Genomic DNA, 72089 nt, shown 5'->3' on the forward strand with positions numbered 1-72089 from the left:
CCACTCATGTACCCTTGCACCCCCACCCCCCAGCAGCAGTGTAGGGCACCTGTCAGCAGTGCAGACTTCCCGCAAACCCCCGTAATACACGTACCCTGCTGAAATCGCGTGTGAAACTTCCCTCGAACCCCAGTTATACACGTATCCAACTCGCACAGGCCCTTTCACGTGTGAGACTTCCCGCGCACCCCCGAAATAAACGTACCCGGATCCAATCGCGTGTGAGACTTCCTGCGAACCCCCGTAATACACGTACCCTGCTGAAATCACGGGTGAAACTTCCTGCGAATCCCAGTTACACACATACCCCACTCGCACAGGCCCTTTCGTGTATGAAACTTCCCGCGAACCCCGTAATACACATACCTTGCTCCAATCACATGTGAAACTTCACGCAAACCCCAGTTATACACGTACCCCACTCGCACAGGCCCTTGCGCGTGTGAAACTTTACGCGAAGCCCAGTTATACACGTTCCCTGCTTGGTGTTTGCTGTTTGGCAGCCCTGTAAACTGGTCCAGGGTTAGCGCAGCCTTTGCGCTGGATTGGGGATTTTGATGGCTTTTCCTTGCACTAGGGGCGTTCTTGGGGGCGTAACTGGTGCTGCTGCAGGGTCGCTGCGCCACTCTGCGCCACGGCTGGTTTTGGAGGCTAAAATCCATGAATACGCTGGGCACGGAAATCGATTTTAGCACACGCAGCTGGCTCAGACATTCGCATGCACACACTGTGCGCCAGCCGTGTGCGCCACTTTTGTGCGAAATTCTATGAATTACCCTGTGTATACCTTAGAAAATTCTATCTCCAACACAGCTGGTTTAGAGAAAATATTAAAATTATATTTAAACTGTAAAGTAATGCTTAAATGTAACCTTGACGTGGAGCAAGGAATAGTTAATGGAGCACTGGGTACAGTTGTTGGCTTTCAAACATACCCATGTGACAAAAACATTTAATATTCTCTTTGACAAACTTTCAGAAGTAAAATGGATAGGGCACTCAACAGCTCAATTCCTTCTCTTCAAAGACATGTATGTACGCAGAGAACAATTTTCTCTAACTCTAGCATACGCAGTCACCATTCACAAATCACAAGGTTTTACCCTAGACTAAGCATTGATAGATATTGGTAACACAGTCTTTAAAGAAGGCATGAGCTACATAGCACTATCACGCTTACGTACACTTGACTGTCTATTTCTAATTAACTTTGATGCAAGTAAAGTAAACGCTGATATTCCTTGCATTTTAGAATACAATAGACTACGTTCACTATACACCCCCCATCTAAAAACACATCCTGTTCCACAAAAAGGAAAACGTTGTAAAAGAAAACTAATTCAAACAGAAATGCAACAGGATCTCACTGCAAATCCTCCAAAGAGAGTACAAGAAGCTAATACTTCATACATTACCACAACCAAAGAAGAATCTATTACTCAAAGTAACTCATGTACTTCTTCAAAGAAGCAACACACACTCTGAAAAAATGACTTGGACACAGAACTATCTGGTCCATTCAAATGTTTACATATAACTGGTGTAATTTGCTACGGAAATGAAGCAATGAATATTCCATTTCAATTGCCACCAATTGTTGACATTTACTTACACAGTACAGAACAATTATGTTTGCAAATGTTAGTCCTTCATAGAAACGCAACAAATAATCCTGACAACACGTATAGTGTTCATGCAATAAGACAAGAATTGGACTGCTGTACTGGAATGGTGAAATTCACTATAAACTCACAAGAAGATCCACAAGAATTTCTAATGTACTTACTACAAGTACTGGAATACAAAAACATACCTATACATGAAATCTTCCAGATTTCATACATGTGGAAACATACATGCACTCTCTGCAACAATGTGGCACAGGAACAAATCCCTAAGGAGCGCTTCGTGTATGTATCCATACCTAATTGTGAATCCATTCCATTTCAGCAACTTGTACAAAATGCAAACCATGGTAGATTATGTATTACCTGCAATTCAGATAATCGCTCCACCTTACTAATACAAACACATAGTAAATACGTAATACTAATGCTTCTACGTTACAATGCAGATGGTACCAAAAACAACTGCAAGCTGACTGGATTCACACATGGTCAAGTATCACTTGGTAAGAAAACCTTCACAACAATAGGTATAATCTACCACGCAGGAGCCACAACCAATGCAGGTCACTACACTGCATATATAAAAAAGAAATGTGGATGGTTCAAATGTAATAATAGTACCATTACTCTAAAGCAGAGATTACCAGCAAATCTTACAAACGCTTATTTAATCTTCTTAAAACCAAAATTTAATAACTAATCTGTAGTTAAACATTAACAACAGGTATCTAACTGCCCCAAAATTCTATAACAACCAAACAGATCATGAATATCACAAAATTATAACAAGAAATAAATAGTTAGAATACGCCAACAGGTATCTAACTGCCCCAAGATTTTGTAACAACCAAACAGATAAATCAATACCACTAAATTATAACAATAAAATAGACAGTTAGAATACACCAACAGGTATCTAACTGCTCCAAAAATCTACAACAAGCCAACAGATAGAACATTAGCCGGAAACAACAAGTGAACACTGAAAAAAACAAAACAAATAGACTGTACCATAACAAAAAATGTTTTTTTTTATCCAACATGGATTTTTTTTCCCACAGACCCAATGATTTGAAAAACAAACACAGAAACTGAGCAAATTGCACAGTACACTGGCTTGTAAACTACTAAATATGAGTGTCGAAAAAAAAGCTGAAATGTCTATTATGCAATGTAATAAGTCTTTATAAAATACATACACTAACATGCTCTTTTCTTTTATCACAGAAATTGAAAAAGAATGTGTGTTCCAGTTATCCAACTCATGAGAAAAATATATCCAATCTCAAAAAATCAAACAGTAAGTATATTCTAATAGAACAAAAAAATACTGCTCCATAACAGAACCATTGAAGCAAACATCTAACCATACACCACAATGCAAAATGTTTACTTCAATGGATATGTTATACTACAGTGCTTGTTACCAAACTCTACAATCTTAGTGACATGACGTAGCCAAAACTTCACATGCAAACGATACAAATCAAACAGTACACAAACTGTAGATTTGCAAATATTTGATAGATATTTGATTCTATGGGTGTGATCTATGGGTGTGATATGCTGCAGTGGTTGTGGCCAGGACCTAGAGTCTTGGGTGTATGGCCTACAGCCTATGGCCTGCGGCTATGCACCCAAGACTCTAGGCCCTGGCCACAACCACCACAGCATATCACACCCATAGATCACACCCATAGAATCAAACATTTTAACTGTCTATATGGGCCCACCCATATCACACTTTCTGCAAAGTCTGGTGAGAATTCATCCAGGGAGAGCGAAGTTATAAACCACCCGTGGTGGTTTATAACTTCAGAGCATATAACTTCAGTCTTGGGGGCATGTCCTTCGCCATGCCCCAAAGACTCTAGGCCCTGGTCACAACCACCGCAGAATATCACACACATGGTGACGTATAACTTTGGTGCTTATAAATTCAGTCTTGGGTGCATGGCCTTAGGAAAATGTAGGCCATGCACCCAAGACTCTAGGCCCTGGCTACAACCACTTCAACATATCACACCCATAGATCACACTCATAGAATCAAACATTTTTTACTGTCTATATAGGCCCACCCATATCACACTTTTTACAAAGTTTAGTGAGGATTCATCCAGGGAGAGCAAAGTTATAAGCCACCCATGGTGTCTTATAACTTCAGTGCATATAACTTTGGTCTTGGCTACAACCACCGCAGCATATCACACCCATGGTGGCTTATAACTTCGGTGCATATGACTCTAGGCCCTGGCCACAACCACCGCACCATATCACACCCATAGAATCAAACATTTTAACTGCGGCATATGTTCAATTTTTATGTCCGCTGACACCGCGCATGTCCTTAGAACAGTTTCAACTTGTCTGCGGACAGCACGGATGGGAATACTGTCCTTAGGACACCCCTCATTTTCACTAATTACGAACATTCTCAAAAGCGCGGGCTTGGCGAATACATCAGTAGCACCTGCCACCTAAACAAAGAACAGTATTTGGCTCATCTCTTACTCCCCAAACCTCCCCAACCACACTTGCACACCAAAACACTCCCCAAAACTGCATTTCGCCTCTGTTCGCCGCCGCGCTGTCGGCAGATCCAAGATGGCGGGTGCATCGGAACAATCCAACACACTTCACGCTCTTCGCCATCCAATCAGCAACGTGTCACATGTCCGCGGACATGACGTGAGCCGATTACCCAATCGGTGTCCTGTCCGTGGAGCGAACGGGGAAGTGTGTCCGCGGAGCGGACATAGATATCACTAATTTTTTTAGATCTACTTTTTGTTCATTTTAAAAACAACTACTGAATGGATTTTCACCAACTTTACAAAAGCACGCTTTCGGGATCAAGCCGCTGCTCCTGTCACAAATTTTGTGAAAATCCGTCCACCGATTTGGGCTGTGGGCTAGTGCAACGTTTTTTCCCCATTCACTCTATGGGGAAAAAAAGAAATGTTGGGAACCCCCTATAACTTTGCACCACCCTGGACCAAACCTCACCAAAAGTTTGGTGAGGATTCGTCCTGGGAGAGCGAAGTTATAAGTCACCCAAAAAGTGCTCTTCCTATGGGATTAGCAACTTAACCATAACTACACAACCACTACTGTGGCTGTGTAATGTAATAATGGACATAGGGCCTCATTACGACCCAGGCGGTAAGTTACCGCCTGGTCGTACCCTTACCACCGTGGTGTAAACTACATTTACACCATGGTGGATGGCGGATTTACCGCCCCATTCCAAGGTGAGTGGGGCGGTAAATCCCCATTTCCCATTTTACCCTTCCCCATTCCCATTTTTGCCCCGTAGGGCATAATGGGAGTGGGGAAGGCGCTAATTACGCCACCGAAAATTACGGTGGCGTAATTAGCACCATGGTCCCTTAGTGCCATGGATTTTAACGCCTGCAAAAAGCAGGCGTTAAACTCACCATGGCTCTAAGGGACCTTGTAAACAGGCTTTAAGGGTCGGCGCCATTTACGGCGCCGTTAACCCCTTAACGCCTGACTCGTAATGAGGCCCACACAGTTTAGAAAATCGACTATGGAAGGAAACAGAGTGCAGCAAGAATCACACGTGGCAAAATTGCAATTGCTACGTTTCACGGTTTTAAAGTAGCAAAAGGGGTTGGAAAATGAGCTAAACAGACAAAGGGCCTCATTACACGGAAGGCGGTAAGGGTTAACCGTCACCGGTAATGGTGACCGGTGACCGTTAACCCTTACCGCCTTATTACGAGGTCCCTTTGCGGTTTGGTACTTTAACGCCTGCTTTTTGCAGGCGTTAAAAAACAACCCGCAAAAAGACCTTGGTGCTAATTACGGCACCGCAAATTTGCAGTACCGTAATTAGCACCTTCCCCATTCCCATTATGCCCTATGGGTCAAAAATGGGAATGTGGAAGGGCAATGGTGGAAGGGGGAATTACCGCGCCGTCAACCTTGGAATAGGGCAGTAATTCTCTTTTCCACCAAAGCGGTGCCGGTATTTTACTGGCATGAACCATGGCGCTAATAACGCCATGGTTCACTGCCTACCGTGTAATGAGGCCCAAAATCGGAATGTGGTTCTAATGCTAAGATACAAAGGCACATTGCAGGTATGATATGAAAGTGAAAGGTTGATTCTGGATGGAAGGCAGTATGGGATTCTTAAAGGGAAAGAAAAAATCTGCTTTTTTTTTTAATGAAAGCAGTTGAACAGGCGGGTTTTAAAGGGAAATGAAAAGTTTTACTTTACAATATTTTACTGGCTAGAAAAGAGGATTGCTGCCCATGGCAAAGGTTAATTTGCAATTGTAACCCCTTCGTGCTGTGTGTCTCTTTATATGGGAATTAATTAATTTATTCCAAATAGTTCTAATATAGCAAACTGAAATGATTTGGAAAGAATGGCGCTAACACATGGAAATTAACACAGATTTTCCTAAGGACAGGATACACAGAGGATTCTGACAATTTAAAGGATTTTGCTAGGGTATGTATTGGATTTCTATGGGATTGGACATAATACCAGTTAACAAAGCAAGGGATGCCGGTTCTGGTTACTGGGGAAGGGAAATACTTAGAACAAGCACTTGAATGGAATAGTTTGTACAGCCAGCCAGGCCTCAGGACACGGGACAAAGATCTCGTCACTTGGGCAACAGCTGGGCTCTCCTCTAGGGTCACAGCAGGGCAATCAGGGTCTGGTCTTGGACAGCAGGGTGCATCAGCTGGGCAAAGAATGTAGCTGGGCAAAGCAGGTCTGGTTGCTGGATAATTCCAAAAGGGTTCCACAGCCTTCTCCCCTTTTCCCCTGCATTATTGGGAATTGTGTAGTGTTTAATTCTGGATTAGAGATTCAGCATGTGTAAGAGGTTCTGCTTGGATCTGCTATCAGCTACCCCTGGCCTGGTACTGGAATCTGGAATCCTGTAGGGTGAATGTGGAATGTCTGGATCTATGAATGTTGATTAATGAATGCTGTATTTTCTTGAATCTTGAATTTTTGAATGTCCTGACTGTCTGTATGTCTGCACCTTATATAGCCTGGATGACATCCGAGGATTTTTACTACGTGGGAAGAACTAAGCTAGACATACCTCTAATTCGGATAGGTCAGCCTTAACTGTTGCCGCCTCCCTGTTAGCAGCTTGGACTGAAGGAAGTGACTCAGTTTTAGTGTGTGTGTTTTTACAATGTGCTTTGTTCTACCAAAGTTGCTTTTGCCAAAATCAGTTAAGGAGCAAAACACTTATATTTACAAATGTCATCATCAGGAAAACTAAATAGGCAGATTCCATATTTCCCAGGGATATTTCTGTCCAAACGCCAAGTTTGTGTGATATTGCTTTGTTCTCTTGGCAATCTTTCAACATTTCCATGGAAAACATTTCACCTAAAATTCTACAATTGTCTACATGCATACATGTTAACACTGGGCATAAGTTCCAAAACTGTACCATGAACTGCACCATGAACGCTTTCCCCAGAAATGACATTTTACTGGCTTTTGTGACCACCACATGTCAGAACAACCTACAATGTCTTATTTTAATGGCACAAAAATGACATTTAAAATGGTCAAAATTTCACATTACTGTTTCTTTCAATTACTGAAATAATGGTAATGATATGGGCAGTTTTTGTAATTAAATGGGCTAACTTTGTTTCCAAATATGGGCAGTCTTTCATCCCCCAGCCACATGTCATGATCTGGTCAGATTTGCCCAGGGTTGCCATGGATTCGCTTTTGATCTTAGGCAGTTGAAGCTGAGGAGAGGTGTCAGAGGATTTCACACCTCTGTGCCAGGGCAGTCTATTGTCTCAAGCTGCAACAATGCTGCTCTGTCTGAGGAAGTCGCCACATCCCACACCATGGCCCCTTTCATGTGCCCAGGGGGCTGGTCCACTTGGGGAAGGTAATTCTCTTCCCATGGGAGGCAGGGCAGCTTTGAAGTCAGTGCCTGCCAAACCTGTTCTGTTAGACTCAAAGTAATTTGTTTTCTGTCTTTAAACAGAAACCAAGTCTTTTTATAAATAAGTAAAATATACCCTTAAATCACCCCAGTTCCACACAAATAATGCTGTTTCTGTGTGGAATGATTTCCCATTTTTGCTCTAAAAGTTTCCTTTCATTGTTTTTGCAAAGCAAAGTAACACTGGTTCATTTTACTTTCCTTAATCATTTAAAAATGCACATTTCCACGCATCTACATTCTGAATATTTCCATAGCCCTGGTCACTTTTTAACACAAAGCAATATACTCAAAAACAAGGGTTCTTTGAAACTGACATAAGCAAAGGGAGAGAGAGTGCTTCTTGTGAAGAGTTTGCCTGTGTTCTTTTGTTGCAAAAGTAAAACGCTTGCCATACCTCATGGCGTGAATTTCTCTGCTATTTCACAGATTTTACTTGACACATAATACCTTTCAGGTAAGACTGCCCTCCTTTGCTGGTGTATAACCTGAAGATAGATGGGCATGAATGTGTCTGATCAGCAACCACACTGTGTAATGTTGAAAAGATGGACATAGCATCAGTGCAGTCATTTTAAACACAGAACATTTTCTCTTTCAGTTAGAAATCTTGAGCTTTCAGCATAGCCGCTTTTTTTGTTATAGCTGAAAAATATCTACTTTACAACGTATAAAATATCAAACATTTCAAATTTTACACACATTAAAAATATAGAAAACACAAAAAAAGGCTATCAAAGAAACAGAAACAAAACACAACATTAAATTGCACACCTACGAATGTAAAAATACAAAAATATTATAGAGCTAATCATAACCTAGGACAAATACAAATAACTCACAAACTTTTCTGCCATTTTCAAGATTCAACGTCTGCAGCCCCAGTATTCTCTCACAATTTAAGATCATGTAGGAGTGCGATGGCACAAATTCTCACTTTGACAGAATAGCCACCATAAATCATATGCCACAGAGTAGTCGAGGTTTTGACTTCATATAGGTCGACAATTGTTTTGAAATGAAGTTGTTGCTTTGTTAAGAGTGTTTTACACTCAGTCATTAGGTGCTGTAGATCTTCTCTCTTGGTGTTATCTTGGCAAAACCGACAGAAATGCATAATTACATCAATAGCCTTCCTACGGAATAAGATTTGTTTAGTCAGCCATAGATTTAGTCTTAGACATAAAAAATCATGTCTATGAGCCGAGGATGGGAATTGAACTAGATATGCTTCTGGTGTGCTATATTTTTTTTGCCTATAGGCATCAGGATCACAATCACGATATTTCGAACAAATCTCACAATTAGTAGCCCAGTCCAGTGCACATAATCTGGTCTTTACTTGCATAGGATTTTGAAGAAGAGTGATAAGGGATACATCTATTTCAGCCATGATCTGAACCCCATGAGATCTCCATTTACTTATAAACAAATCGGATGTTGTGAACACATACTCAGCTAATGCTCCCAGTACTGAATTAGTCTTGATGGCCATTATGCACTTTCTGAACAATGCAATCACATGCCAGGTGTATCTGCCGAATAGAGAGATGAGACCCAATTCATATTGTATTAGGGAAGCGGTGTACAATTTAGTAGGTTTAAAACTCCTCGCCAATATTTCCCCTCTGAGAGGGACCAAAACTCCTTAGACAGAATAGGTCATGTTTCCGTGGCATATAACAGAATGGGAGTGGCTTTCTGTTGATAATAGGTTGAAGCCGGCATGGCTGAAAATGTGCCATATTTCTTAGAATAATATTAGTTTGGTACTTGGCTGTATTGACCTAGTCTATGAGAAGCTGTTTGTAAATTTCAGTGGCCCCTTGGCTTGCTATTTGGACACCCAGATAGGTGTAAAGACGAACCACTTGCAGTCTCTGCTCTTTGAGGGTCCAGATTTTGCTCTTTGCCGGATACGTTAAACTTCATGATCTTAGATTTATCAAGATTAATGATTAAATGATTATCTTGAGTGTATACAGCAAGTGCATCCAGTGCATTTTGGAGTCCACTCGATGTTTTGGATATTATAACGAGGTCATTCCGCATACATTTTCAATCATCCGCATACATTTTCAATCAGGATTTTTTTTTTTTCCCAATTTAGGTGGATCAGTGAGAATGTTTAGAAAAACCCTAGATATATCAGAAATGAAAAAGTTGAATATAGCTGATGCAAGAGCACAGCCCAGTTGTACTCCACGATGCACGCTGTTTGGTGCCGACAGCTTACCGTCAGAAGACAATCTAACCTGCATCGTGTTGTTGTGATGTAAGTCTTTGATAAGGGAGATTAGATAATGGGGACATCTTCGTTGCATTTGTTTGTATATAAGGAGTTCCCTAGAGCTAGAATCAAAAGCGGCTTTTGAATCTATGAAAGCCATTTACAACGGTTGTTTTCTGATATAATGGCTGTGAATAATAGATGACAATGTGAAAACCTGTTTGAAAGGGATCTCTAATGCCTTCTGCACAGGTCCAGTTGTTAAAGTCTCTCAATATAAATTTAGCAAACTACTTTCCCGGTGCATCTAAGAGAGAATGGCCTGTAGTTATTGGCCACAGACAGATCTCCCCTTTTAAAAATTGGCACAATTATAGCGGATAACCAAGAGGAGGGGATCTTGTTTGCGGCCAAAGCCTGGTTAAAGATTTCTTTGCGAATTTATGTCCATAGTTCAACATTTTGTTTGAAAACAAAGTTGCTTAACCCACCCGGGCCGGGAGCATGAGAATTATTATTTAATCTCTGTAAGAATATCCCCCTCATCGATAGTAAGGCCATCGTAGCTGGAGATCTCGGTAGGGGCATATAATTCCCTCCCTGTTGGCTTTTGGCACAAAGCAGAAAAGTGCGCTATCCAATCTGACTCGCTCACACCATTAATCGGCACTGATTTTTGGGTTAGGTTGTTCGCTGCTTTTAACATTACCCAAGTCTGAGCAGAGTTATTGGGTAGAACGCCTCTCAACATATGTTCATCATTAGTTTGTAGTAACTGTATTTGGTGACTATGCATCCAATTGTGATACTAACAGTGCAAGGCACAAAGTCGTACCTGTTTGTTCTCACAGTTAGAGGAGGCTACAAGCTTTTTATTTTTGCGCAACAACGCTTTCTTAGCTTGGACCACATGGTCAAAGTTGTACCGCAGATGAAATTGAACTTGCGATCGAGAAATTACCTTCACGCAAAAGCAATGTAGATAGTTTGTATAATCAATATTGGTCGCTATTGTAGTGTGTTCACAATTGCCCAACTGATTATGAAAAGCCAACAAAGATCAAGGGTTCCAGCTTAGACATGATCTAGCATTGTTGACTATCACCTTCTGAGGGAAATTAGGTTTCTCATTGAAAGAGTCCAAGTTGACCGACCACACAAGTATTAATATATTGTGGTACTGAAAACTTGTGGTATGACATTAAAACTCGCAGCCACCTCAAACGTGTGTATATAGACAAAAGCATAATCAAGAATCGATGTACATCCTCCTCTCTGCAATGTGATTTGTGGATTTGTATATCCAGGTAGTGCACCGTTGCACATGTGTAAGCTTCTATTTTTTATCATCAAAAGCCATCGTAGACAGACCAAATTGAATTTTTGATTATTTTCTGGAAGTATTTGCAAATTTATGTCACCCATGACAATGATGTTAGTAATGTCAGGGGATTATGTGACTACATTCAATAGAGATTCTAGATCACAAAATAAATCATCATCTAATATTCCCAATGTATTGCAATAGATGTTCCTCTGTTCCTCCCGGAAGGGAACGCTTAGCAAGAGGTAAGTAGGGTTTGGGACTGCCCACCAGTCAAGTTGCCACTCTCTGTGATTTTTGATTGCAACTAACATACCAGACGAAGGATGTCCCTGAGCCGACATTTTTGCCGGATGAAACACAATTGAGTGATCATCCCAAACAGGTTTTTCCTTGAGCCAAGTCTCTTGTAGCAGAATTATGACATACTTTGATAGAACATCAGCACTTTCACCAAAAAGATGCAATTACCACAGGTGTTCCAACTAATTGTTAGAAATTCCTGTTTATTTGCTACCGTGCTTAGTTGTGATTGCTAGTTCGAATTGGGCCTAACAGAGAGAGTGGTGGAGGGACTTTTTGTTATTAAGATGGTTAACTCTATAGATGGTGTTCTGAGTTGTGACTCTCTGGGAACATGTAGCATGGTTTGGAGAAATTAAATTGCCCTCCAAGTCCAGCATGAATGGATCAATTGCTAGAACGAACCCCAGGGCAAAAATTTCCATCCTTGCCTGCCACAAGGCATTTCTTATATAATGAGATTGCAACCATATTCTTGCAATCCAATTGTCATTGCTCTGGACAAAATCAACTTGATCAATGTCCGCCGATGTTATTCCTTTCAGAGAGCTGGTCTCTTCAAAGATGGCTAAGATGCTCATTCTATTCATAGTATAAGCTGTAAAAGGTGCAGGGCGGCACTTTAGAATTAATCAATAGCAATTAGCATGTTTCTTGTTGATAATGTTGATTTTGGTCTGTCTGGTGCGCGTTTTAGAAGTCTGAGGGCCTATTGAAGTGGAACTTGGATTTTGGGAGGCAGAGTTGGATCTGAAAGTCAATTTGGACAGTTGTTTTTTTTCCTGCGGTTGGACCAGAATCACAGGATTCAGCTGTGGTTGATTGCGTTCAAAATAATGTTCAACTGCTTTGACAGTTTGATTTTCAATCTGCTGACCCGCATAAGGCTGGCTGTCGTGAGATGTTGACTTTGGGACCCAGTCAGAATGCATGGGGGTGGGACATTGTGAATGGGGAGGTTGACAGTTCGAAATGTTCTCCCTTGTGTTTGTTATGGGCAAGTTCACCTGACCTTTTGGCAAGCAAAAATTAGCCACGGGTCTATGTGCTTCTCTTGCCACCTGGTCATAAGACACTGCATACATTGGAATTAAAGTGTCGACTTCTTGATTGTAATGCACCGCAGAGGAGTAAGTCACCTCATCTGCGATGGATGTAAAAGCTATTGCAGACAAAGTGTCAACATTTGTTATTGGTAAGCTTCTGACAAGTGAACCAAGCAAATGATTTACCACAGGTAATGTGGGGGCTAGCGCACCCACTGTGTCACCATTTACTACTAGTGTGATTTTAGCCATTGAACATGAATCCTGGCTTGTCTCAGATATGGATGGTTGTTTAATTTTTGTGTTCGAATAAGTGTGTGTATTTCTGAATGGAACATTCAATTTGTTGTCGAATGTCTGTCAGCACAACATTTTTTGCTGCCTTCTAAAGATGACATGGGCGCCAATTTTTTAGGGAAATTAGATGTGGAACAGCCAGCTAAAGACCCTAAAGTGACTGCTTCCACAACTTTCACCATTTCATCAGAGCCAACCAATGCATCACTCGGAGTCTCCACAGGGCCTATTTTTAAGGCATCTGGAGGCTCAACACTGCTGACTTTTGTGGCAACCCGAGTTCCAACAGAGATGGAATTCACATCAGAAATAGATAAAATAAGTTCATTCAATGGTTGATATTACTCAATTGTAGCAACAGCAAGATCAATCTGAGTTTGTTACTCATTGGTGTCAGTACTTGCTGACTAACATTTGTTTTTGGCATCATCCTAGTATTACCTTCTGGTATTAGTCATTTCAAAAGTTGTTTAAGATTGACTAATGAATGCGAGGGTGGCATCAATTGATTTTTAGTTTTCTTTATTATGCCTAGATTCCCACTCCTGCGCATCACACCTGTCTTTGATTGAAAAAGTCTATAAGGTATCTTTTTGTTGTTATCAAAAGGCCCTCCTGGGTCCGCCTGTAACTTCTGGTTGTGTGGCATTATTAATCCATGAGATTCATGGCAGATGACAGAGTTATCAGCCGGCACTGTTTGAGAGCCAGGACTAGTTACAGCTTGTAATACAAGATTGATAATGGACTTGTTTGCATTCACTTTCGTAATATCAACAGACCCAGCCTTATTGTTGTTACTACAATCACCCCTCAATCTGTCACACATCCCAAGCATGTCTATCTCATTACCAGACACAACTTCAGTGGATAATTGTGCAAGATTACCGTACACTTTTACATGCTCCCTGTTACATGACAATAATGTATTCTTGGTTAGATGATTCAAATCTCTTATCAGATTATCATTCATTGAGCTCACAATTAAATCAATATGTTTTGCTTGGGCTGTTATTTTACAATCTAAAGTTTCAAACAGTTTCACCAAGGTGTTGATTGTCATATTAAGGGCCTGAATAGTTATTTCATGCGCATTTGAGGATGGAGGCCTTGAAGACAATCGTCTCAGGGTGGTTGGGTCGCAAGGGCCCCTTGATGTTTGATCCATCATAAGTGGTGGCACGAATGGCAAACAGTCTGTTTGGTTAGAATGATCAAATAGGCTTGGAGATTGATATGAGCTGTTATCGTGAGTACTTATAGAAGAGGAGGAAGCAATTATGGAAATGTCACCAATGCATACACTGCAATGTTCAGGACATATGGCGGGTGTAACCGCCAGTGTTGTAGGCGAAGCATTGATATCACAAATGGGCACCGGCATTTCAGAGCATCCACCAAGATTAGGTTCTAGATTGACGATAGGAGAGCTGTTGTAAGCTATCTCCTTGCTGACTCGCAGTTGCTCCGAGGGCACTGCATCTGGGCGATTTGGTCTTGGCAACCTGGTACTGCTTCTACTTCTAGCAATTGTGTGTCAGTAATTGAAATGTAAATAGGCACTATTGCAGGGGCGCCATCAGTTGACGCTGTGTGCAATGCAGCGTCACCTTTTCGTTCGAAAGAGCTGACGCACATAGGTTTACAAAAGTCTTGTATGTCACCAGCACACTTTTTTTTTCTCCACTGTGGAACATAGAGTCTACCATCTTCTGTTACGAGGCACTCATCAATGGGCGACGTAGTGGAGTGGACTTTAAAGTGAGAGACGTGCTGGATGTTCTTACCAGGAGGGCATATGTGTTTTAAGTGTATGGGCCTCATTACGACCCTGGTGCTGATGGAATGAAGGTGGCCGGTATGGGACCAGCCCCCTTCATTCCGTCAGGGCCGATTACGAGGTTCCCTTTGCGGGATCCGGATCAGACGTCTGGTGGGGAAGAGGGAGGTAACAACGGGACACTTGTAATGTGCCTGTTGTTACCTCCATCCCCTCCATCCCCTATGGGGGCTCAAATGGGAATGGGGAATGGTTCCTGCAAGGATGAATTACCGGGTCCTCCTATGTCGGAGTGACCCCGTTATTCCTCACTGCAGGAACCTGGTAATGGAGCTATAAGCTCCATGGCTGCCTCCAAACTCGTAATGAGGCCCTATATGTCTTAAACACCATTTGTTGCCCCACGGATCTCTTGAATCAACAGACAATTTCACTAAGGTTGTTCTAACCGGCAAATTTGTGAAGGATGACAAACAAGTGGAGTTGTACTCGACTGCTCAAAGGGTATTTCCCCGGAGGCACAGTCAAATGGAACTCAAAGTAATCAGAAAAATGTATGTTAAATACTCCCCCACCAAAGCATCATTTTCCAAATTGTTGTGGTGAAAGGGTTTGCTCGACTGCTCAAAGGGTCTTGCCCTGCAGTCACAGTCGAATCGAACAGTTTAGTGGATGAATAAACACCAGTTCACCAGTGAATCCTCCACGTGCAGTGTCATTAATTTACTGCGATATAAGGATGCACTCGACTGTTCAAAGGGTCAAGCCCCACAGTCACAGTTGAGAGATGTGCACAGTACTTAGTTTGCGAATCCAAAAGGCTTTCGCCACCGTCGCTGTTCTGGACGTGGTAAAGCAGCAAATGAAAGTCAATGTTAGGGTCTCACAGAATATAAAACTCTGGAGCCAAGTGTCGCTCACCTTTGGTTTGTTGACGGATTGAGGAATAGTAATGTCGTCTCCTCTTGAACCTCCGCCCGAACCACCGGACACCAGACACACGCTGCTTCGCACACCACGCTCCACGCCTGCACGGTGTGTATGTAGGCTGAGGGTTGTTGAAACAAACAAGGGACACAATACTTGGATGAATTACAAAATAAAAAAGTTGAAAAAGCCGGGAGAAGCAGCGGTCAGCGTTCTGTGTCACCAGCACCAGACACACACTGCTTCACACACCGCGCCAGCAGCCATAGCAGCTTTTGAATTCTTCTTTTTTGTGCACATGAAGAAAATAACTTCAGCCATTCTCGGGGTGTTCTATGCTTCATCTCACCCCATATGTGCTCAACAGAGCCAGTGCAGCCATTATTTCTGGTACTGCTAAAATGCAGTTTTGAAGTAGGGGAAGTTCTTCTGGGCTGGTAAATGTACCCCACAGGATGTGCAAGTATTTTCAGGGACAATTATAGGTGCATGGCTTCCATGAGGCCTTTATACCATGGAAGAGCACTCAATTCAGTGAACTCATTGTTAGCTTTTCTGTTATGTGCTGTAGTTTACCTTGTACTTAGCATACACGCAGTGAGCAATCAAAGGTGATATGTTGAGGAGGTCAAATGTTGGGCCGTATTTCTAAGACAACCGCAACTCTGCACAGTGGCCTTTGCTATTTTGTATTAGAATAGCTTATACGATAGTCATTACGAATACTAACTAATGAACAAATCATAACTCTGAAAAGCAAACACGTGCTTACATAATGCATTTCCTACTATGCTCTCAAATTTGCATGAATGATCGAGGATAAAAACAATAAAAACAAACTGAAAGCAAATAGTAATGAACTCCTAGAATCTTTTCCATGGAATATTTCTGCCCCAATGGACCAAATTGTAATTACAGAAATAATAAGGCCTCTTCTCCAAAGTGGCCAAAATAAGCATACAGTTCAACATAATGTAAGGCATACGTAACATAGGTAATGAAGCTCGGGGATCTTTTTGTGCAGTCACTCTTGGACCTCCACGACTTGATACAGCATAAAAGTGTTACAGTGTTGCACCGGTGGGAGCAGAGAACGGAGACATAGAGTTCCCCCACTCCATTTGCAAAAAGTGAAAAAGGGTTTCTGCGCCCATCTATTACTGCACCACAGTGAAGTTCAGGTATCAACCAAAACCAGTTTTTCTTAAATCATCTTATATTTATTGATGGCCAATAAGGATGACATGTGTTTCGGGACCCTAAGTGTGCCTTTCTCAAAACTGGGCATTAAGGGTCGCTTGATAAACTATATACAAGATAGCAGAATTTAAATAGAATGAAAGTTAAAAAGACAATTTTTGTGATGTATAGATAAAACAGATTCCCAGGGGTTCCCAAAAGACCAAATGCATATCAATCACATTATCCAGCATATGACCAGAACAGATCAGCATTTTTGTTAATAACACAAAACAAAATATATCACCCGTTTGTTTCCACAACACTATGATTCCAAGAAAACATGTGTAAATCCATCAAAACATAAAAACATAAAACATACCATCATGGCGCCCAAATGTAGTGACGGGACATGAGCGATCACCGTGGGAGAGGAAGGAGGGGGGAGGGAAACATCATTGGTAGAACAGGAAAAAAATAACAGAAAAAGAACTAGAGATTAGTTCATATTTCACTTGCTAATTAAATTTAAAACAGATCTGTCTCCAGATAGGGCTTACCTATCGTCGGAAATGCGTGCACTGATCTCGTGTTGTTAGAGAGAGTCCCATCAGACTCATAAGCACTGCGAGCACTTCAACGAGAAAAAAGAACACAGTGGGAAAATATGTTAATTTCCCCTGCTTGATACCGTGTCGAAGTTTTTATTTTTGTGTTAGAGTTTTATTTCTATCAGGATTCGGGTATCTGACAATCCTCCTGTTTTTTATAAAACGTTTAATTAATTGTTCATACTAAAGTGCCCGACCTGGAGATGTTGCATTTAAATCTTAACTAGGTTACGTTTTCTCCAGGTTTCTAATAGCGCAGAAACTCCAGCATACCGATTAAACTTGGTCATTAAAAGAGATGTATATTCATAAAGCATGCATGTCTTGTATTTCTCATTCAGATGGATGAGCGTTCATGTAGTAAATGAACACCAGGACTTTTAACAAGTGTTCCGTGCGGATGCATATCGTAGCGTCCACAAAACAAAGCGGCATGTGTAAACCCGCCTGTTTAGCTGCAGACCTGTTTGTGATTGGGAGGCTATTTGGGTGGGCTTCTACTGCCCTTCAGCGCTTACCTTAACAATCTGGTTTCCTGCTTCACGCGTCGGGTTCTACTAAGAGCCCTTTACGGCAGCCGCGGAACGTATATGTAGTGTTGCCTAGGCAACTGCGTTGTCCTACTTTCACTTCTGTCTCGGTAGGTCTGTCGGCCATGTTTTGGGATAAAAGGCTCAGTGAGAGTCTAAATTGCGTTAAGTCACAATCTATTCTTTACCATTTGAGCATACACTTGTCCTTTTGATATTTAAAGGAAAAAGATGAACCATAGGTGCACAGGTTGGAAATGGGCTCCCGTTATTTTACTGCTAGTGCCACATGTATTTAGGAAGACATGCTCCCAGAGATACATGGGAAATGTAGTTTTCCACCGAGGGGGAGACAAATTAAGCCGATATCAAACCATATATCTGACTCTAGATATGTCCTCTTAGTCAACTTGACATTTATTCGTGCTCCTTTCTGAGGTTTATTACCATTTATTTCATAATTAATACATTTAATTGTGCACATTATGTACGTTGTCCTACTAGTCATTGCTCCATGCCTTGTGTGAGATGTAGTGTCATATATATATAAATACAGGCAACGTTAATACCCCCTTGGGGCACTTGGGTTTTTATCAGGTAACAAATTGGTGATTCTAATATTATTGCATAATGCTTTCTGGGAAACGGTAAAATACAGAATTAACCCCACCCGCGGGGTACCTTCCAAACGTGTCAGATTATTATTTTCATATTTGCAGTCAAAAATCTTGAAATGCATGTCATGTCATGTGTATATATATTAATGCAACTATAACCATGGGGTACTTGTATTCTCATATGTACATTACAGTTGGTACAAAATCAGTTAGGACATTCCATTTGACAGTTCAAAACTATTTTTACAGAAAATGTGACATTTCATTGTCCGTGTTCAAACCAGTTTCTATACATCTAAAATAGTTTATAAGTTTAGCTTCTTCCTGACGAAGTCGCAATTCTTGATTTCCCCCCCAGCGTCCCAGGGTCACCTTCTTGAGTCCAATAAATGTAACGTTTTGCTTGAGTTCCATCTGATGATGCCTCTGCCAGTGTTCAGCTAGTGGCATATTTCTGTCTTGGCTTCCGATAGCTGCTAAGTGTTCCCGAATCCTGGTACAGAGTTCTCGAATTGTACTTCCAATGTACATTTTCCCGCAGGTGCATATGATAGCATATATCACGTACCTAGTACGACAATTGATCTGTTCTCTTATTTGCATCTGAATTCCATTTTTGTTTTTGAAGTTATCTGTCATAGTAACCGCATGTTTACACATGGAGCACATTCCACATTTCCTGAAACCTGGTCAAAATTCCTGAAGCCATGTACCTGGCGTTTCTTTGTTGTCGTCTGGTAATAATGAAGGGCTAAGGCTCCTCTTCAGAGTTCTTGCCCTTCTGTAAACTAATGAAGGATAGTCATTGATAAATGGTCCTATATGAGGATCCAGTTTAAGCAGATCCCAATGTCTTTTACGGATTTTCCTAATCACATGGCTGTTAGCAGAGTAGGTTGTAATACATTGGACCTTATTTTCTTGGGTTGGTCTGTCTTGCTGGCTAAGTGTTTGTAACCTAGGTGTCTGTTTTGCTTTGTTGTAGGCTGTTAGAATGCTTGTTCTAGGGTAGCCTCTGGCTTCAAATCTTGTAGACAAAGTTTCACATTCTTTCTTGAAACTCCTTTGATCGTAACAGTTCCTCCTTGCTCTAATATACTCCCCTTTGGGGATGTTCCGAATTATGGGTTCATAATGTCAACTAGTGGCATGTAATGTTGAATTCACTTCCGTACTCTTCCGGTACAATCTGGTTTCGAGATGGTCTCCTGATACATAGATTGTCAAATCCAAAAAGTTAATCTCTGTACTGCTGAATTCTCCTGAAAATTCAATACCTAAGTCATTATTGTTGATTTCTTGCCTGAACAGTTCCAGTTCTTGTGGTGTGCCTTTCCATATGAACAGGACATCGTCAATATAGCGGGTCCATTTTACAACATGTTGAAATTTGTAAGTCCTCGAACATGCCCATAACCAGGTTTGCTAAGGTTGGTGCATAATTCACACCCATGGCTACTCCACGTTTTTGATTGAAGAAGGTGTTATTAAACGTAAAAATACTGTTGTCCAATGTAGCCATGAGCATTTCTTTAAGCATACAAATGAAAGGGAAATGTGATGCTGATTCTTGTTTGAATGTATAGACAATTGTGTCTAGGGCAAGGTCATGGCCAATGGAGGTATACAGGGCCCTGACTTCCCATGTTGCTAAATAATAAGACGGATGCCATTGTATATTTTAAATAATGTTGATTGATGAGGTTGAATCCTTAAGGTATGCCTATACCATTTTTACAATGGGTCTCAGTATATTATCTATCTATACTCTGAAATGGATTCCGTGGCCCAGCCTATTCCACTCAGTATGGGTCTGCCTTCCGGGATGGTTGTGAATGGTTTATGTATTTTAGGAAGAAAATAGATTGAAGGTAATATTGGTTTTGGTATAAACAGGAATCTTTTTTCCTCATCAGTGATGAGGCCTTGTCTGTGCCAACCATCTATTGAGTCCTTAAGGTCTTGAACAATCTGAATTTTGGGATTGCCTGGTAGTATTTCCAAGCAATTTGGTGTGTCCAGATGGTTTTGAGCCATCTTAATATAGTCTGAGCGGTTCATGATGACTATATTTCCGCCTTTATCAGCTTCTTTGATAACAATTGTATGGTCTTTCTCCAATTTCTTTAAAGCGGTTTTATCCTGAGCTGTTAGATTTTCCCGTTCGTTTTTACTGCCCATCCTCTTCTGATTGTCCTCTATTTTTTGTAGATCTTTTGTCACTGATTTATAGAAAGCATCAATCATGTTGTCCGGCGAAAATTGAGGTAGGAATTTAGAAGTTGGTTTGAGTTCTTTTTGGGTTAAGCTGATCGGTGCAATTGTTAGTTCTTGCATTGTTTGGTGAATTGGAAAGGTCTCTGTCTCTTGTAATGATCTTAAGAGATGAATATTGCCTAGTTCTTCAATTGTAACTTCGCTCCTTGTGGCTACATCTCTTGGTTGTTTATTTGCGGTTATTTGAGTCGCAAAAAACATTTTGAGTTTAAGTTTGCGCACAAATTTAAAAAGATCAATATGCACTTGAATGATTCCATGTATGCTGTAGGAGCAAATGATAGTCCTTTATTCAGCAGACTGATTTCATCTTGATTTAGTTCAACATCTGATAGGTTCATCAATAGGTTAGTTATTGACTCTTCTTGGCTGCTTCCCTTGTTGCAGCTCTTGTTAATCTTTGGTAATCTTCTAAGGTGGCTGGGTTGCCGAAGTCTACCTGACCCCCTCCTTCCTCTTCTCTGAGTAAAGGTTGTTTCTAGGTAGATAGGTTTGTTCCTTGAAAACGGACTTGTTTGGGTGTTTGGATCCTATTTCCTTTTTTATATCTACGTATATGATTGAGGAAGCCTTTCCCAGTTCTACTTCCGTCTTCTTCAGTGTTCAGTTCGCCTTCTGCTGTTTCTTCTGCATCTGAGCTCGGTGCTGAGCTGGCAGGTGATGTATTCGGTGTACTCTCCTTAGATTGTGATTTAGGAAATTTGTTATATTTCTCCTGAAATGTGTACACTCGGTCTTCATTGTAATCTCTTTCATCTCAGAAAAAATTTCGTAATTTGCGCTTTTTGATGTCCTCTTGGTATTCTTTTAGTACCTCATACATCTTGAGGTAGATTTTCTCTTTCGTTACCTCTAGTGCCTTGGCATCTGCAATTTACTTTTTAATTATTTCTATTTGTTCACTAGCTCTCTTTTGCTCACGAGTTGCGTGTTCAGCCAACATCTCTAACATCCGTGTGGAACATGCTCCTAGGTTTTTCTCCCAGTCTTCCGCAAGGTCTTGGTCATCGTCTTTGTTTAAATCAGGAAAGATCAAGATTCGTAAACCTCTGGGTATTTGTTTTTTTCTGAGGTAATTATTCAGTGAGACAATTTCCCAATATTTATCTATCTCCTTCCTGGAAATCCTTTCCAGCTTGATAAACTTATATCTCAGGTCCTCACGTTTCGGTGTGCTGGTTCCAAAAGCATGGACATTGCTTCCTTTAGGCTTGAACAGGTTACTTGCTTCCTCTTCTCGGTTTTCTAGATATTCAGCTATTATACTTGGCGCAGATCTTTAGTCAGCGCGGTGAGTGATTTATTCAAATTAATGAAGCTCGGGGAACTTTTTGTGCAGTCACCTCCGTGACTTGATACTGCATAAAAGTGTTACAGTGTCACACCGGTGGGAGCATTGAACGGAGACATAGAGTTCCCCCACTCCGTTTGCAAAAAGTGAGAAAGGGTTTCTGCACCCATCTATTACTGCGCCACAGTGAGGTTCAGGTATCAACCAAAACCAGTTTTTCTTAAATCATAAATCATCTTATATTTATTGATAGCCCATAAGGATGACACGTGTTTCGGCACCCTAAGTGTGCCTTTCTCAAATCTGGGCATTAAAGGTCGCTTGATAAACTATATACAAGATAGCGGAATTCAAATAGAATTAAAGTTAAAAAGGCAATTTTTGTGATGTATAGATAAAACAGATTCCCAGAGGTTCCCAAAAGACCAAATGCATATCAATCATATTATCCAGCATATGACCAGAACAGATCAGCATTTTTGTTAATAACAGAAAACAAAATATATCACCCGTTTGTTTCCACACCATTATGATTCAGAGAAAACATGTGTAAATCCATCAGAACATAAAAACATAGAACATACCATGATGGTGCCCAAATGTAGTGACGGGACATGAGCGATCACCGTGGGAGAGGAAGGGGAGGGGGACATCATTGGTAGAACAGGAAAAAAATAACAGAAAAAGAACTAGAGATTAGGTTCTATTTCACTTGCTAGTTCAATTTAAAATAGATCTGTCTCCAGAGAGGGCTTACCTATCGTCGGAAATGCGTGCACTGATCTCGTGTTGTTAGAGAGAGTCCCATCAGACTCATAAGCGCTGCGAGCACTTCAACGAGAAAAAAGAACACAGTGGGAGAATATGTTAATTTCCCTGCTTGATACCGTGTCGAAGATTTAATTTTTGGTTTAGAGTTTTATTTCTATCAGGATTCGGGTATCTGACAATCCTCCTGTTTTTCATAAAATGTTTAATTAATTGTTCATACTAAAGTGCCCGACCTGGAGATGTTGCATTTAAATCTTAACTAGGTTACGTTTTCTCCAGATTTCTAATAGGGGCAGAAACTCCAGCATAACGATTAAACTTGGTTATTAAAAGAGACGTCTATTCATAAAGCATGCATGTCTTGTATTGCTCATTCAGGTGGATGAGCGTTCATGTAGTAAATTAACACCAGGACTTTTAACGAGTGTTTCGTGCGTATGCATATCGTAGCGTCCACAAAACAAAGCGGCATGTGTAAACCCGCCTTTTTAGCTGCGGACTTGTTTGTGATTGGGAGGCTATTTGGGTGGGCTTCCGCTGCCCTTCAGCGCTTACCTTAACAATCTGGTTTCCTGCTTCATGCGTCGGGTTCTTCTAAGAGGCCTTTACGGCAGCCGCGGAGCGTATATGTAGTGTTGTATATGTAGTGTTGCCTAGGCAACTGTGTTGTCCTACTTTCACTTCTGTCTCGGTAGGTCTGACGGCCATGTTTTGAGATGAAAGGCTCAGTGAGATTCTAAATTGCGTTAAGTCACAATCTATTCTTTACCATTTGAGCATACACTTGTCCTTTTGATATTTAAAGGAAAAAGATGAACCATAGGTGCACGGGTGAGAAATGGGCTCCTGTAATTTTACTGCCAGTGCCACATGTATTTAGGAAGACATGCTCCCAGAGATACATGGGAAATGTAGTTTTCCACCGAGGGGGAGACAAATTAAGCCGATATCAAACCATATATCTGACTCTAGATATGTCCTCTAAGTCTATTGATATTTATTCATGCTCCTTTCTCAGGTTTATTATCCACTTATTTCATAATGAATTCATTTAATTGTGCACATTATGTTCGTTGTCATACTAGTCATTGCTCCATTCCTTGTGGGAGATGTAGTGTCATATATATAAATACAGACAAGGTTAATACCCCCTTGGGGCACTTGGGTTTTTATCAGATGACGAATTGATGGTTCTAATATTATTGCCTAATGCCTTCTGGGAAATGCCTTCTGGGAAATCTCGACCAGGTTTCAGGAAATGTGGAATGTGCTCCATGTGTAAACATGCGGTTACTATGACAGATAACTTCAAAAACAAAAATGGAATTCAGATGCAAACAAGAGAACAGATCAATTTTCGTACTGGGTGTGTGATATATGCTATCATATGCACCTGTGGGAAAATGTACATTGGAAGTACAATTCGAGAACTCTGTACCAGGATTCGGGAACACTTAGCAGCTATCGAATTCGAGAACTCCGTACCAGGATTCGGGAACACTTAGCAGCTATCGGAAGCCATGACAAAAATATGCCACTAGCTGAACACTGGCAGAGGCATCATCAGATGGAACTCAAGCAAAATGTTACATTTATTGGACTCAAGAAGTTGACCCTGGGACGCACAGGGGGGAAATCAAGAATTGCGACTTCGTCAGGAAGAAGCTAAACTCATAAACTATTTTAGATGTATAGAAACTGGTTTGAACACGGACAATGAAATGTCCAATTTTCTGTAAAAATGTTTTGAACTGTGAAATGGAATGTCCTAACTGATTTTACACCAACTGTAATGTACATATGAGAATACAAGTACCCCATGGTTATAGTTGCATTAATATACATACACATGACATGACATGCATTTCAAGATTTTTGACTTAAAATATGGAAATAATATTCTGACATGTTTGGAAGGTACCCCGTGGGTAGGGTTCATTCTGTATTTTACCGTTTCCCGGAAGGCATTAGGCAATAATATTAGAACCACCAATTCGTCATCTGATAAAAACCCAAGTGCCCCAAGGGGGTATTAACCTTGTCTGTATTTATAAATATGACACTACATCTCCCACAAGGCATGGAGCAATGACTAGTAGGACAACAAACATAATGTGCACAATTAAATGAATTAATTATGAAATAAGTGGATAATAAACCTCAGAAAGGAGCACAAATAAATGTCAAGTAGACTTAGAGGACATATCTAGAGTCAGATATACGGTTTGATATCTGCTTAATTTGTCTCCCCCTCAGTGGAAAACTACATTTCCCATGTATTTCTGGGAGCATGTCTTCCTAAATACATGTGGCACTGGCAGTAAAATTACAGGAGCCCATTTCTCACCCGCGCACCTATGGTTCATCTTTTTCCTTTAAATAGCAAAAGGACAAGTGTATGCGCAAATGGTAAAGAATAGATTGTGACTTAACGCAATTTAGACTCTCACTGATCCTTTTATCCCAAAACATGGCCGACAGACCTACCGAGACAGAAGTGAAAGTAGGACAACGCAGTTGCCTAGGCAACACTACATATATGCTCCGTGGCTGCAGTAAAGGGCTCTTAGTAGGACCCGACGCGTGAAGCAGGAAACCAGATTGTTAAGGTAAGCGCTGAAGGGCAGCGGAAGCCCACCCAAATAGCCTCCCAATCACAAACAGGTCCGCAGCTAAACAGGCGGGTTTACACATGCCGCTTTGTTTTGTGGACACCATGATATGCATACGCACGGAACACTCGTTAAAAGTCCTGGTGTTCATTTACTACATGAACGCTCATCCACCTGAATGAGAAATACAAGACATGCATGCTTTATGAATATACGTCTCTTTTAATGACCAAGTTTAATCGTTATGCTGGAGTTTCTGCCCCTATTAGAAACCTGGAGAAAACGTAACCTAGTTAAGATTTAAATGCAACATCTCCAGGTCGGGCACTTTAGTATGAACAATGAATTAAACATTTTATGAAAAACAGGATGATTGTCAGATACCCGAATCCTGATAGAAATAAAACTCTAACACAAAAATTAAAACTTCGACACGGTATCAAGCAGGGGAAATTAACATATTCTTCAACTGTGTTCTTTTTTCTCGTTGATGTGCTCGCAGCGCTTATGAGTCTGATGGGACTCTCTCTAACAACACAAGATCAGTGCACGCATTTCCGACGATAGGTAAGCCCTATCTGGAGACAGATATATTTTAAATTTAACTAGCAAGTGAAATATAAACTAATCTCTAGTTCTTTTTCTGTTATTTTTTTCATGTTCTACCAATGATGTTTCCCTCCCCCCCTTCCTCTCCCACAGTGATTGATCATGTCTCGTCACTACATTTGGGCGCCATGATGGTATGTTCTATGTTTTTATGTTCTGATGGATTTACACATGTTTTCTTGGAATCATAATGGCGTGGAAACAAACGGGTGATATATTTTGTTTTGTGTTATTAACAAAAATGCTGATCTGTTCTGGTCATATGCTGGATAATATGATTGATATGCATTTGGTCTTTTGGGAACCCCTGGGAATCTGTTTTATCTATACATCACAAAAATTGCCTTTTTAACTTTAATTCTATTTAAATTCTGCTATCTTGTATATAGTTTATCAAGCAACCCTTAATGCGCAGATTTGAGAAAGGCACACTTAGGGTGCCGAAACACGTGTCATCCTTATGGGCTATCAATAAATATAAGATGATTTAAGAAAAACTGGTTTTGGTTGATACCTGAACTTCACTGTGGCGCAGTAATAGATGGGCGCAGAAACCCTTTTTCATACATAACACAGGGCCTCATTACGAGTCTGGCGGTAACCTGTCAGTTTTTCCGGCTCGGTTACCGCCGGACTCGTATTACCATTCCGCCTCCGTGATTCCCGGAATTACCGGGGTATTACAACCCCGGTGACCCGGGAATTCCAGAGGCGGAATTCAGTAAATCCCCATTGCCATTGAGTCCGATAGGACTCAATGGGAATGGCGACCATGGAAACACCTGCACCGTCTCGGCACCAGGTCAGACCTGGCGGGAATGACTCCTCCATCTGCAGGACTCGAGATCACCCGGTATGGAAACAACGGTGGCAGCGGGTTTACCCCCACCGTTATTTCCATACTGGGTGACTCGTAATGAGCCCCATAGTGTACCAAACACCTACCATGCAATTCTCGCAAATTGCAAGTGCAACTTCAGCACGTCATATGTACACCAATCTACAACACAGTTATGTGTATGTAACTCAGATGCACCTCAGAGAACAGGGCTTAAAGTTTGGCAATCCTCGTATGTCTGGTGCGCATGCACATCTGAGAGACACACAGTATGTCACATTATCAAAATATAGGAATGAAGTCCAGAAGCCCATGAGGAATTATTCTTCTATGTATCCAAGATAGATCCCTAGCATCCTGTACTTGAGGATCCATATGCACATGCAACAACAAGGACCAAACCTCAAACAGGTGGAACGAAAGCCCAGCATGCAGGTGGAAGAAATCAATCACTCCACACATCTACAAATTCTCAACAGCACAACTCATAATACTTATAACACAACAGCACATGGGGACATTGGGCCTTTCCTGGCTCATTAACCTGTTTTGCACAAAGCACACTGATGCACTGAAAGTGCTTTATGGGAAAAATACAACCACCAGTTGAGGAGGCACATCTGTGACATACAAGGTGAATTCCCTGTAAGTGCAAAGATGCACTCTGCGTGAGGTCCACAAAGTGGTGGCACGTTAGGAAGGTCAAAGTTAAAAAGATGATTATTGCCATTGAGGCTGCAGAACACTTACTGCTGAGTGTAACTGGACAGCTAGAAGTTTTGAACGTGAGGAGGAGGTTAATATGTACATTCATTCACCTTATAGACAACAAAACAATACCTGGGCATGGTAGTCACAGCAGCTTTGACAATGGAAAAGTCAATGCTATGAAATGCATCAGTTTTGACTGTTCACAACAAACTCTCCAATATTCACAGCACAATACAATCACAATACTTGTAAACATACATATGTACAAACCAGCTGGGGTACCCAGCATTGTGTCTCATGTGCCCTGGGGGATGTTGCTATTGTCCTCATGTCACCAAGTCTTGCTTCGGTTCTCATTTGCCCTGGACAAAGTTGCTCTTGTCCTCTGGTCCGCAAGTCATGCTGGTGTTTGTTGTTTTGTTTCAGAAGCTCTTGATATTGATTTTCGTTTTGCATCAGATGGAGCTTCTCCGAGTGATGTTCGTTTTTTTGTGCAGCATGTTTCAGTCCCTTAATGGCTTCAGCTTATTTGAGAAAATGTCCAAGAAAGATTAATTGATTGTGCCCTCTTTGAACAGAAGTAAACTCTAACCTTGCAATTTCCCATATTTGCAGTGGCGTGATTACAAAATATTAATTTTTTTTTTTTTTTTTAATTCCCTTTACAAATGCTCTGATAACCAGTTCTGAACTGTATAGTGTAGTAATACATTTTAAAGGAATAACTAACATATGGAACATTTTGCTTCAGTAAATGAAGGTGTCTACGGAGTATATTTTTTTCATCCAAACATGGACTGCAATCTTGCCCCAGACAAATGAGGAATCCATGCAAAATTTGGCAGCAGTGGGTTCAATGGTCGGATTTGTATAGCCGGACATTCATACATACAAACATACAACATTTGTTTTTGCATATACGGTTTTTGCATCCAAACATAGACTATGATTTTGCTCAAGACAAAAGAGGAATCCATGCAAAATGTGGTAGACGTGGGTTCAACGGTGTGGATTTGTATAGTCGGACAAACATACATACATTCAGCTCTATAAATAAATATTCAACTAAGGATTTGAATCTAGACAATCTATCACTCTGCTGATGCTTTGAATCTAGACAATTGCTCACTCTGCTGATGTTTTGAATCAGGACAATTTGTCATACTGTTAATGTTTTGAATTAGACAATCTCTCACTCTGCTTTTGTTTTGAATATAGACAATCTATTGTTGTTAATGTTTTAAATCTAGACAATCTCTCACTCCGCTGTTGTTTTGAATCTGGACAATCTCTCACTCTGCTGATGTTTTGAATCTGGACAATTTGTCGCAATGTTTTGAATCTAGGTAATTCATTGCACATCAATGTGCTAATCTGGACAATTTGTCGCAATGTTTTGAATCTAGGTAATTCATTGCACGTCAATGTGCTAATCTAGGCTAAATTCTGTTTTGAATCTGGGCAATTTGTCGCAATGTTTTGAATCTAGGTAATTCATTGCACGTCAATTTGCTAATCTAGGCAAGCCCTTACTCTGCTGATGTTTTTTAAGATTAATCTATACAATGTTTTCACAATTCTGATGTGTTGAAACTAGACAATTTTGGAGACACAGTTGATGTATTGAATCTAAACGTCAAGGTCCGATTCATACCGATTCTAATTTTCATTCCTAAGATTTCCAGTTTCTCAGACAGTGAGCAACGCCCTGATCATATCTCGCAGCAGCGCCACCCCCTCCTTATCTCTACTCAATCCTATACATTTACCAAACATTTCAGGTTACACCCTTGTCACCATGCCTCAATCTGCCCAGATCAGAGCTGCACGTTGGCACTCCAAAAACCTAACCATTGACACTCCCTGCCACTGATTCCCCCTTCCACAGTCGACCCCCTCTGCTCCTCCTACTTTTCACTTACTGCCCTCTCCCTTACCAACCACACTCCTTTCCACACCCATCTGCCCCCGTCACCTCACTTCCTCTCACACCCACTCCCCGTGTCCTTCACATCTCCAGGAATAGGGATGCACGCTGGTGCTCGACTGTCTAGAACATCAGTACTATCTACTGCCCTAGTCCATAATCTCCCTAAGTCCCACCTCCCTTACACATCATGACACTCCCCAGACCCCTTCCTCCTTTCTCAACCCACCACACCTCACCCCCCAAACCAAACCCTAGTATTCCAAATGCGTGCTTCGCCCTCCCTAAGTGCAGCACAATGTGCCCTGGACAGCACACCAAATTCAACAACCCTTTCCACACTCACTCATACCCCTTTGCCTCCCAAACAACCCCCTAAATCAACAAGCCTCATGCATCATAGGAACTCACACCCACAGTCTTCTCCTCAGCTCTGCGCATGATGCCACCCTACAACCCCTTTTTATTCCTCTCACCCTCTCCTCCCACTCCCAGCCCTTTCCTGGCTCTCTTTGCCTCCCTCCTACAACCCCCAAATCTTAACATCATCCCACATACTCCCAGAAAACCCCTCTGCGCCTCTCGCTGCGTCCCCCTTTTTTCATCTCCCCAACTAACCTCCCCTCACTCCCCTTCTAGCACTGCAACTGCTCACCCCCTGACCTCTCTCAGCCAATCCTTCTTCCCCATCACTCTTCTCTGCCACCCCCATGCCAACCACTCCTCCCATCCACAATCCTACCCTAATCCAGAAAACACACCAGCTATCCTGCATACTTATTAATGCCAGACTCCAAAAATAAATGTAACATTTTCACCGTATTTCCTCTGAAAACCCTGACATCCTGCTCATCACAGAAACCTAGTTCAACAATGACTATGAAGCCATCCTACGTGAGGCCATAACAGAAACTTTGCTGATTCCCTCAGTGACCCACAATATTAGGACACTCAACATCTGGTTTGACATTATTCTCTCATTGACAACTTGGAAGCTGTCAGATTGACACAGCTGATATCAATCCAAACTTTCATCGCAGGGCACACCCTCAATGCCTTATTCAGCACATTAGACCTAATCTCCACCATCCCTCCTCGTTCTCTAATCTGGATGGATCACTACGCTATATTATTCACCCTTATGCATCCTTGCCTCTGCCCTTCCCATCCCACAACTGCTCTTCCTCAACCCCACCCACCCCCATCTCTATCTGGAATATAGTAATCATAAACCCGGGTCTGGCCAATGCCCTCCTAAACACACTTCCAGATCTCTCTCTCCAGGAAAGCCACCCCTCCATCAACGTTTTCGATCTTTCGCTCTCTGGTGCCCTGATCCCCCTCACTCCAACTAGACACATCTCTCAGAGATCAGACCCCAATCCGAAGTGGTACACCCCTCCTTCAATTCCCTCTAATCGCTCAAGCATCGCCTAGAGCATAATTCGAGGACCAACCTCACACCTCAAAACAAAACCCCATTTGCAAGATTGAATAGGACCTACCTGACCGAAATCAGGAAAGCCCAAAAAAACTCTTCAGTCAATAAAAACACTCCATCAGACCCTCAAGGTAAGTATACACACACACTTTGGTGGACATCTGCTGTAGCTATGGCTATCCACAAGTAAGCATCAGAATCCAGCAACGACCTACAACAAATTCGGTCTATCTTGTCACATAACGTTTGCACCTTCTTATTCCAGGTTAAGCCTCAACAACTCCGCCAGCAGAATACAGAGAAGACCTATGACAAACATTCCATCCAGCTCGACACATAAAGAGCCTCATGCACTAGCGTACTCTCCTGACCTCCCTGAGCACCTGTCCGCATGCCTCATATCTTGGGTTACTTACTGGAGCCCGGGCAGACCACCTAGTTCCTTATCTTGCCCAAATGCACACATGCATTATAAGCCTTCTCTAAGAATGTTAACATATTGGACTGCAGTCCCCAAGTGCGTTCCCAACAAAAGCAAGTTGAGACCATATTAATGGGAAAAAGCGCTATACAGGTGACTACTAGTACAACTACTACTACTACTACTACATGCCCACTAACCTGCGCAATACACCATACATCATGCAGATGAAACATGCTTCACCAGCCAAACAAATATCTCTGTTGAATAGGCACAGTGAATACACATATGAATCCCAATCCAAAAACACAATAGATGCCACAATCCACCAAGAGATTTAGAAGAAATCAAGGGACACGGAGAATGCGTCAAGTTTATAGTGGAGGGGTGTCAGAACAATGCATTGTTTCATACCTGATTTGCGTTTCTCACCAGCTACTACAGCAAGGGTTGGGTTATTGTCTACAAGTAGTTACCTGCTTCCTTGAGAGATAGCACCCAGCAAATAGTATAGAGTTTCAGACATACTAAAATAGGAACACTCATGTGAACTGGCCAAAAGACTGAGTGCTGATAAACTTTAAATAAACATCAGGAAATGCCAAAAGATCAGACCTTACAAATCATGGAACTACATATCTGAAAATCAGAATTGCCCAAATGTGTCAGAAATATGATTCAGCAAGCAAATGAACATGGCTACTGAAATTTAAATTAATTTATATTAATGTCATGTCAATAGTCCTGTAATTTTATGAGATGGTGCTGTTTCCAAAGGAGGATCGTTCTGCTGCAGACAAAGAAATAGTCCAAATGCTTATTCTAATTGTTCTACAAGAGAAAATATGTTAAGAAAATTACATTGGGCCTCATTACGACCCTGGCGCTAAGGGGTCTGCGCCAGCGTTAGCTGCGCGGACCCCTTACCGCCAACTACGAGTTCCTGGAGCGCCATGGTCATTTTTCCGCCCGCTTTTTGCGGGCGGAAAAATCCATGGCGCTCTGGGACCTTGGTGTTAATTACGCCACCGTATTTTACGGTGGCGTAATTAACTCCTTCCCCACTCCCATTGAGCCCTATGGGGCCGAAATGGGAATGGGGAAGGGTAAATGGGTCAATGGGGACTTACCGCCCCGCCGACCTCGGAATGGGGCGGTAAGTCCGCCATCCGCCATGGCGTAAAGGGACTTTGCGCCATGGCCGGAAAGTCCGTCGATGGCGGAAAAAATCCGCCAGGGTCGTAATGAGGGCCATTGTATTTGCAATGTCAATTGTGGATGTATTAATTGCTACAAAAACATTATTGTCAAATTTTCATGGCAAAATATGTTTGGCATTCTCATTCTCATGCCAACAGCCTCGTAATGAATGTATTTTATGCAAAACAGGTGGAATGGGGGCACTGAAGAGCAAGTGACCAAGATGGCTGCTGCAGTTTGAGTTGAGTTGACGACAGGGAGCAGAGTTTGCCTGAATACAGATTATGCAGCCTGTTAGACCCTACAGAGGAGAGCCTGTCCACTGACCGCGAGGAGCTGCAGTCTTGGTGCGCATGGCTCTGGTGTCCTGGAGCCGAGAGGGCCTCTGGCTTGGTCCCAGCTTGCTTTGGGATGACAGCTATCAGAGCAGCAAGTGGATAGAGGTGCAGGGTGTGGGAGTTCCTCAGCACTAGTGACAGATTCACTGCCACAAAGGGGAGGGAACCGGCCAGTGCATCTGAATGGGTCGAGCAGAGACTTTAGGAGCCTCAGTAGCCATGCTGGAGAACTGCTGCATCAGAGCAGTTATTTCTGCTTCAGCATGATGATTAGCAAGTCATGCAGTACTAAGTTCTCCTGCTGTGTGGACTTGATAGGCCCTCCATTTTTTTATTTATTTATTCTTTTTTTCTTCATATCCCTGCTTAAATAAGATGTAGGAAGCATCTTGGGAAATGCAAATCCATTAACTGCTGACGTGAAAGGCCACAGGAGACGGCCCGTCACTTTGGACCCAAATTGCTGGTGACACTCAATTGTGTGGAAAATGATGACTTGGAAGCGAGATCCGGGAGGAACAATATAAGTGTGGTTGGAACTCTGGAAATGGTTCCATAACAAAATATGTTGTTGTTTATGGGGAGCTTCATCAAGGAAGTGCTGGCTGACCCCACTCTACCTTTGCAATTTCTAGTGAACAGAGCACATTGCATTTCACCACAAGCTCCCAAACCTGGGCAGAGCCCCAAGGCCAGTGACTGCCTGCCTGTTAAACTATAGAGAGAGCGGGCTCGGGAACTGGATGACCTCCAATATCAGGAAGCCAGTGTCTCCATTTACCTGGACCTCACTCCCTAAATTCAGAACGCTTGTTTACCTTTTTTTGCTGTAAAGCATCAGGTCTGGGAACATGGTCTCCAATATGCCATGTTGTACCCCTCTGAGCTTTGAGTGGTCCAACATAACAAGTCACTTTGTTACAGATCCAGCAGATGTTCATTTCTTTCTAGAAGCCTTACTGAAGGGGTGATTGGGATGTTACGTTTGTGCAGGGGGAGTAATGATGTTGCCCACTGGCTATCCTGAGTGCTTAAGAATATCCATTGCATAACAACGTTTATGAGGTCTAACATGTGACATATTGAGCCAATCACTTTTATTGGCTTTTTGTGTTTGTCAGCCATGTTCAGCCAATATATACCAGTTACGTGACTATTTCATTTATGAATGGCTACCCGTGAGCCATGCTGCTTTTGAGCCTAGACCGATGCAATGTTTGCTAGTGTGAAGCTGCCAATTATAAATGTATTGAGCAGGACTATAATTTTGGCTCACTCTGCTAACACCATCACCAAGCTTCATATCTGTATAAAATGTTTAACAGAAGACATTTGTTTTATTAGGTTTGATGCATTGCTGTGGAATTGTATGAGAATTATTTTGTAATCCTGTTTCTGCTGTAAGAAAATTGAGTATATTTTCAAATATACTATAGGTTGGATTTCTCTTACTATAATGTTTTAAAGAGAATGGAGAGAATGCTGTGACAGGAAAATGAAGCCTAAATAAGTAAGAGTGTCTCTAGTAGGTTCTCTGTATAGGTTATGTTTTGTGGGTAGATCTGTTGCGATGGAGGCCATGTATGGTGTATTGAGCTATTGGGGAGTACAGTTAGCTTTTGAAGTAATACACCATATTATCCTCTGTGGGTTATATTGCGTATGTTCAGGAATGTAACGCCTCAGCCGAACCTTGCATCTTATAGGTAACGTCACGGTTCAGCTTCTCAACCGTCGTATGGAGCTGCTTGGTTGTTGTCTATGACACCTCTGGGTTGTTACCCAATGTTATACATTTGGGGATATATTTTCATGGGATTTGGCTTTTTCACTGCAGGTTGAGGTGCAGCAGTGGGGGGGTCGGGTGGATTGGGAGTGCTGAGGTTGGTGGGGTTTATCTTAAAAAAAATGGTTTGCATCATGAGATACTGTGCTTGTGGGATTTGGATTTTAAAATGGCAGGGGTTGTGAGTAGATGTTTAAGATGGCTGTCCCCTCTTTGATGGACCGGGTGCTGCGGCATCAGGAGACTTACTCTTATGAGTTGGTATGTCAGAGGCTTAAACAACCCCATTAAAATGTACAATATTGTGGGTCATTGTGAGCACCACAGGGCTAAAATGATCCTACTCCAGGAGACACAATTATTTGGGATTGCTAATGAATCTCTTGCTACATTTTGGGGAGCCTCTAGATTTTACACTTCCTTTTCCTTGTTTACACAGAGTATTATGACCCTTATTCATAGGTCACTGTGGTTTAAGATCCTTGTGAATGAGCAGTACCCTGAAGGCCATTATGTCATAGTCTCTGGGGCTCTTGCTTGCATGCATCTTACAATAGTACATAATTATGGCTGAAATATTGATGACTGTACATCTCTATAAACATTTGAGAGATAAATGTCCCACTAATTCACAGTATCAGGATGATTAAGGGTGGGCACCACTGTACGTTAGTTCATGTTTATGATGATAGTAGTAGTTGAGGTAATCAGAGCACACCTGGAGACCTTGGCACAAGGTTACAAAATACTGGAGGAAGAGAGAGCTAGAAATACAATCTAGTTCGAGGTATGCTCACGTATGGTTCTCATATGGAGCTGCAATTGATTATACTGTTAATTTTTTATTCATATTGAGTATATAAAAAAAGAAGAAAAAGAAGAAAAAAACTCCCTTTAGCTTATAAAACACTTTCCATTTTTCATTGGGTGAAGGCAAAAGTGTATCCAAAAAATTATATAAAATACAAATATGTATTGCTACTAATCATGGTATGTCAATGCATTTCGGAACGAAACAAATTCATCTTCAGGGCTGAGGCACTATGTACATTGATGATCATTTACAATTTTTATAGCATTGTTGTCATTGATTCAAAACAATGTTCAAAATGCCAACATAAATAAAAACACAACAGAAATGTGCATGCCATTATTAGTGTGTACTGCCAACAAGTTTCGAAATTATCAAATTTCAAAAGTCAAAAGTTATAATTTCCAACAAATTATATTCAATTGTGATCAGTCAGCAGGAGAAATTTTGAGAGAAAAATTACCATTAGTGGAAGGAATCATAACTGCTTTCTAGAACTAAGATAATGCACATTTGGTTGAACCTAATGTTACCTGATACTGTGGCTGTGTCACCTAAATTCTAACTGTGACCATATTGCCAGAGTTCTTGCATTTGCCTGTTGGCTCTGTCTATGTTATCTTAAATCAGTTGCTCTATGGGGTAAGAAATCAGTAAGAAGGTTCTCTTTACTAAATTAAGGCTTGTATTTGAGAATAATGCAAAGATTGGCCAGCTGTCTTACCTGCAGTTGAGAGCATTAGCGAAGCGCTGCATGGAAAACCAATGTGCGCGTTAATATGGGTATATTTAATGGGGTATGTTGTTGCTAGGTGATGTGAAGCTTTGCGTTCGAGAACGCAATGGCGTCACGTACGCCTTGCGTCCTGCAGGCCCCTGTTGCTAGTGGCTACGGAAGTGGCTTCGCCTCTTGAGTGTCTCGCAATTCAATTCAAAATACGCCTATGATGCGCATTGAGTGTTTAATTGCATATTTTGTGATACTGGCAGTTGAATGCTCAGGTCTGTTATGAGTTAAGTACATCTATGTTTTGCGCATTTTGTGCATGTTATGCATTTCCTGGTTTACAGTACTTCTTATAACAACAATCACATTAAATAAAAGAACATATCACAGGACATTATGTGCCTGCTCCTCTGATCTACTCGAGGATTATGGCATTCATCTTGCTTGGTGTCAGTAATTTGCATAGATATGCGTGCTATAGTTAAAAATAAAGGATGCACTGATTTAGCTGCAGCATCCTGTTGGGGCTGAAAGGTTCTTGTCCCTCTATGTGTAAGGTGAGAAAAGGGTGGAAGCATAGTTAGCCATTGAAAGAAACAATGAAACATAGATATTGAAAAAATGAAACAATCATATGTGATTAAGTTCTCATGTGTCTCTTGGGTTTTGTGTCAACCACAGGTCACAAATATATTGTGCCTCTTCATTTATTCCACCTGGTATTAGGGAATCAAGATGATAGATCCAATAAGTGTCCTTCTGGTCTAAACGTCTGCTTACGATTTTCATGTGCATTGCGTCATATGATCACTTATTCACAGTTTTTTTTTTGTTTTGTTTGTTACTTGGTTACATAGTCATTAGCAATATATATGCAGGCTGCAAAATAGTTACATAGTCATTAGAATTATATATACAGGTTACAATAAAGTTATATTACATTTGTGTTACACATTATCAGGAAAAGTGAGTTTAATACGGTTTTAGAGTGGACTTTTGATAGGTTCAATAGAGGCAGGAAACACTGTCATTGGCTACAGGCAAGATATGTGCAGGATGGAAGATATGGCGCTCCTTGATGTATGGAGAACACTTCATCGGGTGGACATGGAATATACCTATTATTCATCGGTCCACAATATATGCTAGTGGATCGATTACATTTTAGCGGGGCCACCATGGTGTGTATGACTAAAGAATGTCCCCTCCTTCCCAGAACGCTTTCTGACCACTCCCGATATTGTGGAAATTTAGGCTAGATAGTGGGTCTATTGTGATGTAGTTTTGGCACTTTAAATCTCAGGCACTGCAGGATATAGTGTTTTTGGTGATGTTTTAAAGATTATCATTTCATGTGTTGAGCTTACCATTGGATCAGGGCCTTTGATAGTGACAGTATGGGAGACATTTAAAGTCTATTAACACGGTCGCTGTATTGCTTTAGAAATTGGGATACTTAAGAATGTAGGGCAACAACTGATGGATCTGGAGAGGGAGCTAAAGCAATTAGAGCAACAATTGTTGCCAGATGAGGAAGCGTTGGCCTCTATCAAACCATCATTGGACCAGTTCAGGTTGGAGGTGGACAGAGAGATGAGGTTTCTTGAAGCTTCAAGATTTGCCCGCGAATATGCGAAAGATGGTAAAACTGGACATCACTTGTTTATTCAGAATGTTAATAGCTGAGCAGATATAGTTGTTGTCAGGGACAGTGAGGGATCTTGGTCTCGGATCCTGAAATGATTTTGGAGAATTTTTATAGATGTGGTTAGGGAGTCACTTGACCCTGGTGTGCTGCATGCATATGTGGATGATATCCCCAGGACCAGATTCGATCCTAATATGCACAAGCTTCTTGATGCCCCGATTTTGACTGCTGATATCTTAGCTGCCATTAAGGCTTTGCCGTCCGCTAAGGCTCCTGGTTCTGATGGTATTAAGGTTGAATTTCACTGATTTTAAAACTTGGCAAGGATCCGCTGTGCTGTGCTTCTTACAGACCAATCTCACTGTTAAACCTGGATACTAAGATATTCTCTAAGATCTTGACAGACCGGATCCTTCCTCATCTCACCTCTGTTGTCTGCCTTGACCAATCAGGGTTTATACCTTAGTGATCTACCACCTTAAATTTGAATTGGTTGTTTTCAACACTTGCCCAAATAGACCCTGGGGTGCAGGCTGTGGGGGCTGTATTAGATGCAGGGAAAGCATTATATTCAATATCCTATGAATACCTTATTGATATTCTGGAGATGGTTGGGCTCCTTAGTTATTATCTAAGTTGTGTGAAAATGCTCTATACTGGTGCTAATGTGCAGATTACTTTTTTTAGGCAGGCAGTTGGCTGACTTCCAAATGGGCCAGGGGCTCAGCATCGGTTCCTGTAGTCACTGCTGTTGTTTGGGTTAGCAATTGAGCCCTTAGCAGTTCAGCCACAATTATGACACTGTGATTCTGGCCTGGCTTTGGGATGTCATTGGGCTTTTTTGAAATCTTTAAATGAAATTGAATAATGGTAGATCATCCTCTGTGAAATGTGTGGGGCTGATCTGCACACATTTTACTATGCTCACTGCATGACAAACGCATAGACCCTTGTACTCAGGGTAGACACAGCCTACAGGCACGGACCCACTTGTCATATTGAGTTGGGATATTACAGACGGAGTACACAATGCACCTTCAGAAAGGGGAGCACCAAACCTTCACCCTGCCATGGCCAGCCTGACTAACTAACAAAGGCTCCATGGATCCACCCAGCTCTTTTGTTGGGCCCTGCAGCTGGTAGCAGTGATTAACATAATTACACTATAAGAGCATACTGCAAACAGGCTCACCTGGAGTCTGGCTATAGAGGTTAACAAAGGAGACTGGAAAACCCAACAACTTTTCATATGCAACTGTGTCAACCTGAAGCCAGCTCCCGCCCTCAGTATCAATTGACAGTGAGCTGTCATGTCTGGAACAGCGTGTTAACAGTAGTCCACCCCCCTCCCCCCCTGCCCCCACACCCCCACAGGAACAGCAGAGAGCTCCATTAAAAAGAGATACCCTTTGATCCACAACTAACAGGAAGATGGGTGGGACTTAGTATTACATGTTTTTACCTCTTTACCTTTATCTCTTGCAAAGCACTCTGGTTGTGACCCCACGCATACAAGAGATTGTTGGCGGGGACCCAGGATTGGTTCATTAAGGTAGCATTAGTCTACACCAATCATTGTGGCCCATTTGTCTTTAAAAGAGGCCCAAGACACTCTTTTGGCAGATCATCTGAAGACTTTGCAACGAGTAGCAAGAAAAACTTATCATTGGAACCTGGCTGAAGGTACAGTCTCCCTTACATCTTCCACCAGTAAAGGATGGACAGGACCACCAAGAGGAAAGTAAGATCCCTCCAATAATTATCTCCTAAGGAACAGAGGGAGACACCAAATCCAGAGGACCCTCCAGCAGCTCCAGAACTGGTACCCACCCAGAACACATCATGCCATGCTAAGCTCTACATAAATCTTCCAGGTGGGAAGTGCCAGAGAGTCCCTGAACCCAAAACTAAGGACAAGGCAGCTTACCTGCAACCCACTCCCCAGCTTTGGGACATCCACCTTAAAGGACAACACACGCCCAGTGAAGAAGATAGGAGAAGTGCATTGATGAGCATCTTCTGACGTCCACCTTAAAGGACATTTTCAAGCCAGTCAAATCCTTCTATCTGCACCGACTGCAACACTGACTGTTTTTACATAGCAGTCACTTCAAGACATCCGAGATACATCAACCAGTGCTTCAGAACAACCGAGAAGCACTGAGACAATGATTCCTGACCCCGAGTCACCACTTAAACCAGCCTGCAGCCGTTCATCCAGCTTCGCTCGTCGAACCGACCTTTTGCCTGATACCCACACCTGACTCCCACCTTGAACTCTGTCACAGATTCCTGCAAAGCACACTGAACAAACTCGACCCTATTGAGCACCAAGAACACCTACAAACAATTGTGTTTGATATGATTTAATTTGTGGGTCATTTATTAATCGTGACATTCGCCCGAGGGCATCTTGGCACTACTAGCAGGAAAAAGGAGAAAACTAGAAGAGAAGAGTTTTAAAGGCTTTGTGAAAAAGTTAAATGGTTGACAGTAGCTTTAAGAGGGCATGGGAGGGCATTCCACAAGTCTGCTGCTACCACAAAAAAGGAGCGACCAACGATGTGGCTTTATTTCACTCTAGGGACAGCCAAAAGGCAAGCGTCAGATGAACGCAGAGCCTGTCCAGGAACATGGGGGTGTAAGGTGGCCTGCTGAAATTCTGCCCCGTGTCCACAGAAGTCACCATGAACCAGGCAAAAAGCTTTGATGCGAATAAGCTTAGCCACAGAGGGCCAGCGCAGCTTAAGTAAAATGGGAGAAATATGAGAACAGCGGGGTTTGGAGATAGCCAGCCATTCTGCTGATTTTTTAGGATCTGCGGGCTCTGTATCAAATAGGATGATTGGGCAAGAAACAGGGAGTTACAATAATCAATAGAAGAAGAGACAAGAGTAGACATCACTGGGGGGTGAAGGTGAGAAGGAATATAGGGATAAACGCAGCAGAGAAGCTTGAGCTGGAAATAGCCCCACTGACAGACTGCAGTGACCTGAGGTTCCATAGAAAGTGAAGAAGAGAGTTTCACTCATCTTTCATTATAGGAACCAGTAAGGGAAAAAGACCCAAAGATGGATGCCAGAGGTTAGTGGTCCAAAAAGCAGAAGCTGAGTGAAGGCCAACCAACCTTCACTCAGCTTCTGTCTTTTCACTGTTCAATTTGAGCCAGTTGTTCTTCATCCATTCCCCCACAGCCTCTAAACAGACATAGAACGTGGCCACCACCTCCAGAATGGTGAGGTCAAAACGCACCAGGATGTGCATGTCGTCCACATAGGAATAACAAAGGAATTGTGGGAGAAGATTAGTTTGGTCAGGGGTTGAACGTTGATGATAAATAAGACCAGGGAAACGACGGACCCTTGAGTGACACCACAAGTGATGTCCACTGCCTGAGAAAGAAAAAGTAAGAGGAAGGGTTTGGTGCTGGTCTGAAAGAAAGAAAGGGAACCCGACCAGGACGGTACCCAAGAGCTCGGTCCCCACCAGGCGATCCAGCAGGACCCCATGGTGTCAAGGCAGAATAAAGATCAACCAGTAGCAAGGTACTGATGCTGCCCTTTTCATGGGTCCATGCCAGATCGTCAATGAAGGAGACCAGAATATTCTCGGTACCAGGCCTCGGACGGAATCCAGAATGGGAGAAGTGAAAGAATTAGGAGTCTTGAAGAAAGGCAGGAAGCAGAGGACAGACTATACATACAAGAAGCTTCATAGGGAAAGGGAGGAGCTAGATGGCCTGGTAATTAGCTGGAATAAGAGGGTCCAGTGAGTGTTCTGACCCCCTGTTCCTTCTCCAAAGGTCCCTAGAGATATTTTAAGACACATTGCTCCCCTTGTGCTGAAGCCAAGTATCCTTGAACTGTTGCAATTTTATTACTATACCAACCACCCTCCTGTAAGTATACAGAGTGCATCCCATTTCCTTCTTTGAAATTGTCTGTCCTCTGCATTCCTTTACTGGTTGTGTTGTATTTCGTAGTGTTGCTAGAACTATCTGTTGTGATAATATGCATCTCTGGCTACAGACAGCCAGTTGATAGCAGACACAGACGATCGTAGCAGATCCAAAACCTTTTGCTCTGGCAGAATTACTGAAAACCCTCCTGGGAAACCAAGACCAGATGCAGGAAAGAAGCTACCACTCCTGCAAGAAATAATCAGGCCTTACCAAGTACTGTGACTGGCAAAAAGCACCCAAAAAAAAGCCCTATGTTAGCTGCCTTAATTTAAGATCATGTTAACAGTGGGCTTTTCATTTGACTTATCCTGTATTAGAACCAACTATATGTCCTGAAGATTGCTCTGTAATTCTACATCGTGAACACGAACACGTGTGTACAATGTATCACGAGCAAAGCCGAAACACGTCACTTGAAAAAGAAAGCCTAATTCTACAGTCTTCTGCTTTGTGCTCTTAAAAATTAAGAAAAGACACTGAGTAATTGCAAAGCATTTACAAATTGCATCTTTATAAAATCACTGTGCAATAAGTCAACTGTTGGAAAAACAAGACTGCAACACAGACTTGCATCCAATAGTGGCTTTGCATGTCTGAGTATTGTGCTATCGTGTCAAGAAGTAGTATGCAAAAATCACAGTATACTCACACCCAGTCCCAGACGTATGTGTTAAAGGTTTCTATTTTATGCATTTTTTATGTTGCAATGTGTACGTTTTTCTGTTTTTTAAACATTTTCAATGTTGATTCTGTTACGTTGTTTGGTTTAGCCTATGTTTATGGCTGGTTTTGTACACTTGACATGAATTTTTATAAATAAATGAGTGACTCTTGTGACCCTCACGCTCTCTCTAGCTGGATGCACTAGAAACAGCATACAGCGATGCAAATCAAACGGTGTGAGCAATTTGTCTTTGCTCCTAGTGTAAGGGAGGGTTAACCATTCGCCTGTAGATAGATATATGCGTAGACGCTTCCACAATTGAGTTTGGTCCCCCGAAAACAAATAAACAAGTGGAAGTACCAAACGGATTAACAGTTGTGATACTAATAAAGTAGATATTTTTATAAAACCTTGACTGGACAGTCCTTTTTTATCATTGGGTATAAATTGTATTTTTGCTGTGTTGCATTTAACCAATGAGCCAAAACCTTTCAGAGATACGCCTGCCATTCCATCCATGTTACCAAAATTGGACGAGGAGTTTATCATTTTTGCTTGTGTTTTGAATCTGATTGGATCCCTTCTGGTGCACTAGAGGTGTTGGGCTGATTGATTATTTAGAAACAGATATCCATCCCTGAACCACTAGTGCTCCAAAGTTGATTCATCAGAGTCGTTGCTAGTGGGCAGTTTACAGCCCACAATGCATTAAACAATAGTTTTGCTAATTTTAAAACCTGGCATGGATCCGTTGGAAAGCGCTTTTTACAAACCAAACTTGCTGTTTAACCTAGACACTAAGATCTTCTCTAAGATATTGGCAGGCTTGCTCCTTCCTCATCTCACCTCTATTGTCCACCTTGACCAATCAGAGTTTATGCCGTAGCGTTCTACCCCTTTAAATCTGAATCGGTTGTTTGTGACACTCGCCCAAATTGACCCTGATGTGCAGGCTGTGGGGGCTTTATTAGACGCAGAGGAAGCATTTTAATCAATATCCTGGGAATAACTTTTGGTTATTCGCGAGAAGGTTGGGCTCCCTACTTTTATATAAGTTATGTAAGATTTCTCTATACTGGTACTAATGATATGATATGATATGATATGATATGATATGATATGATAGGAACGTGGTTGGCTCTAGATTTGGAGTTGACCTTGCTGAGCTCTATTATTCCTTGTGCATTGGGGTAGAATTCATGAGTCGCAAGATCACAGGAGTCGGTGGGGTTTAGCCAAAACCCCAATTGTTGAGTAGAAGAAGGAGGGTGTTCTCCTGGCTATCTTGCTTTTGTGTTTTGAAGAATTTGTTCTTACACACTGGTTGTTGTGATACAATCTCACTTTTATTTGTGCAAGTGGTAGGTTTTACTTCAATTGTTGGTATACATATGGTACATCTGGGGCTCTTACATCCCCTTGTTGTCAGCCATGACACATGTTTCGACCTGTGGGTCTTTATTAAGGCTGATAAGTATTCAAAACGATATGAGGTGAGCAATTTGTGACATAGATGTGACATACATTCTATCATTAGTGTACAGTGAGTGGTGTTTGGGTGAGGTGAAGTGTTAAAATGAAATGAGAATTGTTGATTAAAGCACACAAATCAATGCATTGGCAGGCAATATTAAGCAGAGGGAGAAGGAAGGAAAAGAGAAAGGTTAAACAAGAGGCTTGGTTTGTTTCAGGCAGTCAATTGTGAGGAGTGTGGCCACTTATCTATTGTTGTCAAGTCTGGTGCTCCCTGTGGGGTCCTGGTACAAAGTTTGTGGGTTGCTGTCCTGTGGAGACAGCGTCTCCTGTTGGGCCCTGGAAGGGAAGGATGAAACGTTTGGTTCTGCGTGGTCTGGGGTGAACGATGGAGCCCTGGGAGAGTGGGGGGCCCTCGTAGGGTGTGTCCCTGTTGGGGGTGTCTGGGCACGGTCTGTCGTGCAGGATTTGGATAGGGCACTGGTGCGGTGGGAGAGCTCAGAGCCCAGCTGGTGGCTAAATGACCCGTGGGCCATATTCTGCGGCTCTGTGTAGAATAAGCCGAAGGTGCCTGGTGGGCATGGGCTTGCCGGAGCGTTGGGACTGCAATGTGGAGAACGAGTGAGAAGTTATTGAAAGGCGCCTGATGGCCATGGTGGGTGGCCGCCTGGATGCCTTGAAGGTTCTGTTTGTGGGGGTGCCTGGTGCACTTGAGCTGTGGGGCTGCCAGTGGCAGGCGTCTTCTGCAATTCCCAGTTGGGAAAATTAAGGATGAATGCGCCATAGTGCACAGTGGTGCGAGCCCAACCGTGTCCTAGTTGGGTGTGGTGACAGTGGGCGGAGGGGGTGCCGGGGAGGCATACTCAGGGCTGGGGGTGGGCAGAACAGTCAGATGGTGCTGTGGGCTGCAGGGCTGGCTCTTACCTGTTGTCTGGTAAGCGGGTTCGCTCCAGGTCATGGTGACTCTCGTGCGCAGGCGATGTGCCAAGTCACGGAGATGTTTCCGTGCGCATGTGCAGAAGGGTAGTGTCTGCGAGCGCGGTTTCACGCATGCGTGTTGGAATTGGAGACACTGTTCCCTTTTGTGCATGTGCAAAGGGGAGCCGTGCCTGGCTGTGTGTGAACCGAACTGCCTGATTAGCTCAACGTGGGCGGGGAGGCCTGAGGGAAGGGCCGCGGTGGGGGTGCCAGTGCTGGCACAATGGTGGAGAAGGGTCAATTTGGTGCCAAGGCATGGTAGTCTTGGCAAGTCCATGTGGTGGTGCAAATGGGGGTACGGAGCAAGGTGGTCTGCACCAGGTTCTCTCCTGGTTGGGAGAACTGTGTGGTCATTGGTACTGAATAGTGCGAAGGCCAATGGGTCCTGATCTCTGGTGGTGTGTCGATGTGTAGCTAGTTGTTTGGTGTGGCTGTAGTCCGTGTGGTTGGGCACGGCAGATATCTCACATGTAGAGAGGGGGGTCCCATCCGTCTGTGCCAGCAGAGTGATCTGCTGGTGTCGTCCTGTGTTGTAAATTGTTAGAAGAGCCCTGATCAGGCCGTGGTTATCCAGGACGGGTGGTGAATGTCCTAGGAATATCTTTTGGGGAGCAGAGTGGACGGCATGTAGAGACAAAGTGCGGTTACAAGAACACATTGAAATCGTGATCACTGTTCAAGCCATTTTTGACACATCTATAGCGGCAGATAAGTCTTGCTTCTTCCTCTCGCAGTCTTTGTATTCTGTCTCCTCCTCTGGCTCCCATCTTTACTGTTTTCAGTCCAATGTATCTTATCAGGCTTTTGTCTTCCATCTGATGGTTCTTCTGCGAGTGGTTGGCTAAAGGCAGCTTTGGGTCCTGGGAGTGGATGCTGTTTATGTGTTCCCTTATCCGAGTTCTTATCTCCCGGATGGTGCTCCCTATGTAAATCTTGTCACATACACAAATAAGTGCATAGATTACATACTAAGATTTACAATTTAAGTGTTCCATGATTTTGAATGGTGGACAGCCTGTAAATTTAGCACATTTAGTTTGGGTGGCGTATTTGCACATTGAACAGGTTCCACATTTAGTGAAGCCAATTGGTGTCTGTCTGCTTAGCCAGTCCTTAGCCAAGATATTCTTCTCGGATAGAAAGGATGGGCTGAGTAAGCTTCTGAGTGTGCGCGCTCTGCTGAATCACATGCTTGGGTAAGCTTTTAGATGGGGTTAATGTGCTCATCCATAAGTAGCAGGTCCCAGTGTTTGAATAGAATTTTTTGGATTTCATGACTGTCCATATTGTATCTGGTTACAAATCTAATTGTATATTCTGTGTCCATCTTCTTTGGTTTAGGTGTAAGTAATGTTTCCCTTTTGATGGTAGTTGCTTGTTTCCTAGCTTCCGTGAGGTTTTTGTCAGAGTAACCTCAGCATTTGAATCTTTGGTCCAGAAGATCACATTCATTTGAGAAGTGTTTTTGAGTGTTGCAATTTCTCTTGGCTCGAATGTATTGTCCTTTTGGGATGTTCTGGACGACGCTGCTTTTGTGACAGCTTTTTGCATGTAGAACTGAGTTTACCTCAGTCGGTTTGCGGAAGGTTTTGGTTATTATTTTGTTGTCTTCAATTGAAATCCTTAGATCCAGAAAATCGATTTGTTCTGTACTGATGTGGCTGGTTAGCTCAATACCATAGCTGTTTTGGTTAAGGTAGTCCACATATGGGTTTAGTTCTTCTTGTGTTCCTCTCCATATGAGGATGACATTGTCTATATAGCGTGCCCAGTTGACAATACAGGTGGTGAGTTTTGCTTCTCGCATAGCGTGTTCTTGTTCATACGAGTGCATGAAGCAGTCGGCTAGTGCTGGAGCGTAGCTGGCTCCCATCGCAATCCCCTTTGTTTGTTTGTAGTATTCTCCATTGAAGATGAATGTATTGTTGGTCAATGAGAATATGAGAAATGCTTTTGTCATCTCCACTTGTTCCAGATGTGATGCTGATTCATATTTCGGAAGATATCCCAGACTGGTTAAAGCCAGTTCGTGGTTGAAGGATGTGTTCAAGGCCTTTACGTCTAGTGTGGCCATTATCAAGTTAGGTTCCCAAACAATCTGTGAGAGTATTGCCAAGGTATGCATTGTATCTCTGAGATACGTTGGTATCTTGGTGACTAGCGGTTGTATCACATTGTTGATATATCTGGCTAGTGTCTCAGTTATTCCTCCTTTTCCAATCATGATCGGTCTACCTTCTGGAATTTTGTCATAGGTTTTATGGATTTTTGGCAGAAAGTAGAGGGTTGGCATGACCGGGTGATCTGTTCTGAGGTAATCGTGTTCATCATCTGTTATGAGTCCTTCTGCTTGGTAGTGCTTGAGTAGTTCTTGGTTTTCTTTCAGGATTCTAGCTTGTGGATTGGTATCCAGTTATTCGTGGTTGCCTGGTATTTGGAGGTGGTTCTCTGCCATCTTTAAGTAATCAACCTTGTCCATTATTACGATATCGCCACCTTTATTGGCCTCTTTGATTATAATGTTCTTTTCTTCCCGTAAATTCTTAAGTACGGTTTGTTCTTCTTTCGAGAGATTATCCTTGTTGTTTTTCTTCTGTTTCTGTTGATCCTCCAATCTACGTAAATCGTTGGTGAGGGCTGGTTGGAATGTATCTATGTAATTTTCTGAGAATAGTTGAGGAGTAAATTTTGATTTATTTCTTAACTCCAGGATACTCATGGCTATATTATGTATCCCAAGTTCTTGCATGCATTCTTTTTTGCTTCCGAGGTCTTCTTCTAGTGTGCTGAGGAGATGGATGTCCTCTAGATCACTTATAGTGAGAGCACTGGGTTGTGGTGTCTCCTCTCTGGGTTTGTATACTGTTGCTTTAGTAGCAAAGAATTTGGTCAATTTAAGGCATTGTGTGAACTTGAAAAGGTCGATGTGAATGTCCACGAAGTTGTTGTTGCTTGATGGTGAAAAGGAGAGTCCTTTGTTGAGTACTTCTATCCCAACGGATGTTCGTTTTTTCCATGACAAGTTCATAATTAAATGTTGTTGTTCTTTTTTCCAATCGTTTTTTGGGACTGTGACCTTGTTTGTCTTTGCTCTATTTCTTCCTCCAAGTTTCTTGCGTCCTTTGTCTGGTCTTCCTCCTCTCTCTCTTCTTGTTGGGTTCTTGTATTTGTTAATGGCACTGCGAAAGACACAGTTTTCTTCATTTGAGGTTTGAGACGGCTTGCTTTCTTGTGTCGTTTTATTTTCTCTAAAAAAGATAGTTTAGTTGGTTGTTTATCTGTTGCATGTTCGTTGGGTTCCGTTGTTTAGTCTTGTTCACTGTCTACTTCAGAGCTGGCCGGTGAGCTGTTGGGTGTGCTTTCTTTCAACTTCGGTTTGTCTTGGTCATATTTTGTTTGGTAGGTAAATAGTCTATCTTCTCCGTAATCTTTGTCATCTCTGAAAAATTTATGTAGTTTCCTCATTTTTACTTCATCCTGATGGGTTTTGAGAATTCTGTACATTGTTATATAGTTTTTTCCTTGGTAGATCTCGGGGCATCATAGTCTTCTATTTCTTTCTTTAATTCTTCAATGAGAATAACAACTCTTGCATGTTTCCTTTTTGCATGTTCTATTAGTAGGTGTTCCATTGTTGTTGAACCTTGTACGAGGTTCTGTCCCATTCATCGGCTAGATCAGAGTCTTGTGGATCATCAAAGTCCGGGAAAATAAGTATTCTCAGGCCTCTTCGTATTTTCTTTTGTTCTGTGTATTCTTGCATTGTGGGTTTTTCCCAGAATTTGTTTATTTCTTTTCTAGATAGTTTCTCTAGTCTCATGAACTTCTGTTTGAGGTCTTCTTGTGGGTTAGAATCTCTAAAGGCATTGTCTGTGGATCCTCTTTGGGCAAATAGTGCTCTGATGTCCTCATTCCTCGACATCATATATTCCGCCATTCTCTTCCTAATTTGTTTTATTCAATGGTATATTCCCAAGAGCTTGAGCAGTGGTCGTCTCCCTAGTGTTAATGGTACAAACATGGTTGGCTCTTGATTTGGAGTTGACCTTGCTGAGCTCTATTATTCTTCACGCATTTGGGTAGAATTCATGAGTCGCAAGATCACAGGAGCTGGTGTGCTTTAGCCAAAACCCCAATTGTTGAGTAGAAGTTCTTACACACTGGTTGTTGTGATACAATCTCTCTTTTATTTGTGCAAGTGGTATGTTTTACTTCAATTGTTGGTATACATATAGTACATCTGGGGCTCTTACATCCCCTTGTTGTCAGCCTGACAAAACACAAGAGCAAGATAGCCAGGAGGACACCCTCCTTCATGATATGGCATTTGTAACACGCCTACACACAAGTGTTTCAAGGCGCGACAAGGAAAGGAAGGGGAACTGATGGAGGACATATACTACACTCTTAATATGCCAAGTGACATTGAGATTGCACAAGTGTAGAGGAGGAGCAGGGGAAAAGTGTGAGGGGAGAAGGAGGGGGCAGTGCTGTACATGGGATCAAAACAATAATAAGAAGTGTGGCCAGCAGGTGAAAGGTGCAAAGGTAAGTGCAGACAGCAGGTGTCCAAAAGTGCAGGAAGGTGGACTGTAGGGTTACAGATACAGACCAAAGTGCAAGGGTTTCTGGGAGGCAGTGCGGGTGTGCAACTGGGCGGCTAGGAACCTGGGCCCATAATTAGAGGGTAGCCAGGTGACCAGTGCAGTATCAGACAGGAAATCACCAGGGGAGAGGAATAGAGAAGGCAGAAGCAAAGAGGAAGTTTGTGAGGTGCTTCCGGAACCAGAGATAGTTCTCCTCGAGTTTCAGAAAGGCACAGAGGCTGTTCCAGAGGGAGGGCCCAGCCAAAGAAAGAGATCTACCACCAACTCGTTGCTTGGAGAATTGACTGACCCTGAGGGAGTTGGAGGAGGAGGAACAAAGAGCTTGAGTAGGAAGGTATTTACAAGGAGAGAGATGAAGGTATTGAGGACCCAGGCCCCTGAAGGCCTTGTGGACAATGCAGAGGGCCTTGAACTTAATCCTTGCAGCCACTGTGAGCCAATGCAGAGATTTCAGTGCTGGAGAGATACAATCCCTGGGCTTGAAGCCAAGGACAAGTCCCACAGTCCTGTCCTGGGTGAGTTGCAGAAGGCAGAGAGTAGAAGCAGGCCAATTTAGACTGAGGCTGTTGCACTAGTCCTGCCTAGAGAGAACCAGAGCTCTAGGGACAATTAGCTTCTGGGGGAAGGAGAGGAAATGAAGAATACCTCTGAGGAGGTGCAGTTGGTGTTTTGTCTTCTTAGAGATGTCAGAGATGTGAGGAGAAAAGGAGAGTGTGGAGTCGAAGATGACCCTGAGGTTCTTAGCCTCACAGGTGGGAGCAGGAAGAGGGCCAAGGGAGGTCAACCAGAGAGTGACAGGAAAGGAGGGTGCAGATGTGCCGATGAGGAGAATATCTGTCATACTGGCATTAAGGCAGAGATTGTTGGCGGCACACCACTCCTGGATAGCAGAAGACAGACAGAGATGAGAGAAGGAGAAGAGGTGGCATAGCAGAGCCTGAAAACGAGCTGAGTGTCATCTGCATAGCACTGAAAATTGGAGCAGAGAGTGGCAATGCGATGGGCGGGAGGTGCCAAGTTTTGGTTGAAAAGCCAGGGAAAGAGGTTAGACCTCTGGGGAACACAACAGATTGAGATAGAGGAAAGGAAGGACCCAAGTTGGACCTGGGAGGGTCGATCAGAGAGGAACAAGGTCAGCCAGGTCAGGGGCTGATCAGTGATACCCAGGTCATTACAGAGACGATTGAACAGGATGGCATGGTTGACCGTGTGAAAGGCAGAAGAGAGATTGCGTAAGATGAGGACAGTGGGGATATTAGAATCAAAGTAAGAGAGCAGGTCTTCACGGATGTTCAAGCAAGTCGTTTCTGTGCTTCTGGCTGCTTTGAAGCCAGACTGATGGTCATGAAGACAACCAACAGATTCAGTGTGAATATTAAGCAGGGAGATGGGCAGCATTTCTGGCCTGGCTTTGGGGTGTCATTGGGCTTTTTTGAAATGTTTAGATGAAATTGAATAATGTTAGATCAACCTCCCTGAAATGTGTGGGGCTGTTCTGCACACATTTTACTATGCTCACTGAATGGCAAACGCATTGACCCTTGTACTCAGAGTGGACACAGCCTACAGGCACAGGCCCACCTCTAATATTCAGAGGCCGATTCATGGAATTAATGTGCGCTGAAAATTCCTGCGCAAGCGTGCAAAAGCGTGCGAATCGCAGTGCAAGTGCGAAAATCGCAGCGAAACCCTCACACAGCGATTCATGGAAGTCCATGCGCGTGTAAATCCAAGGATGTGCGCTAAAATCTTGCGTGGCGCACGCTGGCACACACGTCTTCAAACAGCGTGTGCTACGCACACAGCGAAAGCGCACATAGCGAAGCGCACACAACAAAAGTAGGCATAACACGGGGCGTAACACGCGGAATGGGGAACAACGTGTGAAAATGTGGGCGTCACGGGGGAAGTACAAGAGGCATATGCGCAGAACGCCCACACACGCGCCTACAACACGTATTCATGGAATCAAACGGGCTAACGCGTGCGCCAAAAAAGACGTGCTAATCCGGAAACACGTACACCAGCAGGAAGCAAGCGTAAGTGGACCCGCGCAGGATAAATGTGCGCGCAAACAACAAACAAGCTCAGACGCCAAGATGAATATACCGTTCCTCGCAGCAGTGGTCGTGGGATAACGCAGGAGGAGGAGGAGGATAGTCAAGCCCAGAATTTTTACACCCAGATCCAGCCTTTTTGGGATGCCTGATGACCAGGTGTATGGGAGGTACAGGTTTCCACCTCACATAATACTCGACCTGGTAAGTGAGTGGGAGGATGACATCACATCACCCACCCTGTGCTCCCAAGCACTGAGCACCTTGGAAAAGGTGCTCAATGTACTGCACTTCTTGGCAACTGGTTCATTTCAGCAGACTACTGCCATAGTGGGGGGGTATCACAGGCCACGCAGTCACGCTGCCTGCACCAGGTCTTGGCCATCATGACTGCACGCCCATCAGTCCGCAGGCAGATATACCTGCCCAGAACACCTGCACAAAGGCAGGCTGTCGTCCAGGATTTTTACAGGGTGGCACACTTCCCCAAAGTGCTAGGTGCCATTGACTGCACCCATGTGGCTCTACGTCCTCCCAGGGCAACTGAGCACATCTACAGAAACCGCAAGCACTGGCATTCCATCAACGTGCACGAGTATGTGATGCCAAGGGAATCATTACCTCAGTATATGCCAACTATCCAGGGTCCACCCATGACAGTTTCATTTACAGAATGTCAACCCTAAACCGGGACCTAGAAGCTGGGCGGCATGGCGATACATGGCTGCTTGGTGAGTATAAATGCACATGCACATGCATGCATGTCAGATACTGAGTAATGTCACAACCCCACTAATGACACCCATCATCACCTCCCCAGGGGACAGTGCCTACCCACTGAGCACCCACATGATGACGCCAATTCGGAACCCCACCACACCACCCGAGGCAAGATACAACACAGCCCATATTGCAACCCGGGGCATAGTGGAGCGCACATTCGGAGTGCTCAAGTCATGCTTTCGCTCCCTTGACCGCTCTGGTGGGCAACTGCTATACGCGCCCCCAGTAGTGTGCAGGATCATAGTCGCAGCATGTGTCCTGCACAACGTTGCAACACGCCGGGGCCTGCCCGTGGACATTGTGGTGCCCCCACATCCCCAACCACAAGCACAGCCGCTGCGCATGGGAGGGGAAAGGGCATGTGGTGAGGCAGCCCGTACGCAGCTGGTGGCTAATTTCTTCACCTAAAATCACACCCCTATGGAGTGCACACAGCCCTGGCACATTCCAGCTGACAATCAATGATGATGACATAAGGGACAGTCAACTGTCACAACCATACCAGCCTGAGATTGGTCACCTGGAATTGTTACATTGTGTGCATCCCTACCTGCCGAAAGACAACCAATGCTGTGTCACAAAAAAACACACATTTATGCTGCATGAATGACTACCACCTTGCAAAATACAACATGAAAATAGCACCATGTCACCCAACCCCTCCCCAGCTTCGCCACCCAACACACCATGGCATGTCATGCAATGTGAAAGCAAACAAAGCAATGCACAAGACCTGGCACAAGTGTCACAAAGTGCACTGTCCCAAATGGAAACTGCCCACAGACAATATGCTCCCAGTAATCAATAACAAACAGCACACATGAACAAATACTTACCACCAACACAATACAGCAACACACCATGAAACATTGCAAAAACATGACAGTACTAAGTCAAGGTAGTGGTAGTCTTACAACCTGAATAAACCAGCACATCGACCCCTTCCAACTGTAGAGTGTTGCTGCCACGCAAATGTGTCAGTGTACTGCATACAACATGAACTCCATCTGCAAAGGAGATGGCCTTGTGAAGACATGAGGAAGGAACCTGCAAATTAGGAGGAAGACATGGATGCACAAGCACATATAAATACACCATGCAGTGTACAATACAACAACAATACCCACTAGGGATGTACACACAGTATTGACGACAGACTGCCCACAAAGCTCATGGGAGCCCAATGCCACTGTGTAAGTCACTGTCACTTGGTCACACCCTTTGCAAGCCCATGGAAACTGGAAGCAGGAGGGGTGTGTGTGTCATGAATCCAAGCATCTAACCCAAACTCAGATCAAGCCTGCATGTGCCCAGCCGGAATACAGTGGATGCCCACGGGAGCCACACAAGGCAACACACTGAAAAAAAAAATGGCCATGTTGGGCCCAGCGGGAGGGTGGGAGGCAACCCAGGAGGTTCGAGGACAGGGTGCTCACCAACACCCACCTGCGTGGATGTTGCGGAAAAAAAAATACCTCCATGGGCTCATGGCCTGCACGGCTATACAATTGTGGGAGAACTGCTGTCGCTCTCTTCACCCTCTGCTGCTGTATCAGGAGGTGGTGGCACTATGGGAGGCAGCCCACACAAAGCCCTGGTATGGTCCTCCATGGCAGCAAGCATGCGGGTCTGCAAGGTCTGATTCTGGAGGTTTAAAGTGCAGAGATCCCCAAGCAGCACGTCACGGGTTGCCAGCACTTCTGCACGCATGGCCTTGCAGGATGCCCGGATCGCCTCACGTGTTGCCTGCAGCTCAGCTGAGAGCGAACATGTGAGCTGCTCCAGCTGCTGTTCTGCCCTAACATTTCGGGAAGCCTCAAGTTCAAGCAGACTCTGCCTGAGGTTATGGAGTTCCACCATCAGAGCTTCCCTGTGGCCCAATCAGCTATTGATATGGATTCGCGCAGAGTCTCCAGTGCCGCCCGTCGGTCCCTGTTGGACGCCAACATGTCTTCCCTGTGTGATTGGAAATTGGAGTCTGTTGCCTGCTGTTGTTGCTCCATCTGCCTTTCAGGGGGGATAATGGAAGTGGCCACCCTCTCCATTGCCTGAGCCATCATTTCTACTGATGCTGCCTGTTGGGTTGCCATACCGTACCAGGCACCACACCTGTTTGGGGCAAGGCGATCTGCACCTTGCTGTGCTGGCACTGCCTGAGGCTGCAGGACTGCATTCCCCCTCTGATCTGTTGGGCCAGGAACAGGATCAGATGCTGTGGAGTGTGACCCTGCATCCGTAACTGCCAAAGGCGGACCTACCAACATGACATCCCCATAGAGGGTTCTACCCCTGGTCCAGGTGGGTTGGACAGAACCGAATCCCTGCCAGAAGCACTGACCTGCGACAGCACTTAAGTCTCATCATCCGACTCAGCACCTGAATAGAGGTCTGGGGAGCTGCACCCAGAGTCACCCCTCGACAGTATGGTCTGCAGTACGAAAGTGTTTTCACCCACCACCACACCACGTCGCCCACTGGTGCCTGTTCATGGCTGAGAATCCTCCTGGGTCTGCACCATCTCCTGAACCTCACCAGCATCAAGTGCGTCGTCACCTGCAAAAACATGAAACACAAGAAATGGGAACAGGCATGAGCACCATAGCACACTCATAGGCCTGACAAGACAGAGATCCTGTACATGGTTAACACATGTCCCACATGACCATAACCCTGGCATGCATGCACTGTCAATGATTCTGAAGGGGAGTCAAAAAGGCAGACAATGAGGACACCAAGATGGAAAAGCAACACATTCGCAGCATGTCGTGTAGCACTGGCATCACTCATCAGCCTGTGAGTGGCATGTCCAATACACATACATGACACATGCCAGCAAACAGATGTCATGTAGCATAGCCATGGTAAACTAGACAACTACAGCGATATGTCAGTGAATGAGTACTGTCACACATCCATGTCACATGGACACGATGAGAAGATCAATGCAGAATAGTGTTGCAAACATTTTTTTCAGCAGGCCAATACTCCCTCGCCCTGAATGGTTTAAACATTCACATAACCAGGTAACTAAAGTGCCACAATAAGGGGTGTAAACAATGACAGAATCATGTCACATATGTGGCATTAGGGATGAAAAAAGCATATGAAAAATGGGATAATCTAAACAATCAGCCTGAACGAACACAGAAAAAATCAGAATAATGTTGTTGCAAGATGATAGTTCAAGTGCAACAGCAGTAATGTGGGGCTAATTGGCTACTGTGGGCAGAAGGGATACTGTCATACCCAAATCAAAGGCACATGAATGTATTGGAGGAAGCACATGGGTGACCCATAACACTCAGGAGTACACACCCTCACCTGGCACTCAATCAGAACCCGTCACCCAAACAACATACACATGGATTACACACACATGCATGGGCACTCACCGGACAATGCCTCATAATCAGGTAGCTCTCCCACGCCTTGGATCTGTTCCTCTGTGACGAAGGTCCCAGCAACAGACTCATGTTCGGTGAGTTTGTTGTCCTCTGGTGGAGACCCACCGCCAGTCACCAGAGTAGCGGCATGATTTGAGGCCAGCTTGTTCTTTGCTCTGCGTTTCAGGTCATTCCACCGCTTGTAGCAATCATCAGCTGTGTGCCTCAAAAATCCAAGGGCACTTATGCGGTCCGCGATGGTCTGCCAGTGTGCCCTACTTTGACCAGGTGTGGTCTTGCACCCTGCAGTCACCACCATTTCGCGGCTATGTGCCGACACATAGGTCACAAGTGCATCAAGTTTGGGGTCATTAAAGCTAGGCTTCCTTGACGTGCCGGACTGTGTAGCCGTGTCTGGGGTCTCAGCCTGTAGTGCCAGAGCACCCTTCTTCCTCTTTTTCAAAGGTGGAGCAGAGCCTGAGTGGCTTGCGCCGCTCTGGTCAGTAGGGAAAGAAGCGCAGGTGGACTGGGTACTGGGAGTGTGCGAATGCACAATGACCATAGGTCTTGTTGCAGGCATTATCTGAAGTGTGATGTTGTCAGGGGCAACGTCAGTTTGATGGACCAGGACCAACACTGTCCCGGCTGGGAGACTCAGAGCTGGGGTGGATAGAGCTGCAGCTGCCCCTGCAGCCTCCCCACCCTGCCTACTTGGGGCAGCAGATGACATTGCTGCCCCAGATCCACGTGGCCTGGTGACATCAACTTGCATGGCACACGTGGCTTAGACTTGCTGACCTGGAAGTCAGCCTGGGAGTCATCCTGTGCCAGGTCAGGTGCCACAATGGGCTGGTCCAACAAGGGCTGAGCTGGGATGGTGTCAGCCACGTTTCCCTCAAACATGGGGGGGAGCATGGGTGTCCCTGATTGGTCCTCCACACATGGGGTCTAGGGGCACCCTGCAAATCCTGGCCACGTCCCCTACCGTGCCCACCACGCCCACCTTTTGGAGGTTGGCCACCTTTGCCTCCCTTACCGCTTGGTCGCCTCCCAACCATGGCCATGATGTTGTTGTGCACATGGGAGTTGCAGTAAACAATTGTCCTGGGCAATTGGGGGTGAAAGAGCTAGGGTACTAGATGGAATTTGTACCCTAGTGCTCTAGTAGGGATGTCTGTGACCCCTGGGGGAAGATGACGGGTCATGCAACACACAGGCAACCTGAAAACAAAAAGTAACGTGCACGCAACCCCTCATAGACCACGTGCGTGGAAAAATAAACCCGCACTACGCTGTGGCTCCCAGAAACACAAAAATAACCGTATGCATGTTACACGCAGCCTACAATGACCTCTGAAGGGGTACGCAACACACAGGGCAGGCACAGTTGGTAAACGCGTGCGCGACTCACCGTCTGCCTGGAAAAAGAATGTGAAAAAAACACGTGTGTGCGCGTTGGCAACACCCCCACCAAAAGAAGATTTGTACGCTGTCTGAGGAGACAGGACAAAAGAAGAATGAACGCTGTTTGAGGAAACAGGCCCAAAAATAAAATGAACACTGTCAGAGGTAACAGGGAGTACGAACTTGAAACGCTGTGAAGTAATCGCGTGTGAACCAACAAGAAGTACAGAATTCACCCACTCGCTCTCCACAAAAAGCACGTACAAGGAAATGGGGTCCTACACATACCTTTTAAAGCGGCCCACACGTACAGCATCACTTACGCATGTACGCGCTAAGGCCCTTTCCTCCAATTACACGGGCTGACACTTGGACGTGCAGTTTTTGGACGTGTACGATGAACAATCACCCGTGTTGATGGAAACGCCTGTTCGCGTCACCTCACTTACGCGCGTAGGCCCTTTCCTCGGATTACACGCATTCACACGCGGACGTGCAGTTATTCATGCGCGCTGAACCAATATGCCCACGTCACGAGGGAAACGCCCGCGCGAGTCACGTCACAGAAGCGCCTACGCGCTAAGGGCCTTTGGTCCAATGAAACCGCGTACGTGTGCAGACACGCTTGCACGCGAAGGGCCTTTCCTCGAATTACACGCAGACGTGCAAGATTTTCACGTGCCAAATAACTCTGTATCAAGCTGGCCACGCAACAACACACGGAAGACCACGCTCCTGCCCAGAAGGCCGAATTACTGCCCCCAGAGCCCCGAGCACGCTCCCACCTGCCATCTGCTGCTGCCTGCCTGCCTGCTGCCCACGTGCCCTGCTATTTGCTGCCTGCACATCATCCATCTGCAGGGGTGCAGTTGTTGTGACTACCCCGGCTGGAACTGAAGACTCCCGACTGAGATACCATCGCTCCAGAGCCCAGCCCCAGGACCCACTTGCCCACCCACACCTGCCTCTGGGGTTGCCATGTCGGGAACACCACCATCTGGCACCACTGGCAACCCCCAGCCAGAGAGGCAGAGGGCCACCAGCTTCAGTGCCAGGGAAGTTGGTGTCCTGGTGGAGCAAGTCCTGGTGCAGTATGATGCCCTCTTCGGAAGCTCTCGCTCCGACAATGAAGGACGGAACAGGATCTGGATGGACATTGTGACTGCCATCAATGCGGAGGGGGTGGCAGTCCGCGACTTACAACATGTCAAGAAGCACTGAGAGGACTTCAGGTCCAGGACCCTCAACAAGGCCCGGCACCTCTTGAAGGCAGCGGATGCCAAGGGGCGCCGGGGCCAACTGTCCGACCACCAAATGAGGGTCCTGGAACACATATGCCCAGCGCTCCACGTCCATGTCCTTGAGAGGCAGACCCGTCTGGAGTCGAGCGGTAAGTGTACATGCATACTGATTGGACGCTGTGCGTGTGGTGGTGTGCCAGTAGTGTGCAGGTTGCACATGTATTTTCGTAGGGCCATGTAGGGATGTGCATGAACAGGGGCGTGAGGCTGCTACATGTGAGTCCTCTCAGGTGTGAGATACATCAATGGTGTATGTGTTGGTAAGCATGCTGTGCAAATGCAGGTGTGGGAGCACACATGTTTGAATTTCTGTGTATGTACGTTGCCATGGTTGTGGTGTCACACATGGATGGTGGTTCCTGCTGCATGTATCTGCACTGTGTACATGTGCATTTGTGTGTATTTGACAAGTGTGCAACTGTGATGCAACATGGATGCACGTGACACTGATATGTAGAAGGCTGAATGCCAGATGTGACATGTATGGCGATCTCATCACTGCGGCAGTTGGAGGAGATGTAGACATGCATGTAAGTGTGGTGGCGTGTGTGCATGTCTAGTGCACTCCCTGTGTTTCATGTGATGTCAGGCTCACCTTCTGCTGTTCATGCTGTTGTATGTGTATGGGTGGTGCTGCCTGGTGCAATATTGCTGTGGAAATGCTCAAATGTGTGAGTTGAAATGACATGTGTGTCGTGGAGTGTGATGCCATGTCTGAAGTTTGACACTGCCACTCATGTGCAACGGTCATGTGTGTATCAGTCCATTGTACAGTGCCCTTATGTCTGTGTTTTATCTCTCCCTGTCTGCAGCATCAACTGATGAAGAGGGCAGAGAGGGTGCTGTGGAGCACAGCGGCAGGGATCGCACCACCAGCCGGAGACGCAAGGCCCGGCTCTCGTCGGGGAGTGAGGAGACTGGTGCCTCGTCCCAGGCCACAGCTGCTGAGGGTAGGTCCAAGAGGCAGAGGTCGGAGGTGGACTCCTCGGCAGCAGAAGGGGCAGTTGAGACCCCACAGGGTCCAACGGAGGAAGATGGCACGGAGTCATCCAGGTTGGTGGGGGGTTTGGGGGAGGAGGAGGCCGTGTAAAGGACACACGTGGGGTCTGGAGGTGGGGATTCCACTGGTGCTAGTGGTGCAGTGCAGGGGCAGGGACAGGAGGCAGCACAAGGCGCCGCAGAGGGGCCTGTGTGCAATCCTGTCCCTGATCCTGTCACTGCATCATCTGGTACCAGCAGGGATGCCTATGTCCAGACACGTTTTCAGGGAGGGGATGAGCTCACAACAACTGGCCTTCCTCTCCCTGCGGACGTGGCTATCCAGGACTGTGTTGCGCCTGTCCTGGCTGAGATGGTGTTGCGTCAACGGGGCATGCAAGGTGACCTGTGGTCTTTTCGTGAAGAGACTGCACATCATCTTGGATGCCTCTTTGACCACGTTGACCTGCTGGGACGGGTCACCAGTGCTGGATTCCTCCGTGTGCTGGACCTTCTTGCGACCCCCTCTTCACTTGAACCCCTAGTCATGGGGTTCAGGTGAAGAGGGGGCCTAGATGGCATGGAGGACGACTGAACGCCAGTCGTCCTCCATGCCATCTTCCCACCCATGTATCACCTGGGTACCGTGTGGAGCTGCCTCTGACCCAGCGGCCAGGCTGGTGGAGGACACATCCCTGCCACAGTCGGGAGTCAGACGTCCAGCAGGGGTGGCCACCACGACAACTGCACCCCAGTCGGAGGAGGACGTGCAGGCAGCAAGAAACAGGGTGCAGGCACAGGCACAGCAGCAGCAGCAACATTGTGGGAGCAATGATGGCTCAGGGCCTTCAACATCGGAGGGGCAGGCATCAGCCAGAGGGCAGGAGGACCCAGGATTTCAAATGTCTTCCATGTGGCAGTGGTTGGGCCACGCCATAGATGCGGAGCGGCAGCGGGCGGAAGAGGCACGGCTCACAATGGTCAGGGCGGAGAACTGAAGCGGGCCGAGTGCCTCGAGGCAATTTGCAGGGAGTTGGAGGTGAACATGTCATCGTCCCTGCGAACCCTCGGGGCCATGGAAGAGGACCGCCTCCAGGACATTGAGCGAGAGTTTGATGATGCTCTGGCCTGGGACATCAAAAAGTGAGCCGTCGGACTAGCCCGCTGCCATTGTAAATAGTTTTTAGAGTTAGGTTTCCTTTTCCTTTTTCTTTGATTTGTGGTGAATGGACTATGCCATACACATTTGTATATAGTTTTTTTATTAGGTAGTTTATTAGGTAGGTTTCATTTCTTCTGTTGGGCTCATGGACCCTTGACAAGGGATTGTACATAGTTGGACAATGGATTATTTTGACCTTTTTCATTTGATTTCACCATGGATAAATGGATTTTTCTTTTTACATTTCCTTTGGATTAGCGTTGTTGGAGGGAGACTTTGGACTATTTTTCTTTCGGATTTCTTTGGATTGGTTAGACTTTTCATTTACTCATCTTTTACACATGCTTTTCATTTCATGTTTGCTATTTTTTATGCTTGCATGTCATTGCTTTTTTTTTGTACTAATACATTTTCATATTGTAGTTCCATGTGTGGGATTCGCTCATTGGGTTGATGCATGTGAAAATGTGGGTTTACACAATCAATGCCAACCAGTGTGTGTGTGTGATGGACATGTGTTGATGTACATAGTTGACTATTGGTTTGTGTCTTGAGATAGGCATGTCAGTGTGGGGTGGATTGGGAAATCATTGCATCTCAAGAATGGGGTGGCGTGTTGTGGTATTTTGGTGTAGAAGTGGGCCATTATTGTGCATCTGTATTTCATGTAGGGGGGGACATGAGTGGGGGACTGCTGGCAGGTGCCCCTGACTGCTGGCCGGTGGGGGTGCTGTGGGACATGAGTGGGACATTAGTGGGGGCCTGCTGGCAGGTGCCCCTGACTGCTGGGGGGTGCGGGTGCTGGTGGACATGAGTGGGGGTCTGCTGGCAGGTGCCCCTGACTGCTGGGGGGTGCGGGTGCTGGTGGACATGAGTGGGGGCCTGCTGGCAGGTGCCCCTGACTGCTGGGGGCTAGGGGTGCTGTGGGACATGAGTGTGGGCCTGCTGGCAGGTGCCCCTGACTGCTGGGGGGTGTGGGTGCTGTGGGACATGAGTGGGACATGAGTGGGTGCCTGCTGGCAGGTGCCCCTGACTACTGGGGCATGGGGGTGCTGGTGGACATGAGTGGGGGCCTGCTGGCAGGTGCCCCTGACTGCTGGGGGGTGGGGGTGCTGGGGGACATGAGTTGGTGATCACTAGTGCAAAGTGACATGTCGCCTGGCTGGGGGCATGCCCATGGTGGATGGACTGGCTGCGGCACATGACCAGGGGTGCAGGGTAGTCCCCTGTGGTGTGGGCTGCCTGCAGGGGCCGTGGAGGGGGTAGATGGGACACCTGGGAGGACCTACAGTGGTAATACACGTGTGGGACTCCACGTGCACGTACCCTGCTCTGACAGCGTAATCGCTTGTGAAACTTTCTGTGTGTCCCCGAAATACACGTACCCCGCTCGCACTGGGCCAATCGCGTATGAAACTTACCGCGCACCCCAGTAATACACGTACCCCACTCGCACAGGGCCTATCGCGTGTGAAAGTTCCTGCGCACCCCTGAAATACACATACCCTGCTCCAATCACGTGTGAAACTTCCCGCGCACCCCAAAATACACGTACCCCGCTCCAATCGCATGTGAAACTTCCCGCGAACCCCAGTTATACACGTACCCCGCTCCAATCGCGTGTGAAACTTCCAGCGCACTCACACAATACACGTACCCTGCTCCAATCGGGTGTGAAACTTCCCGCAAACCCCAGTTATACACGTACCCCGCTCCAATCGCGTGTGAAACTTCCCGCAAACCCCGAAATACACGTACCCCACTCGCACAGGGCCTATTGCATGTGAAACTTCCCGCGCACTCCAGTTATACACATACCCCGCTCCAATCGCATGTGAGACTCCCCGTGCAGTGGGGTACGTGTATTCAGAGGGGTGCTCCAAACAGGCCCACCTGGGGTCCGGCTGTACAGGTTAACAAAGGAGACTGGAAAACGCAACAACCTTTCATATTCAACTGTGTCAACCTGAAGCCAGCTCATGCCCTCAGTATCAAATGACAGTGAACTGTCATGTCTGGGACTGCATGTTAACAGTAGTCCTCCCCGCAGGAACAGCTGAGAGCTCCATTCACTAGAGAGACCCTTTGATCCACAACAAACAGGAAGATGGGTGGGACTTAGTATTACATGTTTTCACCCCTTTATCTTTTCTCTTGCAAAGCACTGTGGTTATGACCTCACACATACAGGAGATTGTTGGTAGGGACACAGGATTGGTTCATTAAGGTAGCATTAGACTGCACCAATCATTGTGGCCCATTTGTCTTTTAAAGAAGCCCAAGACACTCTTTTGGCAGATCATCTGAAGACTTTGCAACGACTAGCAAGAATGACTCATCATTAGACCCTGGCTGAAGGTACAGTCTACCTTACAACTTCCACCAGCAAAGGAAGGACAGGACCGCCAAGAGAGAAGCAAGAAGCCTCCCCTAAACATCTACTAAGGAGCAGAGGGAGACCCCAAATCCAGAGGACCCTCCAGCAGCTCCAGAACCGGTACCCAGCCAGCACACATCATGCCACGCTAAGCTCTACAGTAAGCTTCCAGGTGGGAAGTGCCAGGGAGTCCCTGAACCCAAAACTAAGGACAAGGTAGCTGCCTGCAACACACTCCCCAGCTTTGGGACGTCCGCCTTAAAGGACAACACATGCCCAGTGCAGAAGATAGGAGAAGAGCATTGATGAGCATCTTCTGAAGTCACCTTAAAGGACATTTTCGAGCCAGTCCAGTCCTTCTAGCTGCAACCAACTGCAACACTGACTGTTGTTACATTGCAGTCACTTGAAGACATCCGAGACACATCAACCAGTGCTTCAAAACAACCGAGCAGCACTGAAACAATGATTCCTGACCCTGAGTCACCACTTAAACCAGCCTGCAGCCGTTCATCGAGCTTCGCTCGTCGAACTGACATTTCGCCTGATACCCGCACCTGACTCCCGTCTTGAACTCTGTCACAGATTCCGGCAAAGCGCACTGAGGCAAACTCGACCCTGTCGAGCACCAAGAACACCTGCAAGCAAAAGGTACATTGTGGATGATGTGATTTAATTTGAGGGTCATTTATTAAGCGTGGCATTCGCCCGAGGGCATCTTGGCACTACTAGAAGAGAAGAGTTTTAAAGGCTTTGTGAAAAAGTTAACTGGTTGACAGTAGCTCTAGGAGTGCACGGGAGGGCATTCCACTGGTCTGATGCTACCACAAAAAATGAGCGACCACAAATGTGGCTTTATTTCACTCTGGGGACAGCCAAAAGGCAAGCGTCAGATGAACGCAAGGCCTATCCATGAACATGGGGATGAAAGGTGGCCTGCTGAAATTCTGCCCCGTGTCCACAGAATTCACGATGAACCAGGCAAAAAGGTTTGAAGCGAATAAGCTTAGCCACAGAGGGCCAGTGCAGCTTCAGCAAAATGGGAGAAAGATGAGAACAGCAGGGAGTGGAGATAGCCAGCTGTTCAACTGAATTTTATACTATATAACCGTGGTAATGTTTCAGGCTATTATATTAGCCTCGAACATAAACCCGCTAGACCAAATACTCTTTCTTTTGGCTCCGGTCGGGTTTAGTCACCATTTCTTTTTCTTAAAGTCGTTCTTGTGTTTTACTTTGCGCGGCAAACCATGTTTCCCTCTTTTCTTTACTGTCTTTTGGTGGGCTTCTGCCAAGAAGCCCTCCTCTAGGCGCCTGGGTGTCTAGGTGGGCTAGATGTGATGGAGGGGTGTAGTCACCCCCTGTCAGATCCTCACTCCTCTTGACAGGTTTAGAGGCAGCACAAACTCCTCCCTCCCCATTGGGTCTTGGCACCTGGGAAGTAGAAACCGCAGGCCACCGCAACCCTCTGGGGAAAGAGGGTTAGGGTCTGTTTGGTGGATGGGTAGAGGGAGTTCAGGATAACCGGAAAGAGGTTTAGGGAATTACAATGGATGGGTAAAGGGAATTAGTGAAACATGCTCCTCGACTCCAGTGCTGTTCTTGCTGGTGGTTGTTGGTAGTGGCTCCGCCCTGTCACACTCACATCCAACTATCACACTCTTAGAAATTATTCTTTTGGAAGGCCTTTGTATTGGAGCCTCTAACCAATAATCACCATTGGTTTTATATTCTCTAGTGCTGCTTTGGGTTCAAACTGCCTTCCTTAAACATGAACAACTCAGCAGTTCACCCTCATTACTTCATGAAGGCCAACCCTCCCAACATCATGTCATACAGTGGTAACTCCCCACCAATATGCAAGTCTCAAGTTCCCCACATTACCCCATGTGAGGGTAGCAAACAATAACATGCACACGATGTGCTGGAACACTTAGCTCTGGCTTCTGTGGCTTCTGCGGGAGTTCTAGGTCCTTCGCCTTTTCGTGTTGATGGACGTGATACGTCTCACCAATCCGATCAAACAACGAGCTGAAAATAGCAAGACAAAGTCAGTGCACGTGCGTGCGAAATGTCGTTCCTAATGAACGTTCCCTGAAGGGTTAAAGATTGTTACAGGTTCGGTTGCTTCACCGCCAAGCTAACTCCACACTGGGTTAGTATTCATGCTCTGCATGCAATAAGTTAACTAGTTTTCTCGTGCTTCCGAAACAGTTCTAACACATTAATCCTGCAGCGCGTAGCGTGTCTCCCTCCGACGGGATAAATCAGCTGTTCTAGGTAAAAGACGTGTACTTAGCTTTACATATATGCAGGGCCCAGGATTGAGCAGGCGGGCGGTGCCCCGCGTAGGCGTGCCTCCAGGAGCTCGAGATGCACACGTCCTCTCTCGCCGGTGGTCAGGATTGCGAGCGGTGCTTTCTGGGCGCGGCTCGCACATGTGCAGTAGCGCGCGTGTGGTCCTTCCTCTCCCAGCAGGCCCATAAAGCACACGGCCTGCTGGGCAATTTAGTTTCCGGGCGGTTCTCCATCCTTGGGCCTTCTTCCTGCATAAAGGGTGGAGAACACGCCTGGACAAGCTGTTTGGACACCCAAGAGCCTCTTTAACTCCCCCCAGGACTCCCAAAACACTGCCAATTGCCCCAGACCTGACAGTACTCCCCCTCCCTCCAGCAGGCCCTGGTTTAGCAGGGTGTAACAGATGAAATTGGTGGAGGAGTCGAGGAGCATGAATGTTACGTGCGGGCTCCCAAGAGCGGTCTTCTGGGCCATACCCTTTCCAGTCCACCAAATACCATAGAGATCGCTGCCTATGGCGTGATTTCAGGATATTGTGGACTTAATATTCTGGAAAGACATCTATCAGGACTGGTGGGGGTCTCTTGGATCTTATGGAAGCTGGGGCTGGTTTTAGTAAAGAGATGTGAAACACTGGGTGTATCTTCATGGATGGAGGTAAAATTAACTTTACTGCCACAGGGCCAACCAGAGCCTCAATTGAAAACGGGCCAATGAAACGGGGGCAGAATTTGCGGGAACCCTGTAGATGTAAATTGCGTGTTGAAAGCCACACTCGATCCCCCACCTGGTATTGTGGACTTGGTCTTCTTTTCTTGTCAGCATGATGTTTGTAAGTTGCTTTAGCGAGATTTAGATTGCGTTGCGCAGCTTGCCAGACGCTCTCCAAATGTTTCTGCCTCTCACTGGCTGCAGGAACTTCGGGTATTGGTTCATGTGGCACAGGCTGAAATCGTGGGTGATAGCCGTAGGCACAATAAAATGGGGTGACCTTGGTTGATGCATGTATGGCGTTGTTGTAAGCTTGTTCGGCCAGCCAAATTACTTCTGCCCATTCGTTTTCTTTTCCTTGTGTCAGGCAACGCAAATACTGTTCCAAAGTTTGATTCAGTCTCTCGGTTTGACCATCTGTTTCTGGATGGTAACTGGTGGACAACTGGATTTCAATCCCTGCTGATTTGCAAAATGCCTGCCAAAATCGTGAAGTGAATTGAGGTCCTCGATCAGAGACTATCCCATAAGATATACCGTGAAGCCGGACAACGTTTTGTAGGAACAAGTTTTCTAGCGTGCTGGCTGTTGGTGTGCCCTTGCATGGTATGAAATGAGCCATCTTAGTTAAATAGTCCACAACAACAACCAGGATAGCAGAAAACCCCTGACTTGGTGGCAGTTCGACAATCAAATCCAACGACACAGTATGCCACAGTGCTGGAGGAGTTAGAAGGGGTTGCAGTGGACCCGCAGGTTTCCTGTGTTCGGTTTTGTACCTTAAACAAGTTTCACATCTTGATATATATTGTCGCACGTCTTTTTGTAAACAAGGCCACCAAAAATGGCGCATGAGTAGCTCCTTGGTTTTCAGTGTTCCAGGATGACCCACGAAAGGGGAGTCGTGGCACCACTTGATGGCTTGTTGTCGAAGCGGTATAGTAGGTAAGTATAACGCTGATTTGTAGAATGGCAATCCCTCATTGATAGTCTGCTCTTGTCCCCAGCAAGCCCATTGCACCAAATCTTGCGCTGACATGGCCTTCCGGATTTTCTCAAATATGGCGTCTACCACCACACTTCCAACTATGCGAACTGGGTCCACAATTGGTTTGGGCTCTTCTATGGTCTTTTATAGAACCCAATTTGCCTTTGGATACCGAGAAAGTATATCCGCCTTCCGATTTTCCACTCCAGGTCAATATGTGACGACGAAGTCATATTTTGAAAACTGCATGGCCCACCTGAGTTGTCTCGGACTAAGCGCCCTGGCGGATTTCAAGAATTGTAAATTACGATGGTCGGTATAGATGGTGATAGGATGGCGGGCTCCCATGAGATAATGACGCCACTCGTCGAAGGCTACCTTAATAGCTAACAGCTCCTTGTCTGTAATGACATAGTTTTGCTCAGCTGGTAGCAATGTTCGTGAGTAATAAGCGACTGGATGTAATTGCCCATTGTTATCACGCTGCGACAGAATAGCACCCAACGCATAACTAGATGCATCAGTTTCAATGATGTAAGGCTTAGCAGGATCTGGATGCTGCAGAACAGGTGCTGTCACAAACGCTTCTTTCAAAGTTCAAAAACTAGCCTCGGCCTTTTCGTTCCACTGAAAAGGAACTCCCTTTCGTAATAGTTGTGTGATGGGTTGCACCTTCTTAGCAAAACCGTCAATAAACCGGCGGTAGAAATTGGCAAATCCCAACCCTGTTTGAACATCTTTCACAGAACTCGGAGAGGGCCAGTTGGCAATGGCCTGCACTTTCTTTTGATCCATTGTGATGCCTTGAGGTGACAGGATAAATCCTAAAAACTCAACTGTGGTTTGATGAAATTGGCACTTCTCAAGCTTTGCATACAACTTATTTTCCCGCAACCTCTGTAAAACAGCCTTCACATGGCCCTGATGTTCTGCAGCATTGTGAGAATAGATTAAGATGTCATTGATGTATACAATAGTAAAAACATCTAGGTAACCACGTAACACCTCATCTAAAAAGTGCTGAAATGCTGCTGGGGCATTACACAGCCCGAAGGGCATGACCTGATATTCGTACAGGCCAAACTTGGTCCGAAAGGCCGTCTTCCATTCGTCGCCCTCTCTGACGCGTACCAAATGATACGCGCCTCGCAGATCTAACTTCGTGTATACGGTGGATCCTCGTACCTGGTCCAACAACACGGGGATTAAGGGCAACGGGTAACGGTTTTTGATGGTAATGGGATTGATCGCCCTATAATCGATACAAGTTCTTAGGTCTCCCGTTTTTTTTGGTATGAAGAACAAAGGGGAGGATACTGGGGATGTAGAATGTCGTATGAAGCCATTTGCCAAGTTGGTCTCGATGTACTCCTTCAGGTTCATTCTCGGCTTCAGTGAGTGCGTATATTCTACTACAAGGTAGCACAGCGCCTGCTTCTAAATCTATGCAACAATCAAAAGGCCTGTCTTGTGGTAGGGTCTCGGCGGCCACCTTACTGAAGACATCCCGATACTCCTCATACTCCTCAGGTAGAACTACATCAGTACTGCCTCCTATGAAGTGGGGACAACACCCCCCCATACAACAATTAGTCTGGCAATACATCGAAGAGAACTGTAGCATTCCTGCAGCCCAATCCATGGCTGGGTTGTGGAGTCTTAGCCAAGTTAGGCCCAAAATGAATCCATTTGGGGTGCAGTTATCACATCAAACTCGATAATCTCTTGATGCCTATTCCCGCACTCTAGTTGCATGGGTTGCGTATACTGGGTGGTTGGGCCTGAAACCAATGGCGATCCATCCACTGACGTCACTTGTTCTGGCTGTTTTTTAGTCTTCAATGGAACTCCTAGTCTTTTTGCTACTTGATCGTCAACGAAGTTACCAGTGGCCCCGGAGTCGACCATTAGCGACACTGGTATGCGCCTTCCTTGTACATTCAGATGACCAGCCAGCATTATGTGAGCAGACGGAGTGTGATGTACATTTGCTAGCATCTTTGGGGTGTCTTCAGATTCGCTCGCCCTCACCCCCCTCATGGACGAGCTGGCGCGCTTCCCGACAGGGTTCCTTTGGTGGGTGGTTTATTAGTGCATTCTCGAATAAAGTGGCCCAATTTACTGCAATAGAGACATAATTTGTCTCTCCTTCTTCTCTCTTTCTCCTCTTTAGTCAAGGGGCCTCGTACGGTTCCTCGGTTCCCTTTTCAGATAACTTGGTGGTTTTTTGATCTAGCCGAACCATAGGCTTATTGCTGGCCCCCTCCCTCCAAGGCCCACGAGAGGCAAGGCCAGCACCTGTTTTGTGCCTGTTTGGTGCCGTGACTGCCGTCTGCCAGACCCCCCGGCCCTCTTCAGATAAGCTTCACCTAACAGAAATATAGCTTCGATTTGCCCTTCACCTATGGGACGCTCCCCTATGAAGCTTTGCACAAGGCTCTAGTCCTGTCCCTGCCTGTCCTTGCCTTTCCGGCCGTCGGCCAGTCACCCTGCATCACTGCTGGACTGTTGGACTCTCGCATCTAGGTGAAATACTGCCCTGGTTTTTACTATGCTTTTAATGTGATTTCTGGTTGCGCTGTGGCTCTCGCATCTAGGTGAAATACTGCCCTGGTCTTTACTATGCTTTTAATGTGATTTTTGGTTGCGCTGTGACTCTCGCATCTAGGCGAAATACTGCCTTAGTTAGCTAACCTGCATTGCCAGCTTGCCACCACTTGTACTTGCCCAGGTCGCCTGCCTACCTAGGTCTTAGCACTCTTGCTCCCGCCTAGACTATCTAACTACCAGCATACGGACTCTCACTAGATTGCTCAACCTCCCTGCCACCCAATTGCCATAACTAATTCAGACACACATCTTTGCACATGCCACCAGCCGACACCCTTAGTCCGAACTTGGAGTTGCCTTATCAACTCTTCCCTGCCTATGACCACTATGAAAACTTCCCCACACCAAACACTTCACCTTGTACTGAGCCTCCTCACCACTATGGCACTTGCATTTGCCGCCTCACACCCTCCTAAGGATAGAAACATGAGACTGAGGGCAAGATTGCCCAGTCTACATGAACCATCATCCTACTATAACCACAGAGGTTACATTGATCTAGCAAACAAATGTTTGCAACACACCAAATCTGCCCCTATCACAACATCCAACCAGACACCATCACAAAGAGACACCTTAACCAAAATTAAACAACCTCCCACTACTACACCAGCCAATACCTTATCACTAACTGGGTCACTAGTCAATGCTAGATCTATGGTAGCCCATGCTACAGAGATCTCTGACACCTTAACTAATGAGAACCTAGACCTACTAGTCATAACCGAAACATGGCTCCATGAGGCGGCTGGCCCGGCCATCATGCTAGCAATACCGGATGGCTACCAACTACTAAGAGTTGACAGACCTCACACCAAAGGAGGTGGCCTAGCCATCATTCACAAATCCACTCTACCCATCAAATTAGCTACTACCGTACTATTTCAATCATGTGAACTCCTTACTGCTAAACTTCACCTCTCATGCAACCATACCCTCACTATGCACGTCATCTACAGACCACCTGGACCACTAAGATCCTTTGAAGATGACCTAACTAGTATCTTAACCAATAACACTAAAGACCATGCTCAAATTCTACTACTGGGAGACTTTAACTTGGGCTTCAATGACTGTAATGACAAACAGGCCCTATCTGTTGCTACACTTTTGAATGACTATGCCTTAACTCAAAAAGTCTCCTCCCCCACTCATGTCAAAGGTAGGACCTTAGACTGGGTTGCTGATCGGAATTGTAACATTAGCATCACCAACATTCTGCCACAATCTTGGACCGACCACTACTTAATTGTATTCAACGCCTCACTTGACCTTATCCGACCCAAACCTATACTCATGGCCCTGCCTCTCCCCACCAAAAGTAAAAAAGATATCACAGCAGAACAACTCCTACCACACCTTCTCCCCACCCTCGACAATCTAGACAATACTACAGACCCTACTTTGCTTGTGGAAGTTTACAACAGCACGGTGATTAAGGCACTTGATTCAATTGCTCCCACCAAAATTCCCAAAAGTAAACAACTCTGTCATTTGAACAACTGGTTAACACCACAGCTGAAAGACCTCAGAATTTAAAAAAGAAAGTTACAATCAATTTGGCAACACTCACCCACGGTGGAGAACAAAATCAAATTAGCCACATTTGCCAAACAGTATAAAAAGGAAATTATAAGTACCAAAAGGAATACCTTTAACAACAGAATATCTAAGGCTAAATCAGATACCAAGGAACTATTCTCTATCCTCCGGGAAATGGAATCACCCATACCCCCGACTGATAACATCCCTAAAAATAAACTCTGGTGCAGTAATATACAAAATGCCCTGGCGGGCAAAATTAGTCTGCTCCAAACCAAAATTGCAAATAAAAAAGCTTCCCTGCTCCTGCAAAATGAATCCATACCTCAATCAGAGCCCCCTCTAAACCAGCCTAACATTCCTCACCCATTCAGCTTCAGACAAATATCCATATTAGAGACAGAAAAAATCATACTATCTCTAAAACCATCCAACTGCAAAGGAGATAACTGCCCTGCCCAAATCATAAAAGATGCAGCTAGAGATCTAGCCCCCTTCATCTCTAAACTCATTAATGCATCCTTTAAGTCCAACCTAGTGCCTAATAACCTAAAACAATCTTGGGTGCTCCCCCTCCTAAAAAAACAAACACTTGACCCTGCTATACCGACTAACTATAGACCCATCACCAACGTCCCATACTTGCTTAAAATCGACAGAGTAGCGTATCTGCAAATTCAGGATTACTTAGAAGCTAACAATTTACTAGGCTCACGGCAATCAGGCTTCCGCCCCTTCATGGTACCGAAACAGCCCTGATTGACCTCAAGACCCAAATTGACGAGTTGAAGGACAATGGCAAATCAGCTATGCTACTCCTCCTTGACCTTTCTGCGGCCTTCGACTTGGTAGATCATGCAGTTTTATGCAATCACCTCAGTTCTGCCGCTCATTTTTCAAGTGATGCCATAACCTGGGTACAATCCTTCCTGGCAAACCGGACAATGAGAGTATTCTACCCCCTA

Source organism: Ambystoma mexicanum, chromosome 8 (genome assembly GCF_040938575.1).
Source record: "Ambystoma mexicanum isolate Mex_15411 chromosome 8, UKY_AmexF1_1, whole genome shotgun sequence".
Lineage (NCBI taxonomy): Eukaryota > Metazoa > Chordata > Amphibia > Caudata > Ambystomatidae > Ambystoma > Ambystoma mexicanum.